The sequence below is a fragment of the Pagrus major genome, chromosome 8, assembly GCF_040436345.1.
Source record: "Pagrus major chromosome 8, Pma_NU_1.0".
Classification (NCBI taxonomy): domain Eukaryota; kingdom Metazoa; phylum Chordata; class Actinopteri; order Spariformes; family Sparidae; genus Pagrus; species Pagrus major.
Window position 1 is genome coordinate 4,305,553 of NC_133222.1, and position 71,484 is coordinate 4,377,036.

Here is a 71,484-nt window from a genome sequence, read left to right on the forward strand (position 1 = left end):
CACAATGCAAGTTAGCCACTGAATGACATCACTGGAGGCAATTTATCAGGTTACATGCAGCTTCGTCAGGAGCCAAAAAAGTCTTTATACTACTTTTCTCCCCCACATATGCAGTGGTAGTCCGGAAGACCTGTAAACACACTTTAATGTGTAAAATTGGTGGAGTTACCCTTTAAGTAAAAGTAACAATACAACAGTGTGGAGGAAAAACTCAGCTTCAAGTAAAACTACGAAGTATTTGCATCAAAATATACTTTAAGTGCCAAAAATAAAGGTACTTGTTCGGCAGAATGACCCATTTCAGAATAAAGTGTGTTACATTTTTCAGTAAACGCTGTATTTTGTGTATGTAACTGTAAGCAGGCGAGTGCATCAGCCCGACAGCACCGAGCGGTTCCATTTCTCCGGGCCATGTTGCGGAAAGCACAGAAATTATTAAAGACACAATTGGACTCCCTGTTACAGTGAAGCAACTCTCAAACCCCCCACACAGCAGCCGGGGCATGAATAGCGTCTTGTTCACATTTCTGTAGAGCAGAATCTTAAAAATGACAAAAGGAGACTGGTGAGAGATTTCAGTTTGTAGTTTACTGTCGAGGACTGAAGGACCAGAACTTCCCTCAGAAACATCAGCACCCCTCATACATTTAATTACCAATATAAAAAACATAATTATGGATTTAGTGTTGACAGTGATCTTGTCCTTATCGTGAACCTGATCTAATCCAGCCCTCTGTGTTCTCACCTCTGGTCCCACGAAGACAGAAAACACACACACAGCTGTTAAGTGTCGCTGGATGAAGTGACAGGATAAGAAAGCACCTGTCTTTCGGCACTCTGCAGAAAAACCCTGGGTTGCTAGGACACAAGTGTCGCCATCCTCCTCCTGAAACTTCAGAGCACTCAGCCATTATCTCCCACAATGCATCACAAGGGTCTCTCAGTGGAGCGTACATGCTTTCTCTATCTAGCAAGACAGAATTCCAGACATTCTGGTCGCCTCGCCTGATGTTGGGCAGACCGTCAGCGAATTCCTCCGGCCTGGAAACCACCATGCTGTTACAAAGTCCCCATGGTGCTGATGGGTGAAGACGAAGGTCAGTTCCAGTGTTTTCAGGCCATCAAGACTGCATGTTCTTTGCACTAAGCTACTGCTAATCATTTGCCAAATCGTCATCTGATGCCCAATAGTAAGGTCAGTGTGTGTGTGTGTGGCTACTCGCTGTCCAGTCGCATTGTGCTGCCGACAACAGCATCTGCATTCAGCCAGGCGAAGTGATCCGAGCACATAATGAGCGTACAGCAGGAGAGATGCTGGGAGCCGGCCAGTAAGACCAGTCTGTTACTGACAGACCAGTGGGAGCCTCGCTCGTCGTTTACTGAAGACATTTTGACATTTCACAGCAGGACAGCACAGGTGTCAAATAATAAAATGAATGATCGTCTGAGTAAAAGTATGAATTTAGGGTTTAATAATACTAAAAAGGTGAAAGTCATCCATATCAATAGTACTTGAGTAAAAACTCTTAAAGTATTTGATATTAAATGTACTCAAGTATCAAAAGTAATGCGTCTCTGACGCAGCACACAACCTGCAAAATAACTAGTAACTACAGTAATCACATAAATGTGGTGGAGTGGAAAGTTCCCTCCAGTAGAGAGGAACTATAAAGTAGCAGAAAATAGAAAATACTCAAGTACCTCAACATTTCCTGAAGTACAGTACTCGAGTAAATGTACTTAGTTACATTCCATGTAGCTGCTTCAGTCTCCAGCCCATAGAGGCGATTAACTGGCTAAAATGTATCAATATCAGTTTGTCTTTTGTATATTTTAAATTATAAATGAGTTATATTTTATTTAAATACATTTTCTCACACCAGCATTTTGTATTTCATTTTGATGTCATGTATTTCTGCCCGTCTCTGATTGTCGGTTACAATTTAAAACGGTTATATTCCCGACGGTGATTAATCATCAAGATCCCTTTTTGTTAATGTTATAAGTAACCTCTGCTATTTTCCTACTGTTACAAGTCAAAATGTCTGTTGTCATCCACGTGTGTAAAGAACATAAACATCTTACTTTTTACTCTCGTAGTCCTTCACCACTTCACTAGGGATTCAAATCACTGATCAAATCTTTACATCGGCGTCTCCAAACCTCCACCAGGTCACAAGATTCATCTCAGGAGTTTAAAATATCAAAATATATTGTTCAAAAATACATCTACACAAACTTAATGTTCATTTTAAATCTTCACTCTTACTGGTAAATCCAAAAAGGACAGAGGACACACACACAAAAACACATTTCCATGTCGCACAACTTTAATAGAATATTTTAACTAACTCTGTACAAATTGAAAAGAAATATTGCGCAAGTAACAAATTGTGAATAAGAACCAGTTAAGGCCATTGCTAGCACACGGTCCAATGTGGTAGATTTGAAGATGTCAACCGTGGCTCGGAGAGATCCGTCTAATAAGATCTACAATCGTTCTTTTTAAAAAGAGAGAAGGGGTGGGTATTATCTTTCGCTGTGACTGCTATCGTAGACCAGTCACCAGGCAAACGTGTCCAACCGACCGGGCCAAAATCCAAGTGCAGTATATAAAATACATTGGCAACCTCTTATATTTGTTTTTCCACAGACATTCTACTGAATCATTAGACAATAACAGAAATATTTATATATTCTTAAACAACTTTAAACGCAGAATTAGATTACACTGTGTTAATGACAATTGGCAAACAATTTAATAAAAAGAACGGTGTGTTTTGTCTTTCGTGTTTTTTTTTTTGGCTCGTTGGCAACAGAATTTACATTTGATCCAAACACCCGCCCGCTGTTCTCCCATCAATGACTTTAAATGACTTTAGTTAAGAGCTAAATACATACCACAAGTGATATCTTATAAAACAACCTCGACAGGTTGCAGGTTTGCCACTTTGTCTGCTTCAATGCGTCACCTTTTTAGGGGAAATATTAACCAGAATGGGGTGTGATGTTCGGGCTGGGGGAAATCCAACCAACGTGGACGAAAAATGTCTACTTTCATAATGTCTTGATTTTGTGAATTGTTCTTATTATCCTTTAGCGAGTATTGAGAGCGTTTCAGGGGTGGTGGGGCGAACAGGGGAAGAGAAATATCTGACGGTTTTTGACATATGACCTCTTGCTTGTCACATGATTTCAATTAGTGTTAGGTGTCCACTCAGTTGCTCTGTTTAAATGCTTGTTAAGCCCAATACACCTGGGCAGAAGTGAGCAGTACTGATGCAGGACACGTTTATTCAATGTTTGAGATTCATTTTGACGATAAAACGACATGACTTGGCAGTATTTGTGTTTGCTGACCTGCTAAGCCCAAATAAGAGAAAAAAAAAATTAGCTTGTTACTGTCGCTGGGCCTTAAAGAGTTCCTAAAATGCACCCCCCCCCCCTCCTCCATACAGCTGCATGACACCAGAATAAATAGTCCAATGACATGACAATGAACATTTAAAAAAGTAAATTAAATTCAAAATGATACATTGTTTTGTCTCTTAAAAAAACACCATAAACAAAAAGAAAAAAAACACTGCAGCAACCCCAGTGAAAGATTAAGTCAAACTTGTTCAGCAGTTTCCTGGTAAACTTATACTTCTCTTGTTGGCATTAAAAAACCCTGAGTAACTGATCAATTTCCATGAAAACTAACATTGGGAGCCATTTCTTTCCTATCTTTTTTTTTTTTTTTTATCCTTATGATGATGTTCTGAGGTTCTTGGCAGTAGTAGTGACCTACTCCACCTTTAATCAAAACGAGACTGTCCCCTATGTGATGCCATGGTGCGTTTAGTTAGTCAAGTCACTTCCCGCTTGGAGTTCGAATGAAGCCAAATAAAAAAAAAAAAAAAATATGGGTGAGATGGGCGCAAGACAAACGAAAAAGAAGTCATGCACATAGTAAAAACGCAGTTTGGTTTGCGTTCTATTGCGTTCAGATGAGAGTTCATAAAAGGGCAGAGCCTGCAAGAGTAGGAGGACTTGCTGATTGGCTAAGAACTGATTTGACGGAGAGCAGGTCTCCGCCTCCCCTGATCACCACGGTTACTGCTGTTTGCATTCGGCAGGCTGGGGCTGTTCTTTCTGTAGGGGGGCAGACGGGAGAGAAATTGGATTAGCAAACAAGACGACAGCTAGTAAAAGCCACTAACTAGCAAGTAGAAGAAGAAGCTACCAAGAAAGCAGACGCTAGAAGAAGAAAGTCACTTTTTTTTTTTGTTACAGCAAATGGGAACAAGTGTTAGAAACCTGGGATGGGACTACAGGAGGAAAGAGATAGAAAGAGAAAGGAAAGAAGCCGCGTCTACCCAAGATGTGAGTTGAGGAGCCTAAAACATCTCGCACTACTTGGAGAATCGAGGATGTAGTGAAAGAGAGAGGCAGCCACAATGATAAAACCAAAGTGTACAATGAATATGGGACGCCGTCCTTATTTCTCCCTTACCTAGAAATGCATGGGGTGAGAATGATTGATTATGCCTGTAATGGAGGGGGGATCCAGGGAAGGGAGAGACAACAATACGCACAAGTTTAATCGTCACATTCAGGGAATGACATCGTGAGCCAAGTGAAACATCGCTGAGGTTGGTGAGAATGAGCGCACTGAATTCCTGAAGCAAAATTAATAACTGCGCAGGTACCACGAGAGAGAAACTCACCACAACAAGCTGCTAGAGGGAGTCATTCACAGACAAAGCAGCGTTGTGATGCTTACTATCGGACTGGGAATAGCTCATAATGCATCGCCTCAGCCAAACCACATAATAAATGGCTCCATCACCGGCTGTTATTATGTCATAATTTGTAGCCAATGGCTAGAGAGAAAACAAGAACACCTCTAAGAAATGCCTGAGCTGGTGGAGATACAGTTAGAGAAGTTTCATGAATACATGAAGAAATGCTCAGATTCTTAACATCGTGGGTCATAAAACTGCCAGTACAGCTAGAATACGTTTGTAGTTTCATTATAATGTTCAGTAAACTCTTTGAACCGAATAACTGTAAGTCTTTTACATCTGTAACAGCCAAATTACATCTAATGTCTGTCCATAAAATACCACCATCAACACAGAGAGTGAGTGAATAAGTGAGAGATACAGAACCTCCTGGATCACTTTCATCCCCTGTGGGAGCATTTATGATGTTGCAGTTAATTACAAGCAGCACTGGACAAGAAGAAGCGTATCAGATGAAAACAGTGTGTTAACGCGTTTCAAACATCGTCAGAAAACATTTGCAATGGCATCTTCTCAGTGTGTCCATTACCAGGCTGGAGCAAAATAAACTGAGGTGCAACGCAGCACTCAAGGCTTAAACCAAGACAATAAGAGCGTGTATCTCACCGAAGTGCTTTAGCATCAATACGATGTTCACTGAGCTTCCTGATGCCGCTCACTGCACCAATAAAAGCACTCACATTGGAAAAAGTTAAAAAAACAAGAATTCAAACTGACCTTGGGGTCAAAATCTCCCTCATCATCGTCATCATCACCCTCCTCATCTTGCTCCTGACACACAAAGACAAGATGATTATGAGATATTCAAAGAAATATTATCAAAGCCTGACTGATATGACAATATAAAAGTATTGTAAAAAGTATTTACTGGGCTTTAATTATCATTATTATTATCATCACACAGTTTAGCAGTGTTGTGTGACATCAGATCAAATTCAGGACTTGACTCACCTCTTCATCTCCCTCTTCCAGCTCCTCCTCTTCAAACTGCATAAAAACAAACATATAAAATTGAGAGTAAAAAACACGCCCACATGTGGTACAACAGTCATGACAAGTTTAGCTTAAATGTCCTACTCCTTTTTTTTTTTTTTTTTCCAGTGACCAAACATCTCATCTTGTGGCTTTTTCCCTGTGCCCAACTATAACAGCGTTAGTGTGTGTTAGAGGAGAAACACTCACACTCTCGTCATCTTCCAGGGCCTCTCCAGTGAAATACAGCACTGCTCTGGGAACTATTCTCTCACGGAAGAAATGACCTATCTCAAAGTCTGTGGCTAGAGTGAACTCAGAGTCTTCGTCCTATAAAACAGGAACACAAAGAAACCATTTTCACACGGCTTACAAGTCTCATAGATTGATGTTAGAGGCAGACGCAATAAAACCGGTGGTGATTTTTATTAAGAATAAGCTACATTGTACTCACCATTTCTCCATCTGGTGAAGCTGTAAGGGAAAGAACATACACAACTTCAGCAATGAACACCACAACACTGCTTTACAATGACCACAGTAGGCAATTAAAAGGGATGATGTAAAGTGGAAAACGTGATTTTAAACAAAACATTCATTTTTAAAATTACCAGCTGAACTGACTGTCACAGACGGACACCACCCCGTAATTTAACCAACATCTGAAAGTCCATTTATGGCAACAAGGATGCTCATTATTAGTGACATCACAGCGGTAGAGCTCGTCATCCACAGATAGTGACAGGTCCTTAGCAAACAGCTGCGCTCCACTGACTAAAGGTGACATCATCCCATCCTTCCTCCTCTTCCAACAATGTTGCAGCGGAGGAAACTGCTGTTACACGGCATACAAGGTTTTGTACTTTTTGCGGTGTGAGTATCTGATTTTAGATCCTGTACTCTAACACAGTACGATCACCATACTTTTAAAAAGCACAACCCAAAAAGGACCCAAAGAACAATATCTAAAGCTATAAACTTTTAGGCAATGACAGCAATTTTCCTGAGCAACTGCAAGATCTTTATCTGAACGGCCTGCTTAGTGGGCATTACCTTTACACAGCAGTCTTTACGGTATTACAACATCGAATTTTAAAATAAAACACTAGTTTTGTATGAATTTTTCATTTCTTCCCATCAAAAGGGACACACTAAATTATGAGCAACAACTGACAACACATTCAAGGAAAGTAAATGTAAACTAGCATGAGTCAGACATGAAGAGGAGACACTTACATTAGTTGAACCACTATTTTTTCTTTTTTAAACATAAACAAAATCATGATCAGTTTGTTCTGAGCTGATCACGTAAGAGTTAAAATGTATCAGTGCTTCCTGGGAGACAAAGAAAGTAATGAGACACCATTTCTTAAATACCTCTTGATATATATCTGGTGTTTTCTCACGGACATCTCGTGTTTGTTATTTTCTGACATACTGCACACACAAATACTAGACATCCGCAGTAAGCTCATTTTGGTCTTAATCTTCTTAAAAGTGCAGGATTCAAATGAGTTTGTGCAACGATCGGATCAATGTTATTGACAAAAAACATTCTTATAATACTCGCACGCTATCCTGGAAGAAGAGAAGCAACCATTTACAAGAAATGCTCTTCCTCTGACAGCAGATGCAGATAAGATAAGTTGTGTTTATCTGGTTTTGTTGCTGTTGTTGCGAGAAACATGTCAAGATCAAGAAATTCTGTTGTGTCACATCAAAAACAGCTGCGTCATCTACTTAATGAAAACTTCAATCTTCAGTTCACGCATCCACTGACTGCTCACCAGTCAAAGCATAAGCACTCTGTGTGTGTGTGTTCACATGATTAGTGAAAGGATGGCTTAATCACTGATAGACATCCCATCCCCAGAACTGCACACCTGAACACACCTGACAAAGAGCTATTTATATTCACCAGTCATAAACTGAGGCTATGACTGAACCAGTGAGACAGAGATTTGCTCAGCCAATGAGTGATCAGGTCAACTTCTCAAAGTCAGAATGAGTCCAGGCATGTCTGAAGGGTGAGCTGACTGCACAGGAAACACAGCGGTCATTAAAATAACTTACTGACTGATCCTTTGAGAGAGAATGGCTCATTTTAAGATACCTGACTCAAAGACAACCGTCGATGAAAGACTGCAGACTTAGACAGACCTCACCCTCAGCTTTGATGGGTGTAATCGCGTCTGTAAGGTTACCTAATGCCCCAAATGTTTCATCAGACAGCATCATCCTAAAAGGCACCAAGCTTAAGAAATATTTAAGACACAGACACACTCTTACTGTTATTGTTGAAGAGCACTGCATCTGTGATGAGTCACATTTAAATCCATTTATTCTTTGGAAGCTCTTTGAGGTGTTTACTCTTAAAATATGTGCTTTATACTGTATAAATGTAACACTTACAGATTGTTGTTTTAGGTGGATAAACTGTTGTTTTGTCAGTGGTCTCACAACTTTGCCTAAAGCTTTAGATCAGTCATCCTTATGCCAAACATTAACTGACCCCACAACAAACTCCTAAACTCTCCAAGCAGGAAAATAATGGTTAAACCAGAGCTGATGTAAAAGTTCAACGGCCCAGTGAGCACAGCTCAACATCAGACTAGTACACACAGCAGTGACAGTGCAACCCAACACAGTTTAAGAGTCTGGCGCCACCTGCTGCTGAACTCATCTTAATGCAGTGATCGATGTTAAGACCACATGGCTTGCGTGTTGCCTCCCTGCCTGCAGATTAACCTTCGAGCAGGTGTATTTGTGAGTGGCTCTCCCTCTCACAGCTGTCAGCGATTCAGTGTTTGCTCAAGAGGTTTGTGTAGCTATGAATCTGAATATTTACTACTGTGTGAGATGCATTCATAAGTTGTTAAAAGAGGTAGGAGTAATTGCTTTGAATGTTACATTTAGACCTCCAGAGAATCCACCACGTTCAGTATGTTCTCACCTTTGACGGGGTTAAAGAAGTTGAAGAAAGAGTCGTTGGGGACCTGTTTGGTAACAGTGCGGACAGTGCCACGGCCTTTATGCTTCTGCTTCTTCTTAATGGTTTTCACCGTCACATCCTTCCCCTTGTGCCAGTCTATCTGACAGCTAGAGAGAAGAGGAGTGCAAAAGAAAAAAAAAAAGTGAGAGGCGGCAAAAAGCAAGGACGCAAAAAAAGGTAAAAGTTGGAAGAAGTGCCAAGAGGAGGCTGGTATGTGGGATGTAAAGTCAAGAGATTAATATAGAAAGAGTGAGCAGAAATGTTTTTACAAACCACACAGTCTCTATTTTTTTACATAAACCTCGACATGTGTCAAAGCCACAGTGTAAAAAAACATGCTTGTGCTTCGGTTCTTACCCTTCACAATCAATGATCTCTGGTCCCTCGAATGAGAAAGGGTCTGAGGCATCAGGCTCTGACTTCATCTTGTAGACTTTAGTGAGAACTGCATTGTTGAAGTAACCATTGGGCTCAAAGTGGAACTCTAATGTGAAACTCTGTGGGGAGAAAGACCAAAAGAGATGGATCGTTTCACTCAGCATTCAAGTGCCATTAAGTTTTTAAATGATATCACTTCATTGTTGCAACATGAGGATTACTGACCATCGGCTGTCCAGGCTCAGAAAACTTCACTTGAATATCTTTCAGGTGCTTTAGGATGGGCTCATCGTGTTCCTGGTGGTACACAAACAGTTAGATTAGAGACACATGACACGGCTCAAAATATGAATGACAGATTAAGCATTTAACCGTACCTGTAGCATGTCACTGAGCATGTCCACACTCTTGAATATGGTGAGCCAGAACTCAGGGATGCCTTTTGGGTCTTCCTCTGGTGTGGCTTCCTCTTTCTTTGCATCCTCAATAGCAGCTTTTTCCTTTACCTCCTCCTGCAGGCAGCGCAACAGAGAACTCATCAAAAATCAGTTTTAAACAAAACAGCTTCAACAATCTAGTTTGAAGCTTTCGAGTCTCATTGACATCAAGATCCTTTACAAGACGCATATCTTGTGCGTAAAAGCAAACACAAGATAACAACAAGACCCATCAGTCACACAGTCATCACAGTTTGTTAGTCTTGGTGATTCTCATTTGAATCACATTTAACTCTTTTCCTTGCATTCATATCTTCATCCACCATAGAGAGAAAAGCTTGTTGCTGAATATAAAAAGGTTTAAATCTTAATTAAGTAATTTGGCAGATCTTTTCCTTCACTGTAAAAAACTAAACAAAACAAAACTCAAGAAGTACAAGAAGAGGTGATCATTGGGCGCTGAAGACAAACAAATCAAATGAGTACTCACAGCTAGCTCCTCCTCTTCCTCTCTGTCACTGTGCCACTCGCACTCTTCATCTGTGGGTTCCACTGTTCCTGTGACAATGTCTCGTCTCTGTGATGAACACGCACAGTTAATCATTTTAGAGACGGATCTGGAAATATTAGCGTGAAATATCTGTACATGAACGAGCATTTACTCGATCAGGACGAATTATTTTCAGCCAGCAAACTGAAATCAATACCATTTGAGAGGCACTGACACACACACACACACACACACACACACACACACACACACACACACACACACACACACACACACACTCAGTAGAAACAGGTGCAGCAGGATTACAGCTGTCAGTCTTCCGTGCGACTAAGAATGGTTGAGTTCTTGTCACTCGCGCTGGAAATAGCCTTGACTGACAAAAGAACAGTTGACTACTCGTTGTTGCAGTTTTCAATTTAGCACCAAGGAGGCATCCTCACTGACCTCAGATCGGACCAGAGAAGACACACTTCGCCATCCATTAGTGCAGGAAGCGACACAAGTGCATCTTGAATACTTGGCCTCTTAACAAATAAGACACCTCGTCTTTGCTCCGTTAGCATAAACATAAAACAAGAACATTACTAACTGTACCTTCTCGAACAGCGGCTGGTAGAGGGCAGCATACTTCCTCTCTAGCTCGTGGACCTCCTCGTAGAATTTAGCCTCTATGTTGGCACACTGCACCTGTAGCCTTTTCAAAGCGTGCACTCGCCTCTTCACTACTTTGGGAAGCATGCTGTGAGAAAAGAGACACATGAGAATTGATGTGAAGTTGAATGGTAGTAAATATAATATTGTGATTGATGTTTTAGAAGTAAAACATAATCTGTAATTGTTAATAAGCAAGTCCTCAACCTAGGATGTAGAAAGTAAAAACGCTTATAATAACAATAATCATCATTATAATCAAACTGGTTGTATTTTACATGTGTGTAATGTACAATTTTAGGCATATCAGATGGTAATGTTATTTATACTACCACCTTGATTCCACTGGGCACGTCGCTGTAACATCATGTGTGCAACGTTGTTTAGTTTCATATCCCACTGGGTGTGTTTCATGAGTATCATGCCTGCCTGATATTGCTGATTTGCTAAGATTGGGTTAATTTCTTTATTTTTCCTTGATTCGTGTGCTTCTACCATGGGTGAGTAGGCTTCATAGTAACATGGTTTCATCTGTATGTTGTGTGCTAATAATTGTTGTTACCATTTGCCCAAATTCATCTTAAAAACTCCAGCAACTGAATATTTGTACCTTCTACCTCACAACACAAACACAGCAAGATCTGTACTGACCTTTCCAAAAAGTGGAAGCTGACAGGTCTGTCCATCTGCCCACCTGGATTCTGCATCCCTTGATCCCCTTTACCTGCAGCACCAACACATAATATTTATGCAGGTATGCAACTTACATCATCATTACACAAATTACCTTGTAAGGGTTGTGCCTAGGGCTGCACGATATGGTCAAACATTATTATTGTTCTTATTCATGATTAAATTTTACATCACAATTTTGATGATGAGGCATTTCTTCTGGTCTTTTGCCAAACAAATGTTTTATTACATCTGGAGAACAAGCTTTGTAGGGCAGAGCGTCTCTGCAGTGCCATAAAATGTCATTAAAACACTGTTTTGTGACACATTTTATCTTTATATCATGATTGCAGCTCTTGCGATTTCGATTATTTAGCGATTAATTGTGCAGCCCTAGTTGTGCCACACTTTTCATTCAAACTATTACACAATCCGACACTATAACAGCGTTATTAAATAAAAACCACGAAACCTGACAAGTTCTGTTTTGTTTATACTTGTTAAGAGTTGTTGCTCAAACTATTCCTGAGGTTATAATGTCATTTTTTAAGTTAGTACTCTTCTTTTTTCTGCATCTATACATGTTAAACCCTGACAGAAAACAATTTAAGAGCATGTTTGACTTTACCTTTATTGGCGTCCATTACTGAGTGGCAGCTCCTTCCTCTGATGGGACACAGAACAATTATTTTTTATTTGAAACACACTCACATGAGTCACAGACAGTGATTGAGTAACTACTGACAGAACAAGTAACAGGCTGAATGGCTGTTAACACCGTCTATTGTTAATAGGATTCATGTAATAATCCTTCTTCTTTCAAGACGTTTTTCATTATGACATTGCCACACAATCATCCGTGTTCAGTTCTTACATCCCAAATGGTTTTCCCAAAAAGGTACAAACTAAAACAAGCGTCAGAGAGAGAAACCAGAGCAGCAGACAGACCAGCTGAGCTAACTTTGACTGATAAACAGCAGCACTGGTGTTGAGCAAGCGCAGGCCGATGACGCATTGACATGCTAACAGCAGCTGGGTTAGCCAAGCTACGGCCACCAAAGTTAGCTCCTCTCCGCTTTCAACAAGTAAGAGGACTATCGCTGGCTCTGACAGTCACAGTGGGACACTGATGGGAGCGATATCAAACGATACTACACGCTCACATCGGTTCACAAACAACCACGTACTAATAAACCACCTGGTATGGGCGGTGCCAAAAGATCTGACAGCGGCTAAACCGGGCTAGCTAGTTAGCGAGAAACTCCGAAAGGCAACGTGCTAGGAACAATGCTTCAGCTAACAAGCAAGCGCGAAGATTAACACTTCACGTTAACCTTTCCTCCTCGATTCGTACAAGCCAAGTCTAACAAAGTATCCTACCGACTCGCTGAAACAACAACGAAACGCCTTTTAATCGTGTAGATAAAACTAGCCGTTAAACGGTCCAGCTAGGCTACTAGCTTCCAGCTAGCCGCGTTGACAAGCTAACACAAGCTAGGTACCGTTAGCTCGCGCGCTAATAAAAGCCGCAGGAGTGACAGCAAAGTGTCCTGAAAACGGTTCACCGGCGATCCGTCAACGTTAGCGACTAACGAGCCGACATGGCAGCAAACGCTCCCCTTTTTTTTTTTTAATGGAAACGTCCGCGGCCGCCAGCTGTTGTAGCTTTTCTTACCTCTTAGCTGAGCGGAATTCAAGCTGGTCGCGTCGCTCACGCGTCTTCGCTTCAACCCCGCACACACGCGCTCCAGCATCGCGGGCTCTGATTGGACGAGCCGGGGTTGGAGGAGGGGCCACGGTGTTGCATTCAAGTGCCGTGTTGCCAAAATGCGAAGTGCAGGGGGGGGACGCAAATAGTCTCACTCGATCATCACCCTGCCCTCTGAAAAACACAGAAAAACAGCACCATCAGACACACGGTAACATCTACTGTCTGTGTGGGAATCCTGTCAGACATCAGACAGAGGAAATACAAAACATTTAGCCTATTTTCAATAATCAAATGTGAGATTCAGGTACAGCAAGTTTTTCCAAATGTCAGTGTGTTTTTGTCTCCATCTTGGTCTGAGTGTCCCCTTGGCCAGATGTTTCATGAGCTACAAAAATATAAATGATGTGTTTTTCTGTTGATTTATGCAATGCATTAAATAAAAAGCACGGGCTGGGAGAGTTCGGTGTGTGTTGGTAGGGTAGGGTAGGGTAGGGCGGGGAAAGAAAAGGGTGAGGTGATCCTGCAAGATCTGCTCACGTACACTCCCGACCTGAGACAAGCTTGTTCAGGTGCACTGCGTCACTGACAAGCTCTGCCACACTCTGACTTCCTGGGAGAAGCAGAAGAAGAGTACAGCCGACTGAAAGGATAACAATGATAGGCTTGATCCTGGGACAAGGGTAACATCTGAAATGCTTGATTAACACGCATTATAGTATCTGCCGTAACGTCCCAACACAGAGGTCAATGTGGTCTCCCCCCTAAGTAGCTCTCGAGGTGACTTATGTGCACATTTGGCAAGAGCTAGTACCATAGTTAGGAGGCTACTACTACAGCTTGCACGTACGCGCCAGCCAAAACTGGCAGTAAACCAACACTGCGTGCTTAAAGAGGTGCCCGGGCCTCTTTTTAATTTTACACCTATCCTTTAGAAACCCTCTGAATTCTGAACAGCGAACGCTACATGCCAGACAGCAGCTCATTTGAAATGCATGCGTCATAACATACAGTGATTTATTCCAAAGATGTGTCTGACAACTCCAGATGAATTCAGAAATCCTACGTACAACGTGTGATCCTTAAGTGATAATGATTCTGTCTTGCATCCTAAACCTTTTGAGATTTTGGAGGAGTCTTTGACGCATGTTTTGAGCTCTTATCCAGATTATTAACATTTATTCATCTCTGCAATTTTGTACAAATCCTCAGGAATCGGACAGATTTATTTTAGACCACAAGAGGGCTTCATATACCCGTGTCTCATGGGAGACAGTGACTGTATAAGTGTCCGTACTTTAAAAAGATGCTCTCATATTGTAGAAAGTAGACATTCGACAAGTCTTGAAGGTTGTTTTTTTAAATAAAGTCTGCCACATTTTGCTTATGAAGACATTATAATAACACAGGGACAAATATGAGATATCAACATTAGAGAGCTGGCTGTTCATCTCTCTCACATGGCTGTAAGAGATGGTATATCTCTCTCTCTCTATATATATATATAGGATATGTATAAATAATCAAAGCAAGTCACATAACCCCACAGCAGCTAGTTGGGAGTGTTGGGAGTGCCATGCCGTGTTTACTTTTTATTTTTACCTGATGAAAAATAGCCTTTCTGAGCTTGAAACAACACATCGTCATTGAACAGAAAGCCACGATTGAGAAAAAGGCATCAACAAGTGATTACAGTTCGTCTTTGCACGAATGAGGCAGTTGGACGAGTGCGATCATTTACCTGTTACGTCAGATAACATCAGTGCTTGTACTGTATCCAAGAGATGACGTGGAGGGAGATTTTAAACATGTGTGGCAGAAAGTGAGGAGCAGTTATAGCTTCGAGTCATTCTCCTCAGAATTACTTCCTTAATTAGAAAGTCAACATCTTTTACATCATACACGCAGAAAAAAAAGGTACTGATCCACCATTTCATATGTTTTTGCTCCTGGAAATGCGCATTTTGTGGGAAAAATAGCTCATTGGGTAACAGACCAGACAAACCACTAAAATCTGGCCCTTTTTTTCTGTTCGCTATCAACCACTGCGTAGTGTACACATCTGAGAGGAAGTGACAGCACCGGAGCCCCTCAGGGTACGACTGTGGCGACCAGGCTTTGTGCCTGTCACAGCGTGACATTTGCCAGCAGGGTCTGTACGAACAGAAGAAATCAAATGTGATTGTGTAGCATTTGGGACGAGCCAGGAATCTAGAAACAAGTGTACTGAGATCGCTATTTTTGGTAACGTGGGCTAATTGTGTTTTTTTTAATGGAAAAATGGGCTAAATGTAGAGTGGAGCTCATCGTGCACCATCACCTCAGTGTGATGACGTTAACAGTGCAATATGTAAGCTCAGTTAGCTCGGTTAGCTGTACAGCGAGTTGTGCTATTAGCCGACGAGACTGGGGCCAAACGCAGCCTCTGAGATCGAAGGAGGCCAGTTTGAATTCATCACCGATGTGATTTACAGCGGCTACAGAAGGAGAAGATCGAGAGGGAGGTCGGGCATCAGTCAGTACCTGAGCTACTGAGTACTTTCAGAGTACCAAGTGGTATTAGCTACCTCTGGAGGAGAGAGTCGGCTGCAGAGCCAGACCTGGAGGAGTAAACACCCAGAATCACATGAGATTCAGCACTGATCCGGAGACGTTTTACTGACAGAAGGAGAGCTGAGAGATTACTTTTTAACTTTGGGGTGTTACGCATCATTATTACCTTGTGTAATCGTGTGGATTTCTGTGGGTTTAAACTTTGTTGGAAACATTTGGAATAATGTGAGTAGACGCCTCAACAAAATGCATAACAAAGATCCAGTAGTTTGAAGATATTTCAATGCAAAAATCTAAAATATTACATATTTAAAGCTGCTGTACGTGTGTCCTGATTGGATAAAGTGGGCGGGGATACCAGAACATTTCTTTTCTCTTTTGCTGCATGAGTAGGTGGAGGAGAGACGTGGGTTACTGACCAAACACTCTAAAACAGTGATTACTGTTGGAATATAGAGCTAATTAACATTTATTCTAATACAAATATCACTTACAGCAGCTTTCACCTTTAATTTTTGTTGTTTTAATGCCTCTGGTAGTTTTGTGACCCTCTGCGAAAGTCTCTGTCAAAGTGATATTGTTTGGACAGTTGTAACACCTGCACCTCTCACATAAAGACGTACTTTACAGCTTCAGCCTGTCAGTGAGTCCCCGACTCCTCAGATTACACCTGCACTCAAGTCTTTTGTACCCACTCTGCTCCACTGAGTGGGCAGAGGTACAACACCTGGCTGTTCAAATGTTATGTATGCTGGTGCACCTCCACCTGTCAAGTCAAAAAGGGCTGTTTCGAGCTGCGTGTACACGCATCTCATCGTGTAACTCTCGTCACACGTGTGCATTCTGTCAGAGTCATACTTAAAAAGGGAAATTTGCAGGTCCTCATCATACATCAGTCTTTGGAATTGCAAGAAATATCACAAGGAAGTTCACAACTTCCATGACTCCTCCGCCTCGATGACGTAATAATAATAATATGTAGCCCTAAGGCAAACGTGGCCTCTCTCTGACCCATTCATGTATAGGTCATACGCATGTTATCACTAAGAGTAGTGTAGACTGCTCTCTCTGTCGCAGCTAAACAGTACAGCACACACAACACTAAAACAACATGTGCACGTGTCTTGTCTTAGATTTTTCCATTTTCCGAGTATCAGCTAAATAATTTATCTTTTGTACTGCGCCTGTCCGTCCTGCTGCCCCTCCCCAGTTGCCCTCGTTGACTTTTCTCCCTGTTTTTACAGTTAAAAGGTTTCCAGTGACGTCTTTTCTTTATCTAGTTTTTTAATCATGCCTTGATTTCCGCTTGGTAATCAGTTTGAACTGAGACTTGTCTTTCTCTCAGTCCCTATTGGAGGCTGACTTTACTGCTGTATCTTAAAAGAAATAATAAAGAAACAGTACATTTTTAACCAGCGCGTGTTCACTCCATCCTGCTTCTGCTGTTTCTGGTTTGTTCCCATGCCACAACTCCAAAAACACACAAGTTAGCAGAACGAAAACAGGTGTGAATGTGTCAGATTTGATGCATCCGACTGATGACATGATGACAAAGCTGTCTCCTTGCTTTGACGGGCTCGGGCCTCGTGACCGTCAATAGAAATACGCGTGTAGAAACAATAAAGAAATGATTGAACCTCTGCGTGTTAATTGTCTTCACTTTTTCGTACATTGATTTGCCATTTCCTCAGCATTGATTGGTTGAATGTGGAAATGTGTGGTGCAGACAAATCTGGAGAATGATAATTTCTCGATCAATACTTTTACCTTTGAAAAAGAAAAGAAAGGTACGCATGTTGCTGCTCTATTGGTCTGATATAAGAGTGGTCTGGACTCGGACAATGTGGTCGAGTCAATGCCCTTGTTGTAATTCATGTTCTTTGTCTTTTCTTTTCGTGCCCTTGTTTCTCACTTTCACAAACACCACACAAAAAAAAATGAGAAAGAAAAGAATTGACATCCTCCTTAAAGTGGATATCACGATAGCCCCGGTGTTTTTTACCGCTGATTGAACACGTAGCAACAGCGTCTATGACGGCCCGTCTCATCCCACTGGGGTATTGGCTTAGTGAATGAAGTGGCCAAACTCCCAGATGGCGGTATTGATATGGCTGGGAGGACAGGGCAGTGTTTACGAGCCATCCTGCCCCTGCATCCTCTGTCCTCCATTAAGCCCCTCTCCTCCTAACGCATGGGTAATGGCCTATCTGTGCACCATAATCAGACAGACACACACATACACACTGACTGTAAAAAGCCATCAAAATAAGACACACAAACAGGCGCACACACGGCTAGAAGCCACATTGACACAGCTGCAGCCATTTTTCACAGGAGGTGGTCTTGGGTGAAAAATGGCAAGCGGAACTACTACATCTCGTCCGAGGTGGCTGCGTCAGAAGGCCCTGCGTGCGTAACAAATTCAGCAAAGCCATCGATCCAACTTATGGCAGGCTGAGATCTCTGCCCGCGCTTTACGCGATTTGAGTGCAATTTACTTTCGTCTGCACCGATAAGCAATTTCAATCATAACATCTTGTTTTGTTTTGTTTTTTCTATTTGTTGTCCTCTGCTGTCTCCGTCGTTCTGATTCTGCAAGGACAGCTAAACCTTTTAGCCACCAACAGAAAAACAACCCAGTAACACGTACACACACACACACACACACACACACACACACTGATTGATGGATTTTGCGCGTTGACAAAAAAAATGTAAATGTCTGTTTTTTCTCTATAATTTCAACATCAACATTTTGACAACAAAACAGAGTTTTATATAATTCTGACACTTCAGGACTTTCTCTCAAGGGCACGCTTACTTGCATAATTTTCATTATTAATGGAATTAATCTGAAAATATATCAAGTATATTTGGTGTTTTTCATGGGTTTTTCTCTCCATACTTAACTACATCTTCACAGTAGGAGTCGTGCAGTTGCATGTGCATTAAGTTAAGGTTTCCTCTCCACTGAATGTATCTCTATCCTGCAGCTTACCAACTTCAGATCCACGCATCCACCTGAAAATAGAGAACTGACCAAGTTTAGAAGTCATTTAGTCAGTATCATATCCTAGAGCCTACATCTTAAGCCCAATAGGTTAAGCAATTAGGGGGATTACACAGATTTACTGTACATTGTGATATTGGCAGTAAAATGCTTACAAACCAGCCCCAACCTCCATAACAATATAAACAAAAAATATGCACATCTACAGGGAATGCCCAATGTCAACTACTGGGATAATAAACAAATGCCTCTTCAGGGAATTAAACTGAAATGTGTTTTTACAAGCTCTCAAGTCCCCAGTGAAATGAAAGAAAACCTGCAGGCGTCTGGCTATTTGCAAGGCAAGCAACACTTGCACAAATAAAGACGGCCCTGATGCAGGTAGCCTAGTTGAATGGGAATTTTTATGGTTACTCAACTTGGCTGAAGAATAAACACAATTTTCCTCAACTAGAATGAAATTAGGGCAGCAAATAATCTCAATAGGGCCTAAACAGACCAGTGTGTCCGGCTGGCAATCTATCAGGATGAGGTCTGCAGTGTGTCGGGGACAGATTCAACCTGGGTGCCATTCCCCACCTCTCTTGAGCCTTCACAAAATTTATTTTGAAAAAGCACAGAAAAAAGCTAGCAAGTGGAATTTGAGTCAAGATTGTAAAGTGTAAAACTCTTTCTTGCATGTCACCCTATGCGTTCAGCTCACAGAGGGGATTGACATCGTGTTGACAACATCGGTCCAACGTCTATTTGAATCATGAGCAGTCAGACACATCTCTTACAGATAATCAAGTCAACATGATTAATGTAAGCAGTTGTCAGTTTTTGCGCACATGTAAATGGATTAAAGAAGCGGAATACAGCTGACAGTATTGCTGACAGAACAAGCTGTCGTAACGCAACAGGTGGGGTTTATCTGAGGCTCCAGCTGCTTGAATCTCGTCATGGCCCTCCAGGCTGCGGGATGACAGGGGCCCATTAAGGAAAGGTAAATCTAATCAGGAGTCTCTCCAGCCACAGAGCTGTGTGCCACTGCTGGAGGGGGAATGGGCGATGTTACAACGTCATTGTGCTGCTTCTGTGACCCCGGCGCAGGGAGAACTGTTGGATAAGACTTTAACATTATCTACAGGCAGGTTTATGTTTCTGGACACTCAGGCAGGTCAGAGGTGAGAAGTGCTGAGTCGTAGGACGGGCTTTTTGCTTTTTCTTTGGACACTGTTCTCAAAGTCAACGTAAAACCATATAGATTCGTATTTGAACAGATCTTGACGTTACATCTGGATTTTTTCCATGATTCCTTTCAAGCCCGTAAGCCGGAAATAAACTGATTTGTGCTATTTGTGACCAGTGAGTTCTCAGACCACTTATAGTGATTGATGGAAATCGTTGTTGAATGACTTGTAACTCCTGATGTGAAATTTCTATCCTGCTGGGCATATCCAACATGACACACACAGCAGATATGTGGATGCATCCGGACCACAATCCGACTTATCAGATATGACATTTGGAAAAGAACAGGCTGCTTGAGAAACAAAGAGCAAGAGAGAGGCGTAACACATGTAGCCTCAAGCAATGATAATACAGGGAAACATCAATGAATCGCCTAAACTGCTTTAGCTACTGCTTGTCTTTAAGTGTCCATTTGTAATTAACTGCTGGGAAATCTGAAATTCATCACCTTTTTTCAATTTGGTGTCTTAACTGTCTAAAAAATCCTTGTTTCTGTATCACCATAACCTGCTGTTCCTTTTCTGAATGTGCAAGAAATTACAGGAATGATTTGTTTTTCTCACGACGGATAAAAGAAGATCGGTTTAATCACCGTCCTCGATTTAGACATTTAGAATCGACTTCAGTCGTAATGGGATCACGTTAAATTACATTTGCACATTGTGTGAACGAACGAATGACGAATGAAAGCCAGGCAGACTTTGGGTCCTAGTGTTGGCAGTCTGAAACCATAACAGGGTCACAGCAGTCTGCTGGTAATGCTGGTAATGTGTGCGGTCGTGTCACAGCTACAGCTGTAGTTACCGGCCACCGTGGCACCAGCGTGATGATGGCAGTCGACATCACGGACCATTGAGCATCAGGCTCTCAAACATTCGCCCACCCCAGGAACACTTTATGCCGCCGCTGTCAAATTACACATGTAGACAGAGGCATTGGAGAAGCACTCTGTGTGATTAGTCATTCCACTTGGCAGCTGTATTTTGACACATGCAAAAACAATCACAGTCATCGCCAGTCACAGATGCTCAATGCTCTGTTTAAAAGAGAAAGACGGGGAGAGAAAGACTTACGTGTGAAAAAAATGAAGTTGTACTTTGTTTGAGTGCTTAAAGATTCCTATTAAATATGTAATTATATAAAATTTCTTTATATATTTTCTCAAACCAAATTATTACACTTTGGTTTGGACTTCACATTTGATCACATGATTCTCTTTCAATCTTGAGTAATGCATCTTTTTGTTCTTATAAGTGTTGACAAGCTACAGTTATTGACAAGTTATTGATTTGTTAATTTTAAACAGTGGGATTGTTCTTTCCCAAACCCCAGTCCTAACCCAAACCCCATTCCAGACCCCAACACCAACACCAACCCCAATCCAAACCCCAACACCAACACCAACCCCAATCCCAAACACAAACCCCACCTCTTTCAGAATTGGGTCCCCAGCTTGTTTTTCCCATTTGATTCTGGGTGTTAACTCCTCCACGTCTGGCTCTTCACCAGATTCTCTCCTCCAGAACTGGATAAATACCACTTGGTACCACTTGGCAGTTACTCCTGTGATGTGCTGCCCCCTATTTGTGCGGAGTATGAATTCAACACATGGCCTCTTCTTACATACTGAACCTTTAAGTCTAAGAATGACAAGATTTCTCCATCACACTTTCATGCAAACATTCACTCTCATCAAGCAGACAGAGAAGCTGTGATGCATTTTAATATTCATCTAAAAGACACTAGACACTGGATACAGTAATTCACCAAGTACTACAAGCTGATATGCTCATTTTGAGGCTGTTTACCCAACATTAGTCCGATAAATAGGACATTTATTTTGTGTTTCCTCTTCTCTTCATCAACTGGATGAGTCTAATGACCCCCACAAAGGTGACCATCATTGTTCAGCAGCCAGGGAGAGAAAAGAAATGTGGAGGATGATGAATAATAGCCCAGCTGGTCGCGTTAGCTGCAATTAGCCCGTCTGAAGTCCCACAATTATGCATGGAAAAGCTGACACTCACAATGCCACAATGCTGCCTCTGAATCAATACATAATTGTAATAATTATCGTCCTGATGTCATTTGTGGACACGTCCGACACTTCCAGAAAAGAAGATGGAATTGGATAAACACAGAGGGTTGAATAGTGGACAGATATCGCATCATCAAGTGCAACATTTCCAACAAAAGGCAGCCTCGATACCTGGTATGATCAGTGAGTGGGGTCGACGAGTGACGAGGCGATGAGTCAGCCTGACCGCACACAACAAAAATGGCTTCCTCTGCAGTCGATGGGTAGGAGAGGGTGCATGTCATGATCTGCTAAACCTTAAACTCAAAACTAATAATCCTTTATGTCCTTTAACGCAGTCAAATGCCCTTCTTGATATATATATATACATGTAGTATGATTTCTTATTCAAGCATTTTTCTGGAAATTTAATTATCTTGAATTAATCCATGACACGAGTGACACCAGTGCCAATTACCCAGCGACGTGAACTAACTAAGTACATTTTTGAGGTACTTGTACTTTGGTTTATTTCCATTTTCTGGTACTACACTTTTACTCCATTTCTGAGGTAAAATGTGTACTTTTTACTGCATTACATCTATTAGACCACTGTGGAGTTACTAGTTACTTCTCAGGTGAAGATTTCTTGGGGGTTTGTGACCCCAACTTAGGAAACATAATAAAATATTTCCAGCCATGTTTGTTGCGACAAAAAAAAGATATTTTAAGTCAATCATCAATCACATGATGTTTTTCTAACCCTAACCAAGTGGTTTTTGTGCTTAAACCCAATCACAGCATTAGCCCAGCATAGTCACAGCATAAGATCTAACCTAAAGAGAGAACAAAAAAAGAAAGAAAGAGAGAAGTCACAATGAAAAGAAAACATTTATTCTGGTGATTGGGTTTGAAACAGGCTACATTTTAATAAAGCAACAATAAATAAAACGTTTATTTTTGATGTTTTAATAGGTTATGGTGAGAATTTGTATTCAAAATCCAAAAACCCCCTCCACCCCTTATGAGTAGCCTTATAAAGGGTTGGAAGTTGTACATACTGTCTGTCTGAGCTGCGCTTTCTTTGGCATAGATAGCAATGAAAATGAAGGGAGGGAAGACTGGGAAAGCTTTCTCTCTCTGGGTGATTTCAAATGACCTGTAATAGGCTATGGACTTGATAAAGAGGGCTGACACAGGAAAGCAGACATTTGGAGGGAGGAGAAGGAGCGATATCAGTTTATCTCGATCCTGATTCAGCCTGTAGCGCCGCTGCTCGTCCTCAGACCAACAGAATCTAGTTGAGCTTCAATAAACCTTTGCTGCTTTACCATCATTAAGTCTCTTGGGGTTTTTAATACAGTTGTTTTTTGTGCGTATCCCATTTTCCCTGGACTTACTCAGCAAAGATACTCAATTTTGTAACAAAAGGATGTTATCTTTTAGTGGCAGATTTCTAAATGACAAATGTTTTTTTCTGGCTATTTTAACATGACTTTCTCTGGGGAACAGATAATATAAATGTCTCTGATAATCTACATTAACCAGAGTTGTTTGTAAGATTTCTGATTGCTTTTAAAACACAATTGACATTGATCCAACAAACCATGAAGCTGATAATTGTTCCTGTCTCTGTATAAATGTCAAGCGTCCTCCCGTTGCTCAGTGTTTTATGTCAAACCACAAAAAAGGTCAATATAGAGAAGAAACATATCAAGGCTTCATTTCTAAAGATACGCCAATTTATTAACAAAAATAGGCTTAAACAGGGTGGAAAGGTTGTCTGTGCCCGGGGCTACATCGGTGCTCTTTAGCATTTCCAGCCTGTGTGTTCAGGTTGCGGGAAGAGTCGAACCGGGGCCCACTTGCCTTCCCTGCACCCATGCAAGGTTGCTGCTGTGACAGCATGTGGCCAGAGGTCCTCAGATAATTCTTTTAGCTCTGCTCGCCTGTGGGCACCGTACATCACTTTTCACAATCATGTTAACCACCAAAGTCCTCAGCCAAAAGCGGTACAAATTCACTTGATGTGGTTGTTGCTGAGGTAAGAAACAGACAGAGCGGACTGACCAGAAAGAGAAAAAAAAGTGTTGTTCTCGCTTTCCTTGTTTGTCTGTGTGTGTTTCACAATTAAATCTAATTTGTGAAGAGCTGTGGAGATTCGATTGAGCTGATAAAGTGACTTAATTTTCCACAGTGGACTTTTCTCTGGCCTAACCTTTATGAGACGCCCTCAGGTCAAAGCTCTGATTATAGTTTAAAGATGACTGAAGTGAACCCAGCAGGTGGTTGTTACCGCACAACTTCTGTGAATGTTAATCAACACAGATGATTATAAATATACATTGTTTAAGACACAGACTATCAAAAACTTGTGAATCTTTCCTTAATTCATTGTTAAAAATCATAGCATAAGCATTTTTCACTGAAAAACAGAAAATAAATGCCCTGTGTGTGCTTTATACATGGTTTTACTGCGAAAAGGATTAATGTACACAATCTTTCAGCTTTGGGTTAAAATATCTATGCATTCCAGATGTTATCCCATGCATTTAAGTTGAATCTTGCATAAAGGAAGTACATTTTCTTTGAAGACTTTCCTTTCGATTTTTTCTTGGAGAATTAAAGCTTTAATAAAAGGGAAATCTTTGTGAATTTAACTTTTCCCTCCTAATCCTCAGCTCTAGGATCCATTTTGATTAGAGGGATATTCTCCCACATCTGTATATAGACGGCTCCAAGTTTGTGGATGTGTCTGATAGGTTCTGCGCATTGATTGATTAGAGCGGGTCTTGTGTGTTTGACGTCAGAAACTGCAAACAAATGACCCCATAAAAAGAGGGAACCTGTCTGGGAAAAAAAGAAAAGCTCCGGGCGCACAGCACAGCCGTAGAGGTCTAGAGAGCGTCACTGTCACTTCAGTCACACTTTGACACCAAACACAGAAAAATACAGAAGACTTCTGCGCCTGAAGATGCCACTTTCAAGCAGCTCCACGTCCTCCACAAAGAGCATCCGCAGAGCGGCATCCGAGCTGGAGAGGTCGGACTCCATCACGGTAAGTTCACACCAGCCAAGTTTTTTTTATTATTAGTTTCAGTTATAATGGACAGTCACACATGTTGCTCCCAGTGATGTGTCTAAATTATATTCAGAGGTCCGCTTAAAACGGTTCTATTGCGCGCGGAGAGGTGGCGAGGTGACCATTACGCAGCGGCGCTGCCTGATGCGCACAGATCAAATCAATACAGAAAAAGACATGCAGCAACAAACCAGCAAAATCAGCTATAATCAGCTAAAATATGTGCCGTGGCAACTACTCAAGCTTATCTATTTCGTAGGTTTACCTTGACTGCACTGCTGTTTTCATGCGCATTTGGAGATGTCAAGCGCTCTCATCAATATCCAGAAAGATGTCCGAAAAGTAGGAACATGTCAGCAGGCAGTCACCCCGCTCTGTTTGTGTGACTATGTGCTGTGACGGTGGTTTGGATCAAAATGAGAAAAGAGAACTCACGAGTTTGATTTCTCTTTTCAAACAGTCTCCCAGATTCGTCGGCAGGCGTCAGAGCTTGATCGAGGACGCGCGCAAGGAGCGGGAAGCCGCCGCTGCGGCGGCAGAGGCGGCGGAGGCCAGCGAACAGATCGTGTTTGAGGAGGACGACGGAAAAGCGCTGCTCAACATCTTCTTCACTTTAAGAGGCATCAAGACACCTGCACTGTCGCGGACTCTCAAAGTTTTCGAGGTAACCCGATAGTTCTTGTTATGTCACAATATAAATCTGTGGGGCAAAAACGGGTGTGGAGGGCACCACTTTCTAATGAAGCCACCTTTATAAAGAGAATTAAAGTGGTAACTGATGGGTGATTAATAGTTAATATACGATTTATTGATGCATGATAGATCAGTATTCATTTTTGGGTTGCCAGTTTGGTTTGTGGGGGAAAATCCAAGCGGTTGGTCTTATTTCTGTCTCTATTTTGAAAACAGCGCCGTCATAAATGCATATTAATATATTATATATTCTCTCACTCTGATAATCAAGTCTGCAGTCAGAAATGCTATAAGTTGTGTAGGATCCCCAGGGTGCCTGGGTCCCTGTAAATGATCATCTACATGCCTGTAGTTAACTCACACTACAGCCTTTCTCATCCTTAGAGAAGAGAAGCAGGAGGATTTGAATTTAATGTTCCTTTGATCATGCCCATGCTGATAAAAAGATTTGCCATTCATAACACTTCAGACCTGGATTAATAATGAATATCCTACATGTGTGATATCTTGTTAATTCCTATATGTGACATCTGGTATCATTCAGAAACTGAGAGTGCCACATTTTTAAATCTGCGAACCTCAACCTTATAACAGACGTCGTTAAGGATTTATAAGGAATGAAAAGTAAAAGTAAAATTCAATACATGAAAAAGGGACAGAGAGGAGGAGTGAAGCTCGGATCTGATGACATCACAGGTCACCTCCCATTCCCAACGCTCCTTTAAAGGAAAGATGGAAAAGATGGAAAGTCGCTTATGAAACTCTGCTGGTTTGAGCCCGCCCGCCCAGATCTCAGCTGCAGGTTAAGCGACTCGTGCACGCTTTGGAACGAAACTTCCACGCCTGAAGCATTCCTGAACTTGGGTGCCCTGACCCAGCAAAAGTCAGGACTGACGACAGCCTGCACACCTTTCCTAAGGGTGCATGAAACTGCATGAAACGTGAAACAGAGACACGGGACCCAGCGTGAAAGCGGACACGCCGTGAAGGCCCCGAATTGACGCAACACCTCCTCCTTCCTCTACAACCTCAGCAGGTACAACATGCTTTCCCAGGGGTGGTAAGGTTGATGTTTACAGTCTAGGCTACACAAGGAAATACTAACAACAATAATTACTTAACAAGCTCTGACTTCGTCCCTTTTATCCTCACTACTCACAGTTATGACTGCTGCTGGCACAGTTTAGAGGGAAAGTTCACCCAAAATGGGAAATTCAGTCATTATCTACTCACCCCCATGCCGATGACAAGTCGAGTAAAGTTTCAGAGTCCATAAAAACATTTCACGGCAAAACAGCGTTGCAGCGTTCTCCCAAACAACCGAAGAAGATGGAGACACATTGTGTTGCTGAACACAGCTTCACGTACATTTAATGCCGTATTAACAGTCATATTTGAGCCATAATTTCTCCTACAGTCCCTTTTCCATGAGGTAAGTATAGTCAGAGGGATTTTTCACAACCTGGCAACCCCAAAAAAATCCTCTTAATGACTTGCAACTGGTCTGTAAGAGGTCTAGGAAAATGAACATGTTCAGTGTTTGTCCTGCTACGATGCGTGATGACTGTGTTTCAGACGTTTGAAGCGAAGATTCACCATTTGGAGACGCGACCATGCCGGAAGCTCAAGGACAACCTGGAGGGCCTGGAGTACTTCGTCCGCTGTGAGGTGCACCTCTCGGACGTCAGCACTCTGATCGGCTCCATCAAGAGGAACACAGAGGACGTTAAAACCACCAAAGAAGTCAAATGTAACTCCCTCTAATTTGAAACATATTCAATATTTCTGCTGAAATAATCACAAAAAAACAGCACTGAGCTGAATTTGTCCATTTGTTTTTGTTCTTTTTCTGCTCTAGTTCACTGGTTCCCAAAGAAAATAGCAGACTTGGACAAATGTCATCATCTGGTCACTAAATTTGATCCAGACTTGGATCAAGACCATCCTGTAAGTAAGGACTTCTCCAGCTGCATGGCAGGATGAGAAACAGCTCGCTTTACTGGTTATGTCGTCTGGACCAGTATGTCATGACACAGAAAATGTGATCAGTGTTTGATATATTTGATTTTAAACAGGGCTTCACAGACCCCGTTTACAGACAGAGGAGGAAAATGATTGGAGACATCGCCTTCAGATACAGACAGTGAGATGCAATCTTTTTCCCGAATACTGCACATCTCTACGAGAAAGAAACCCAAACTTACTTGATTATTTCTGATACATCTGTACTTCTGTTTGTCCTCAGTTGGGAGCAGATTCCCAGAGTGGAGTACACAGAGGAGGAGATCGGCACATGGTGAGGGCTTTAAAAATGAAGGCTGTCAAGCGTTAAATCAAAAATACACACTGGATTCAAACTGTCACTTGATTTTCAAACAACAGTTCCTGCTGTTTTAATGTCAGAACATCGAGCCGAGTCCGTTTCATCTCCTCTCAGAAAGTTTGGTCGTGGTTTTGTCTTTTACTTTGGTGAATTAGTTACAGATGGAGGGCGCTATCAAAGACATGGCAGCTTGAGCTTGTCAAAAATATATCAGAGAGCTGGAAAGAAATGAGGTGACAGAATTACTTTACAAGTCAGTGGATTTTTCACTTGCGTCATTTATTTCGCTTGGACAGTTTGAGCCAAAAGAAAAGTTTTTTATGATTCCATCAAAATACAAAAAACAGAGTTATGTTTTACAGAGATTTCATTACTTTACTTAAAGCAACATTATGTATAAATTGTCATTTTGTGCGATTTGGCGCCCCCCACAGTTTCTGAGTGCAACACCACTGTCATAAATACAGATCCCAGGTCTGTAACAATTTGTCAGACGTAACGTAGGTCCTAACTACAAACACAACTCATCACATCATGACAATGTTATGTGTTTGAAACTTGAAGTTACATAGAGCAGAAACAAGCGATAGAGGGTTGGAGTGGCTGAGACAGAGACACTATTCACCCTGTCACAAGACCATCAACATGATTTTGAAGCTGTTATTTTAAGGTAAAAAAGTCACAAAATGTTGTGCAGAATATAAATGAATGAGCCCAAACTTAAGTTTAATATATTAACAGTGGATTAGGTCTATAAGCACTACGAACACACCTACAATGATTTCTAAGCAGTTATGAATGTTCATAATTCTTTATAACAATAATCATAACTCATTATAATGTCTATAATGAATTACAACACATAATTATAATGTATGTAGGTCCCTGTACCCACTTAATGAATACAATGACCACTTATAGTGACTTATAACCAGCTTGTACTGTGTTACATCTGCCTATAACACAGGGATTTCATCACTTCACATAAAGCACCCAGATGCCACCGTGGAGGTTTACTCCGTCATTGATGCAGCGGTTTTCCCATCATTTTTTTTTTTTGTTCATGCTTGAAAAAGACACAAAAAAGAAGAAAATCTGAATTATTATGCAACTGTCTCCCTAATCAGGAGGGAAGTCTACTCAACGCTGAGGGACTTGTACATCACCCACGCCTGCACTGAATACCTCGAGGCCTTCCGTCTGCTGGAAAGGCATTGTGGGTACAGTCCGGACAACATTCCCCAGCTGGAGGACGTGTCACGCTTCCTCAAAGGTAAGGATAAAAAGCAACGAGTGGAGCAAATGTTTAGTGAATACACAGTCCATCTACCCAGGGTTTTATTCTCTCTCTCAGAGCGTACAGGCTTCACACTGCGTCCAGTGGCAGGTCTGCTCTCGGCCAGAGACTTTCTGGCCAGTTTGGCGTTCCGGGTGTTCCAGTGCACCCAGTACATCCGACACGCCTCCTCCCCAATGCACTCCCCAGAACCGTGAGTAGGACCGCGTCTTTGCTCTTCACACACAAGTCCGACCACAAATGTTGATCAAGTGAGAAATCCTTCATGATTTAGAAAGAACTAAATATATCTTGTTACACTTTTTATCCCTCTTCTCGCTTTTCAATTTAAACAAGATCACTTCTCAAGGGACAAAAGGAAAGTCTGGATTTTGGGGATAAATTTTTAAGTTATCTTCAAATGAACGTCTGTCTTCACTTCACTGTGCTCACAATGTTTTTCAGTCTGTAACCATCACTGAGTTACGTAACCAGATTGAACTCTAATCACACAGTCTGTATTTAGTTAAAATATCTGTGCAGGGTTGTTTTTTTTCTCCAGTTTGGATCAGATGTGCTCCAGGTTGAATCTTTTTCTCTTTCTCTCTTCAGTGACTGCGTCCATGAGCTGCTGGGCCACGTCCCGATGCTGGCCAACCGCACTTTTGCCCAGTTTTCGCAGGTGAGAGGCGGACTTATAGATCATTTGTTTTCCTCATGTTGTGCTCTCATGTTCTGGTAACAATTTATTGATTATTTGCTGCAGAACCTCGGTCTGGCTTCACTTGGGGCTTCGGATGAAGATATTGAGAAACTGTCTACAGTACGTAACACCAGCAGGACTTAGGGACTGTACAAAAATGACTGAGCTGTTGAGAGAGGCTGAACCTTATTAGCAGTATTTTTTCTTTGACCCCTCACCTTGACATTAAAAGAAAGAACACACTGTCAACTCAGACCCAGATGGAGCGTTCCTACATTTTTTTTATTAGCTCGTGAGAAAGCGATGGTTAAAAGCACAGTATGTCATTTCTGCTCCTCACAATCAAAACAAAACAGAGGCCAGGAGTAGCACGGGATCATGGCAGGTGTTGATTTCACTGTTAAACAACCAACACTGCTGATTAAAATCTATCTGTGTGAAAGACGGACAATGTAATGTGTTTAGTTTAGTCTTGTTCACCGACTTCCTTCCTCATTTTCTGACTTTTTCTCGCAGTTAAGCAACAGGCGACCAAATCAAACGCACCGTTACTTGAATAAAATTACAGATTTCTCCAAGTTTTAACATTTTTTTGGAAACATTTAGGATAATACAAGTCCAAGTACACAAGTCGACAAATGCAGAAATGTTATATCTTTAAAGGCAAAACATTGGCTACAGATTTTCAAATCTGTAAAATTAGTGTCAATTAAATCCCTTACATAGAGACATGACAGCCGTCCTGCCAAAACATACCTTTGAGGCTCATTTATGCTCAACGTTAGAAACAGATACAGACAGAGCCTTCTGTCGATACTCTGTGTTCATTACGTCCGTTTCTTTCTGCACGTTTTCCCAAAAGCTTACGGTTACGGACCAACTGAGCAGCACCTCCAATAGTCGTGGGGGGGCGGTGTAGCAGCGAAGCCAATATTTCAGGTGACACACGACCACAGGACAAGAGGAAGGAATATTTAAAATAAGTTGGAACTTTCTGAGGAGATGCGAGTCTGTGAGAAGTTTTAAACATCTGCATGATGTTACTTCGCCCGGGCACAGAGACAAATAGTTACTAAAGAACAGCTGGGAGGAGACCGGACGGGGATTAAATGTGAGCTGGACAGTGGCGAAGGAAACGTAGAGGTCTGTGTGAGACCGATTTGACTCTGAGCGGCGCCCTCCAGTGGTTCTGTTGCTTCGCATTTATGCCAACTTGAAGGACGCGTGGAAGTGTGGACAGTGACGGTTATATCGTGTGAGACATATTTATCTATTTTCTTGCTAAAGGCAGCATAAATGAGCCTTTATAGTCCGTGGCTAAAAAAAAAAAGCTCTTCCTGGGCGTCATTTTGTGATTGAACCATTTAGTGTTTTGTTTTTTCCAGTAAATCTCACAAAAAAACATTAAATAAACCATAAATTCCAGCCTTCAGCCAAAAGGCAAAAAATACACATCACTCCCCCTTTCTGGACCCCATCTCCCTCCCTGGTCATTTTTGTGCAGTCCCTTATCTAAAATGACATAAATAATGAATTAATCGTCCACCCCAGTGTCCTTCTTTATCCTCAGCTGCTCTCTTTATGTTTTTTCACACCAGTTATACTGGTTCACCGTGGAGTATGGCTTATGTAAGCAGAACGGTGAGGTGAGGGCTTACGGCGCTGGACTGCTTTCCTCTTACGGAGAGCTTGTGGTGCGTTTCCCAGCATGCTTCTCTTCCCTTCTGCAGAATGTTTTGAGTGATGACTTTTTAAAAAAATGCAACATTCACAGCCAAGCTGAGCTGTCAGCTCATTCTCCAGCTTCTTTTTTTAAAAACTTTAATTTAGCACTCGCTGTCCGACGAGCCAGAGACGAGAGAGTTCGATCCCGAGGCCGCGGCGGTACAGCCCTACCAGGACCAGACGTACCAGCCCGTCTACTTCATCTCTGAGAGTTTTACAGATGCCAAGGAGAAGTTCAGGTACCGAGCCATGCGTGCAAACACAACCAGAACATAAAGAGACAGAGAGAAGGAGGGAAAAAAACAAAACAAAAGGAGAGAGGGGTTATGTGAGGACAAGGTCAGAGAACAGGCAGCCAACCCCTGAGGCCACAAACTTTTGTAGGTCAGCCATAGCAGCCAGAAGACAGCTGTTACTAATGTATTTTTTCATACCAAGGCAAAACGCTGGAGTTTTATTTGGCAAACACATCAAATGTTGCCCTGCAAAACAAGTAGCTTTAGTGAGTGTTTTGACAGTATTTGGTCTCTTGTTGAATACAGCACTCTGCCACACTGGATGAGAAAAATAACAGCATGGTAATGTTTGTCATAGCATAGTAAATATGAAATAGAGTAGATTCTGAATGTCTTTATAATCCTGCTGATAAAAGCAGGATTGTTCCAGTCTTTATAGTGAATATGCGCAGAGAACAGGGGGGGGAACTTCTTCTGGTCAATAAAAAGGGAAGTTTCCTCCGGCCAAGAGAAATATTTGGGTTTTACGATTCTCAGACAGGACTCCTGAAATACATACATTCATGAGGAGTTCAAAAAGAAAATCCCATCTGAGGCCTTTTCTTTTTTTAAATCTTCTGGCCTCTTTGTGTCTTTGTCAAAGGACGTACGTGGCCGGCATCAAGCGTCCCTTCTCGGTGAGGTTCGACCCGTACACCAGCAGCGTGGAGGTGCTGGACAACCCGCTGAAGGTCCAAGGAGGCCTGGAGGGACTGAAGGACGAGCTGAAGATGCTGACAGATGCCCTCAGTGTTTTGTCATGATGATGCCCCCCCCCCCCCCCAGCTGGCGTCCCCACCCTGGTGTCTGTTTGCTTCCTCTCGCTCTGCGACATCACCGGTCAATGTGTTCATCTCTTCTGTGCTGTACCTCCAGTATGATGCCGTTTCTGATGAGTTGTTGATTGTTTGACACCGGCTGGTTGGTGACAACATGCGGGTAAAGTTTCCAAAGATGTTCAACGCCTCGCCGGATTTGGATCCATTCGTGAAATGATGGGGTTTTGCTGCTTTTAAAGGAAAAATGTGTAGTGCAGTGTTAAAAAAAGCTTTATTTTCAAAATATGTGAATTCAGTATTTGAGTATTAACTCTCAGTTTCGCTCAGTTATTCTTGCAGTTTTTGTCCGGCAGTGTAAATGCATTATAAAAGAAATAATAAAACACACTTTCCATGTAATGTATCGTTGATTACTGCTTGAGTAAAAAGAATCAGTCAAATAATAAAGAATCGCACATTAAGTTTCTGCTGTCATGTTTCCATAAGTTATTGTTTTAATGATAATCTAATCAGACAGACCAACATTTAATGATGCTCGGCGACATTGATGGGTTTGCTTTTATCTGCCACAAGAGGGGGCCGTCCTGCCGGGCAACCCGCCTGATTTTGAAATCACAGCAGATACTTCTTGAGCCTATTAAAAGGAATCGATCATCTTAATGCTCTCCTCATGTCTTCGACGACAGCGCGCTGTTTTACAACGTTATTAAATGTTAAAAACAAGCTGATAAACACGTGAACGACAAAATGAACTTTGGGGAGGTAGATGGAAAACAGCTTTTTCGAAATACACACAGTACCAATACAGCAATGTACAAATACTCTATTACAAGTAGAAATCAAGCTTAAAAAAACAATCTGACTTAATTTATAGCAGCAAAATGAAGTTAACGTATTAAAGTAAAGGTTCTGGTTTGGTCCCGCTGACTGATATAGTCGTATATATGACATCATTAGATATTTAATAGTGAAGCATCAGTGTGTAAGAAGCATGTGACAGTTTTAGATGCTGCAGGCGGAGCTCTACAAACTGTTTCATACACAGGGACACCAGGTATATCTGAGGGCTCGTGAGACGATCGGACGACGGGAGAGGAAATAATTAAAACCAAAGTTCTGATACACAAATCTGTTGCCAGTTTTTAGACCTTTTCTCTAATTCTCAATTTTCTTTTGGATCGTTTGGACATTTATTGAAATGAAACCATGAGAGAAGTTTAAAGGGAAAGTTGTGTAGATACAGAACCTAAAACCGTGACCTGCTTTTTGTACGACATCAGAATCCAGCACGCTTGGTTTAGCCTTGAACAGAGTTTTGTATTTTAAAGCTTGTTTTATTTTCCATTGTGTGAAATCTCAATCTTAAAAGTAACTGGTGAGTTAATCTGTGAAATAAATGTCGTGTAGTATATTTCCCTACGAAGAATTTCAAGCAACATAAAGCACGAATAATCAAGTAGAAGTTCCTCAAAATTGTACTTAAAGGTGAAATATGTCAGAATTCATACTCGTAACAAATGCTGCTGAGTGTAGCTGCCGTTACCTGGTTAGCTCAGTTAGCCGTGCAGCTAGCGGTCCAGACTGGGAGTGTTTTGGTGTACACTGCTAGCACAGGAGCTTTTGGACCGGGCCGGGGCTAGCTGGTTAGCATTGCTAACTTCAGTGGATGTCTCTGTAATAACCAACGATACACAGACGTAACATCAAAACTGTCATTTCTTCACATTCTGCTGTTAATTTCACCTAAAAGTCTCACCCACTGCACCTTTAAGTGCAGCACTTGACTCTATGTGCTTTCTATCACTGTATTTTTTTAAAATAGTGCCCATTAATGGTACATACAAGCTCACCTCCACCTCTTTATACACACTATCTGGAGACAACAGGGGGAGGTAACTGTCCTGGACTTGAGAGGACAAATCTCGGGGAGCTCGTCCGGACAGAGCTCCTGGTGGTCAGCTTGTGGATCAGGTCCCTCGGCCCTCCAAACCTGCAGCTGAGAGCCAGGAGACAAACAAGCAGAGGTTCACCACCCGGACCACTAGGTGTCAGTGTGAGTCTGAAGACACACAAGTCCACATCCTCACCTCCTGCACAACACTCACTTATATAAGGGCGCCCTCATACAGTTTCATACAGAAAGACAGCTTACTTTCACACTTTGACACAATTTTAATCTGAGTTTTTTGTTTTTTCTTCCTTGCTGGAGCCTTTAGCAGGACACTCAGCACCATCCACACTGGAGGACTTTATCGATTTGCCCTGTTATTAATATTAATGTTTAGTTTGTGAGAAAGCAAACGTCATCTTTTTCCTTCATCACTTCCTCCTGCCTCTTCATCACATGATGCAGCATTTCTTTACATTGACACTTGATATTCCTGCTGCAGTCAGTCACTGCTGCTGCTGCTGCTGCTGCATCCTCCTCCTCCACCTCCTCCTCCTCCTCCTGCTGGATCAACCCCACTTCATGCTCCCCTTCAGGTGGGGAGAGCCTCTGACCTGTGTGACTAACACCTCCACCTGAGTCAAGAGCAAACCCCCCCACCAGAACCTCAGCCACACTCCTTCCACTCTCATCTTAATTACAGCAGGGCGGAGACATTGACATTTTTCTTGGAGTCTGAGGAATTACGTCTATTCTTGTTCTTGTCTGCGTCCCTGTGTGTAAACATTGTGATTGTAGGTTACAGTGCGTAAACGTGGAAAATGCCTATGGAATTGTTCCATATTTTGTGACTCTCACTCTCTCCCTCTCTTTTTTTCTCTTTTTCTTTTTTTTTGCCTTTTCTCCCTTTAAGCACTTTTCCATAAAACGTCTCTGGACCATTTTTTTTTTTTTTTTACCAGCCGTGAAGAGGAGGAGCGAGGGGGTGGGGTGTGGAAGTAAGGGGCGTGTTTTGGTATATAATACCTCTCCCTGAGAAGTTTTGTTCTGTCGCCTGGTCTTTGGGACAGCCTCTCACACATCATCTCAGCCGCACCAACTGGGAAACTAACTCACCTGCAATCTCTCCAAAAACCAAATAACACCCCCCTCACCCCTCCCGACGTTTTTGACTACTGCCATCTGACATGGAGACCCAGCAAAGACACGGACACCACTCACTTTGCCACACCTGCCGGAGGACGGAGAGCAGCAGAATGAAGGTAACCAGAGGGAACAAATAGTTTCATGCGCTCCGGTTTGTGCTGTGCGGGTCTTGACAGACGTCTGGCGGGGTTGTAACCATGTTGTAACCATGAGTGAGGAAAAACACCCCGCTCCGGGCTGAGCTGATGCATTGATCGCATCATTTTTTTTTTCTTTCTGCTTTTTTCTTTTTGGACATCTCTTTAAATCGCATGCAGCAGAGAAAGTTGAAGATGCAGACGTGACATGGAGAGCTGCGGGGAGCTGTGAAGCATTCGTGCAACAGGTTACCTGATAGGAAAAGGAGGAGAAAAGAGTTTGAGGGCTGTCTTTTTTCTTTTGTTTGTTTTTTATTTTTATTTCTTTTTTGGGATTTCTTGATGGTGCGCCGTTCTCTCTGGACTCGGGAGCAGCAAACAGCTGGTCTTTTTTGTCGGCAGATAGGGGGCGGTAGGTCTGAGGGTCAGTGAGCTCATCCCAGGGTGAGCAAGGGGAAAATAAATGCTGAGTCTGGCCTTTCAGATAGTTAACTATCGAGCAGCCGGTCTTGCAACTTTCTGGAGAGTTGTGTAAGAGCGCGTAAGGCAAAGATACCGTCTCGGTTTTTTTCCTCCAGAATAAGCACTTCTTCTCCCAGGTGCGACACAGTGACAGCGGCTGATAACAGTGACGAGGGAGGGAGGGAGGAGGGGGGGAGGTGGACATATGCCATCATTTGTCTTACGCAGTTAGTAGGTCAATACATCAATACGTAGAAACAGCACCTAACAGTGGAAGTCGTACATCTTGTACAATGCGTAAAGAGTGGATCCAACATCTGGCTGTCATCTGGGATTTATTATTCAAAAGATTTTTTTTTTTGTGATTTTTTTTTTTTTAAGATGTTTTATTCAATGTCATCACTTCTGTAATGTTTGCATTTGTTGACCAGATGCTGTGTGTCTGTGTGTGTGTGTTTGTGTCTGCAGGTCAAGAAGATGTCCTCGTCCAGTCGCGCGCTGCTCTTTGCACTGGCCCTGACGCTCTACGTGGTGGAGGTGGCCTCGGCGGAGACGCTGTGTGGGGGAGAGCTGGTGGATGCGCTGCAGTTTGTCTGCGAAGACAGAGGCTTCTATTTCAGTAGGTTCCGAACCAGAAAAAACAAAAAACCCATCACAAGTTTTCTGCTCTCCTTTTCTGTCGAAAGCTTCTCTCTCTCCCTCTCTCTCTGCTGCTGCTGCTCAGACTCGCACACATCTGTTTGGATAGCTGAGGCTATCGCTCTGTCTGTGGCTGCGCGGTATGCGTGTTTGGTATTTTTCTTTCTCACGCGCTCACACGCGCACACAGAAAGCGAGAGGGAAAGAGAGAGAGAGAGAGAGATTATAGCCAGCTGTGTGTGTGTGTGTGTGTGTGTGTGTGTGTGTGTGTGTGTCAAGACCTGGTCCAAGCCGCTCTGTCTGCTGAGTGTGCGCATTCTGCCTCACAGCCCTTCATACCTCTCATTGCATATGAAAGAGCCGGCGAGCTGTGAAGGCACACACGACTCAGCGCGACACAATGGGCCGCTTGTTTACCAGTAAAGTAATAGCACCCCAAGAGGCATACCAGTCACCTCAGCACCAGTGTTCCCAGGCCGGCCGTCCACACTGATGAGTCCGAAGGGGGGAGGAGGAGGGAGTAGGGAGGGAGTGAGGAGGAGGAGGAGGAGGAGGAGGAGGGGGCTGTTTTTGATGTCAGGTTAAGAGGACGGATCATTAACATCAATTCTGATCATTGCTTCCATTGTAATGATGATGGGAATAGCTGTAAAGCATTAGGTGAAGGCATTGTGCTTGGCTTGTTAATCCTCCAGTGGATAAGCTCGTGTTTGCACAGTCTTGTTTGCGACACAACTTCCAACCTTCCTCCTCGCATGGAGAGAAAACCCTCTCTTCAAACAAGATTTTAGCTATTCGCACCTCTGACGGACAGAAAGATCATTGTCCGATTCAGGCCGACATACAGTAGATGTGCTCCCTCCCTCCCTCCCTCCCTCCCTCCCTCCTCCCTGCTGGATCACCCTCTCTTTTCTCTCTTCCTGCAATCAAACCTTGCCTTCCCCTCTCCTGAGACTCCTGCAACACTCTGCTGGGTGCAGGACTTCAAACGAGGCCCTTTTATCGGATGCGGATACTGTTCCCCGCCGTGCAACATGCTAACCCTCCGCCCCTCCGCTGTATTCTTCTTTACCTCCCTCCCTCTCTCCCAGGTCTTTACTTTCTTCCTCTTTTGTTTTGCCTTCTCCCTCTCTCTCTCTCTCTCTACCTCTCTGCCCCTCCTCTTCTCTCTCGCCCTTCCTCATCCTCTTTATCTTTTGCTGACTGGACAAAGGACAAGGTCACAGGAGAGTTTCCATTTTATGTATTTGCTCACCCAAAGATCTGTCTAGGAGCTTAGCTGTCTGTCTCCATCACTCTCCACAGCACAGGGTGTTTACTTGTGTATTCACTCATTAAAGGACTTCCAGATAGCCCTAATCAGATTATCCCCTACAAACAAAAAGATTTGTTGCAGTTGGTCATAGATTTCCTTTTATCCTCTTTGCTCCGTGGACCGCTATGATTGTCGAAAGTAATCCCGCGAAAACAACCTAGATTCATTCCTGAGGCCTTAACCTCACCCTCCTCATCGTCTGTTGTGTTCCTCCTCAGGTAGGCCAACCAGCAGGGGAAACAACCGGCGCCCCCAGAACCGTGGGATCGTAGAGGAGTGTTGTTTCCGTAGCTGTGACCTCAACCTGCTGGAGCAGTACTGTGCCAAACCCGCCAAGTCCGAAAGGGACGTGTCGGCCACCTCTCTACAGGTCTTACCCGTGATGCCCCCACTAAAACAGGTACGTGTCACCGAAACGACAACAACAGCACACCAGTATGGGAAACGCTATCTGTCCTCACATCTCCTGCGCCTCCATTCACCTGTGTTCCTCACCCCTATGTCCTTGACACTGAGTGCAGACTGAAACCCACGCGAAGACAGGTTTATCTTGCTAAATGGTCATTGGTAAGCAGTTACCTTCCATGCAAAGTGCTGACCGTCGTGGAAAACATCAAGACAGTCACAGCACATAATATTCAGGAAAGGGCAGAGTCATACTCACAGACTGAGACAGTGTGTGTATGTGTGTATGTGTGGGAGAGAAAGTCTGTGAGATGGTGGAGACTGCTGGTCCGTAACAAAACAGTGTGTTCCAAGTGTGTGATTATTAGTCACGGAACAGCAAGCTCCCCCGAAAAACTGGCATGCATTTTATTTTGATCCGTGCCGTTAAAAAACACCTGACCTGGCCCGGGAGAGCTTCTCTCTGAAATATGTCACAAAACACGGCGGGAAGCCGCCAAAGCGTTTCAGGTCTTTTTCACTGCGGTCATAAGACCGAGCCGTGGCTGCTTTCCAGACCTCTTTAAAAAAAAAAAAATCCCTCCAACCTTCCTCTAGGCCGGACTCGAAAGACATTTTATGTGAATGTTTCTGTTTGACCTGTTAGAGAATCAGCATCGGTGGCGTTAGATGCGCGAGGCGATGTAAACAAGACAATTAAATAGATGTGTAGCTTCTGTGTGAAATGCAAAAAAAGGAGAGAAGGCTGTAAGGGAATTAGTTGGGACATGTCCCCAGTTTGTCAGAGCAGGGAGAGTTGCTGGGTACAGCCCGCTCTGAGGGCCAGCTGTTCTTTGGCTATTGAGCAGGCCCGGAGTGAATGAAGGGGGATAAACACTCCTCAAGTGGCAGGACCAAAACAAGCCATTCAGACAGAGCACTGGCTACTCACGCATAAATTCTAGCTCTGCTGCTACCACTCCCACTTTGTCTCAATCCCTGGTGCTTCAGCACAACACCTAACGCCATTAATGTGCAGGAAGAGAGGTTTTTGAAATGACGGTGCGTGTATGTGTCGTTTCACTCGGGTCTGTGGAGGTTAGTCAGTTCAGCGGGTCGTTGGGTGAACGACGACGTGCCCCTCATATGAATATGAGGCGAGTGACCGCCCTTCCCTTTGACAGTATGTTAAAGAGGCTGAGCCGAGCACTTGTTGACAGCTTCTCTCAGTCGAGGAAACCAAAACAGGGGCAAGTCGGAGGCGAGGCGAGTCTGTTATGACGCTCAGCGCTATGAGAATGACATTTGATTTCCATTTGACTGGCCCAACAATGACTGAATGTTTTCACAAAATAAACACGGCTTTCCTCCATTGTAATAAGCACTTGCACAGTATCTTATCACTTCTAATGAACTCACTCCCTCTTTTTTCCCTTTTTCCTCTATTTTCGCCTGCACGCCACAATAGGAAGTCCCAAGGAAGCAGCATGTGACCGTGAAGTATTCCAAATACGAGGTGTGGCAGAGGAAGGCGGCCCAGCGGCTCCGGAGGGGTGTCCCGGCCATCCTGAGGGCCAAAAAGTTTCGGAGGCAGGCGGAGAAGATCAAAGCCCAGGAGCAGGCGATCTTCCACAGGCCTCTGATCAGCCTGCCCAGCAAACTGCCTCCCGTCTTGCTCGCCACGGACAACTATGTCAACCACAAATGAGCCCGCTGCCAGCCCTTTGCACAGACAAGAGTTTGGAGGGAGAAAAAAAGACTAGGGGATTATAGCTTTGTCTCTGACGTCATTTCTGTGGCAGTCCTCTTTGACCTCCCCTGCCCTGTCCGAGCCCACCAATCCCTCCCCCTGCTCTCATCCACTACTTCTTGACCTCCTGGCCCTTTTTTCTAATGCCCCCTTCAACCCGACCCACCCATCCTCCTCCGGCACACAAACATGCCTTCACATTCTTCCTGTCTGAACTCTTTCGCTCCCTCTCTCTTTCAGTCACTGACACAAAAGGCACAAACACAAATGATGAACAAAAAGTTAACAATTCGGCTGAATGCAATTCAGGTGGATCCTTAAAGCAAAAGAGAAAACGGGAAAAGGAGAAAAGAAGATGAAAGAGATCTGTGGTTTGCAAGTGTCAAGAGGACACCCAGCGGAATGTTTTTTTGTCCTTGTGGAAGACAACTGAAAGTGAAGAGCAGCTTGCATGAAAGAATCCATTCCACATCATTTTTTTCCTGAGGCAAAAAGAAAATCTCTTAGTTTCTTTTTGTTATTAGTTTGCACCTCTACCTATAAAGGGACTTCCACACTGTAAGGAATTATTTTGTAAAATTAGATTCCTGTTCCAGCACCTTTTGATCACAAACAAAAAGCAGAAAAGAGTCTGCAAAATTGCACATTGCCACGGATTACGTCAAAGTAAAGAAAAAAATGGCACTATTTTTTTATGAACAATGAACGTGTAGCTTAAAAAAATGTCATGGTGCTAGCTTTGGGAATGGACTCAAAGAAGAGGTTGAAAAGCACGTTTTTTTTTCTTTGAATGAATATTAAAACTTTCCGTTTTAAGGAAAGTGTGACTTTTAAAAAAAAAAGGAAAATAAAGGATATGGGGGAGCTCCTGGCAGTGGCAGTGTCAAGGGGGAAGTGTCACTGAGAAAAGAAATGGGCTGTGTTGGCATCGAGGCTCACAGCGAGTGCTAGCGGCTGCTCATCACTAGTTTGCCGGCGTAAGCGGCAAAGGGGGACCTGAGACCCAGTCCCTGTTCCTCCTGTCCCTCTGAGGCTGCCAGACACAGGGAGCAGTGTGGGGACACATATGGGACACCGTGGACCGCCTGGATTGGACAGTACTACAGTTCTGGGACAGGACTTCCTGTTTGCCATGGCTTTGCAGACTGCTCTGACAGGAAGTAACATGGCATGGACAAAGAGCAAGTGGGATAATGATGATTATATTTTATTTTGTCTTTATTCTGTTTTTCTTTTCATATCAATGTTTCAATGAAAAAAAAAGGAAAACCCCGTCAGTTTCTGGTACCGTGACATTCCTGTTTTTCCAAGTTAGGCTTTTTTTTTGTTTTATGGTTTCCATGGTTATTGTTATGATGTTATTTTACAGTTCTAAAGAAAGGCACAAAATTTCAATTCAAAGGGAAAAAAACAGCAATAATGTCAACTAACATTTTATTTTTATTGTATATCAGTAGTATTCACATGCTTTTGCCTGAAAACAAATACTTGAATATATATATATACATCTATATATATATATAAATATAGATATATAATTAGTTTCCAGGGACGTTGTGTTATTTTCCTTTAGTCTGAGCTGTATCTTGCGTAATGAGCCGCCAAGCTTTTTTGTTTGTTTGTTGAAATACAAATAAGGGCACTGTATAAAGGCATTATTTATTTTGTTATAAAATATATTTGAAAAATTGGTCCAAATAATATACGTAGCACTGATGCTCAACTGACGGTTTTATTTTGTATGATCTCTGTTTTTCCAATTGGAGTTGTAAGGCTTTTTTGTAGATGCTTTGTACCAAAAATAATGTCTTTTTTTTCTCCTTTTTTTTCTTTTGCCATAGTTACTTTAAATTAATATTTTAACAGCAGTATAGCCTGGATCGCTTAGGCATGTTATGTCACACAGAAATAGGCACATACTCTGAATACATTGGTCTGCATGGATTTTCCGGGAAGCCTTTCAGGGGTTATCTGTGAAAAAAGGAAAGCATCAATGAGTGACTTTATTATTGGTAAAAAAACAAAAAAAAAATATCTTGTTCAACATTGATTGTACTCAAACCCACTATGTTTCGAAGCCACTTTAGTCTTGATGGCGGGGAGGGGGGGGGATGATCAGTCCTTCATTAAATCATGTCTTTGTTATCGTGCATGGTGTCCTATGGTCTTCTACGGAGCATCTTGCCTATGTGCCAGTGCCACTGATGTTGTTGTCGCGCGTTTGGTTTGTGGTCGTGAGGCCGCAAGCGTCCCGGTCAGTCGTAGATTTTTCGGGGGTTAAGCTTACATGTGACTTACAAACGAGTCATTGTGTCGATGCCTTAATTGAAGGTAATGATGTTGCTATGATGCTAGTAACCATCAAAGGTCACCTAAAGGTCATTGTCTATCAAGGAGAGAGCCTATCATCGTATCACCTCACTGTTCTCATCTATCTATCTGTCTGTCTCTATGGCTGTCTGTCTCTATGTCTGTCTGTCTTTCTTCTCTGCTGGTAGTAGACAATGCCCCGTGATCTTTCGCATCAACAGTACGTGTCTGTATTTGCGTCACGGCGAGGCAAAGGGGGAGAAAAGCAGCGTTGTTAGCCTGCCTTTTTCACCCCTCAAACAATCTTCCAATCATCCATCCATTATGCATTTGATGAAGGGCTATCACGCTGAACCATTTCTGAAGCACTCAGGAAAAAAAACAAAAGAAACAAAACAAGAAAACAATCTATGCTCTCCGAGGGAGAAGTGGAGTAGTTTGCTGAGTGTGAGTGATAATCTTGTTGTGGAAGGGCAGCTGAGGTTTTTTTTTTTACCCGTACCTGGCCATAATGATACAGCTATTCTGTGACAAAACCACTGAAAGCCCATGTCAGAAACAAGGTAACTCTGTGCCACTTTACAGTTTCCTCCTCCTCCTCCTCTATGGTGTCATGCATCGCCCATGAAATGCAGACTTAATGGTTATTTCTTCCTGCTGTGGTGAACAGTCAAGCCAATACTTTATATCTTCTTTCTGTCTGAGATCTCAATTATCAAGGCTCCGTCCTGTCTCTAATTATATTCTACTTCAGTTGTGCAACAAAGCAGGCAGTGCAATTATTATTATTATTATATTATTATTATTATTGTTGATAGTAATATTATTATTATATTTTCTATTTTTATTCTATATTTTCCTGCTAGGACTGCATTCATTCACTATTGTAATGTTCAAACAGGCTACTCTAGTGTTCTTATGAATGGCGTGAAAGACAACCACTTCTTTTCGCTGAATATGAAGAGATATCTTGCCGAGCAAATGGCAACTTTTTCTGTGTCAGTAGCTCACTCAGCCTGTGTGTATTTTATTGATTTAACCTCTGCACGCTAGAACGTCCGAAATGCACAATTCATGTACTTTCATTTTTAATATCAATAAAAAAACATTTTATCAAACATACGAAAAAAGATGTACTGCTTTGTTCAGTGTATATTTTGCCCGTCTTGGATGTGTGTTTCACGCTTTCTCGGCGTGCGGCGAGCTGCTTTTAAAATCTTTTTATATCAATTAAACCTTATGTACCCTGTAAATGATTTATTACATCTTACATCTCCAGTTGCTTTTAGCACCCTCTCGGTTCCTCTCACCCACCCTACCTCCCTTTTCCCTTTCTTTCCTCTCCCTCCTCCATCTCTGCCTTAGCCCACGTCTGTCTCCGTCCGTCCGTCTGTCTGTCTCTCTGTCTCTCTGTCTCCTGCTCTGTGATAAGACCGTGTGTGCCAAAGTGTAAATCAGCACTCACAGAGTGGCAAGCCGGCTGGCCACAACTCCTCAGCCCTTCCTCTCTGCTGCATGCCACACTAAACCTGACCTGTTCTCACTCCGTCTGACACACCCATCCGTACATCCATCCCTCCGTCCTCCAGCGGCTTTGCTAACTACTGGAGCGAGCTCCCACTTCAGTTGCTAAGTTTAGTAGGCGACATGTCTCAAATTATCACATGCATATTCTGAAAATGGCACGACCTTTCATTGTTGACATGCATGCACATACCCAGCCATGAGGATGTCTGTTACCGGGCAGATTTACAGTTTAGTATCTTTGTTCCCAGAATGGAACAGTTTTGGGCACTGGGGTTATCTTGGTGCAGCAGCAGCAGCAGCAGAGTTGTACTGCAGCTCTCAGTTCTGGTTTTAGATTGGCACTAAAGAGTTTGAGCTTCACAGGCAGGACTGGCAGAAATCTGTTCTTCTTTGGCTTTAAGTGCAAAGCTCGACCGAACAGTGATGAGATGCACATGAGTCGCTTCTGGGAAAGTGGAGCTTGTGTACCGTGTTTTATGGTCATAAATTGCTCAATTAAATCACCTCTGCCCGTCTCATGAAACCTTATTGCCCCACTGAGGAGTCCATCCACTTGCATAAAAGAGGGGGAAAAAACACTGCTGTCAAAAAAATATCCCCTTGTGAAAGATGGCTAGAGGCTGCACATGTTCAAACACACAATCGTGCGCATACTGAACGTATATGCAAATCTGCACATATTTCCACCTCGTCCGCCAGTCAATTCTAACTCCATTCCCATTATTGATTAATGTGTTATTAGTGTTTTGAAAGTGTCATTCCTAATAAAACACTTCACTTTCACTGACTCTTTTAAAACAAATTGGCAGGTGTGTGTGCATGTGTGTACATGTGTGTGTGTGTATTTTGCTGCAGCCGCTCTGGGACCGAGCCTGTTCCCCCGCAGGTGTTTATACATAGTATGACTCTCTAGAGCTTGGTAATGAGATCAGGGACTCTCTGGTCCTCAGGGCTCGTCACATCACCGCTGTGCCTGACGGAGCAGCGTCTGGCACAACATAAGTCAACCAAAACAAGCCAAACCGGGCCACGAAGCGCAGAGACTTGTGCTCGTTTTCTCCTGATTGATGTTCAGTCTGATGTTTAAGGTTAAATCTCTTCAAGATCATTAGAGCTGATACCACAGAAAGAAGAGATGTCAATGTAGTAAAGTCAGCGTGTAGGGGGCCCAGTGGTATTTATCTTGGTATGTATGTAATTGTAATGCCAAATCTAAATTCACATCCGCATCTATATGTGGAAGTTAAGCAAACAATCACTATAGCATTATCCTAAATACGTAAACAATACAAAGAGCGCATAAATGCCACCTCAACCTAAACTGGTGGAGCCAAATAAACCATAAACCCAAAACCCACGCATCCATCCCCATCAGAGAGGCCTCCTGAACTGTGGAGCGGAGTGTAGATGTGGGTGGCACAACTCTCCCAGGCCTGACATTGGAAACTGCCAAAGAGCACACTAGAGTTAGTTGTGGTTGGCCGGATGCACGGGATGCATGTAAGGCCAGGCCAACTATTGAGGCACAGGGTTTGGCAAGCCCAGACCATCACAGCCCAGCGTGGCCACACAGGCCAATTAAGACAGGCCTTCTCCTCTCCTTTCTTCTCCTCCCCTCCTCTGTGTCTCTCTCATCTCTCCCTCTCTCTTTATCTCTCACTTTCTCTCTTGTACTCCCTCTCTCTTTCTCCCAATCCTCACAAAGCGTGCTCACACATTCCTCTTTTCCCACTTTGCCTCTCTAATTGCTGTGCGCTGAAAAGAGGGATGGAGAGAGGGGAATGAGATTGAGAGAAAGAGACAGAAAGAGGGAGAATCAGAGGGAAAGGGGGTCATACCAGAGAACCTCTATGGCCAGGACAAACTGTACTGGCCCCCTGGAATAGTCAAAACTCCTGAGTGCGGTGTGCATCTCTCTCCCTCTCTATCTCATTAATTACACTGAAACATAACCGTTTAGCTAATTTCTCCCAAAGAGCTTAATTTCATAATGCAGATATAACTCAGTCGACATCCTCGCATGGACTCCGAGGTGGTTACAGCAGAGCAGGAGCATAAAGAGGGGATTGTGTTTCTTCAGCGCCCCACAAAACTATCTAATTGTTGATTCCTAATCAACCAGGAGCTGCGAGGAGGCTTTTCTCTAATTACGTAACCGTAGTTTCTGACATATTAACACTGAAGTGGAAGTTTTAGCGGATTTTGTGCAAAGGAAGAACTGTTTGAGGACAAGAAGAGAAGAAGGTCGGGGACAGGTGAACTTTTTCCTCGTGCAAAATGAGCGTATTTATGTCGCTTACATGTGAATTTATCATGATTCTTCAATTACATCTGCAAATCTACGTCATGTTTATCGCAGTTTATCATGTATAGAATACAAGATTTGGGCAAACCAAAACAACTCCACAGTGTCAGTGTTTGTCTTTGGTCTTATGTCCGATCGTCTCCTCAAAAGCATGAGAAAGGACACTCACAGCCCACTCGCACTAAACACGGAGCACTTTGGATGCTACATTTGTAAAGTTTTGCAATTTTGTGGCTTTCGGTGTCTTTGTCAACACACCATCGGAGGGTCAGAAGATTTCAGAAACGGCATAGAAATGTGGATGTGACAAGATGTGTGGGGTAGACTTTATTCTGGAGGGCCAGGACAAAGGAAATGAGGTGGTTAAGCCATACAAAATCATAACAAAGGGGGAAGTGGTTTCCAGTGTGGTCACTGGGTCATTGCATGACAATTTCCTCTTACTGGAAAACAAGGGGGTCACAGCTTTACACTGAAATATACTCTGTGTGTGGTGCCGAGACCGCCTGGGCTATACTTATTCACAGGGGTCAAATGTTACCCTCCGTGGCCTTTCACTTTTTAAGGCTTTTTTTTAAAAAAAAACGTCCGCATCTTCTTCCAAAACAATAAAAAATGTAAACATCCGCCCACGCTGCATGCATACATACATTCTCCAGCAGAGGTGACCTTTTATCGCTTTTTTGGCATTTTCTGAAATTCATGGATTTGTTAAAGGCTAAATTTAATTGAAGGTGTTGCAGGAAGAGTGAAGTGGGTGGCAGTAAATGTTTAAAAGCAGAATGCTGCACTTAATTAAACAAGGAGGTCAGCATCTTGTAACGTTTAAGGTTTCTGAGTTTCTAACTTTAACATTATCCAGGTGTGTCCTTACTTCACTCTATCAGGGCATTCATCATTGTTGCACGTCAGTGTCACTATGTCGGGGTCACTGGGGCACTACCTGGGACTACACACACACACATACACAGAAATAACACACACACACACACACACACACACACAGAGGTGCTGCCATTACTGCCATGATCCATTAGACACATTAGAGGCAAGACAGTGAAGGGTGCAGAGCTGAATCTGCTGGACACACACACACAGACACACGGCACTGTTAATGGAAAACTTAAGAGAAATGAAACGTTCATACTGAAGGCAGACAATCAGTGATGCTGGCACTTGTTGTGGTGGTAAAGCAGGCTGCACAATAACCAGGGACACTCCCCTCTATGTTTGAACAACATATAATTACAGATCAGGATAGGAGAGCCCATTCTGAGGGGAAAATAGCAATCTCTCTTAATTACAAGGCAGGCCATGATCCATACCTATCCGTCACTTCAAATAACTCTGTTGGATGACTCTCTGTTGGAGCGGGCTGGCAATATTATTTCTTGTTCAGGTAGAGATAAACAACACGAGCAGCGCTGGAAGGGGCCATCAGCTTAAAAAACTGAGATCTCAACAGGAGACTCATCCACAGCAAGATTTTTTAGTTGCTAAATCCCGAGCGAAACTAAAAACTGGTTGATTTTAAAGAAAACAAAACAGTCATGTGGGAGAAAAAAAACCACCTCTGCTAACTTCTCTTCCGTGTGTTTTTTTTTTTTTTCTTTTTTATAAACCAGATCCCTGTGGATGTTATTATGTGCTTTTGAATGACAAGTGTTGAGTTGGACTTTTGTGCAACAGTTGAGCGACTGCCAACGTGTGTGTCCAGCTGTCATGCTCACACACACACACACACACACACACACACACACACACACACACACACACACACACACACACACACACACACACATACACAGGCTCCAGTCTCCAGTGAACAGTGTCAGCATACAGCTATGGTGGAGGTTCCTCTCTCACTCTCTCTCTCTCTCCGGCTCTCAGGCCAGATGAGCATTCTAGTTATCTTCCCCACATAAACAAGATAAGCTCCATTTCTTTGGCCCTCCGTCAGGGCCCAGGGGTTACAGAGTTCTTTCCTCCTAGTGCGCTCTTTCTCTTCCTCTCCTTGATCTTTTTCCCCCCTCCTTGTTTTTTTCTTACTGCAACTTCTGTTTTTCTTGTTTTGTGAAGACTCACTGCAGTGCGTGAAAAACTCCCGGCTCACAATAAAATTATTGTCTGGTAATGAATTGTCATTTCGCTGTGAGAAACGGTCTTTCTTCCACCACTTTCTCTTTTTTTTTTTCTTTTTTCTTTTGCTAAGAATGACAGACATTTCAGATATCGTCATAGCCCACACAGCAAAACATGCGCGCGCGCACACACACATGCACACACTGTCAGACAAAAAACACAACAGAGGAGTGCAAATATTTGTGAGGAAATTGCTCGAGAAGGACATTGCAACTGTGCCATTTGGCTGCCCCAAACCATTGTCCTCTGAGACTTGCCATGGAAGCTGGCAGCGGTTGTTTGTGTCTGCTGTGCCATCCTTCAGCCCAAGACTGTCAATTTCATTCTCATGCTTCAGTAATGCGGATGGGAAGTTATCCAGAAATGCCACAACTGAAAAGAGACTATGTATATATATGTGTGTGTTTGTGTGTGTGTATTTTGTGTGTGTGTGTTGGTGTGCACTTAAATATAATGGCAGTGCCACCAGTCTGGCACACAAGAGATGACAAAGTGTTCTCTGTGAAAAACCCACACATATACTCAAACGTACACAAACATAAACAAACGGGCATTGCATACACAAACAACAGCATGAAAGCACACGTGCATACGCAAGTTACGCACATTTAAATATGCACACACATACGCACTTAAACACACGCACACATTTGTGTTTCACGGAGCCCCTGCTAATGATGGGTGGCAGTATGATGTTTGTGTGCGTTCCAAAAGAATTGGCATTACTACTTGGGCCAAATCAGCAGCCAACAGCAGCAGGCTATTAACAAAACTGTTTCTTTGTTTGCTTTTTTTCCTGTTTTTTTTCTTGAGAGGCGCCAAGCAATTAATGGTCTGCCTATGGGAGACCAGTAAACTGTGCCACAGTGGAAAACATATGCACAATGATGCAAGACATGATGGAAAAGAATAGATGATATTATGACTGGCCGGCATTCATCATCCTCGTCTTTTTTTAACGGGACGGAGCAAAAGAGAAGAGCGTGTTCTGAAGCCCGGCTGACATGCACAAGAGCTAGACGTACTTTTTGACCGTCGTGGCCGGTGTTACTGAGTTCAAAGCCTCCGAGCAAGTACAAGGATGAGAAACTGTGTGTGTGTGTGTGTGTGTGTGGTGGGTGGTAGGATTACCATGTTGATTTAATCTCCTTCAGCACTTAATAGAAAAAGACACAACTTGGAGGAGACCTTTAGTGCCTTCTTTCTTAGCCAGGTCTTTCTAGGAAAAGAAGGATTTTTTTCTTAATGGTGCAACATGAGATTTTCTCAAAGGTCGATTAAAAACCAGTAAAACTGACAAAGAGGGAGGAAAAGGTGGCTCTTCCATGACCGTGAGCTGGTAAACCTGCAGCAGTTATATGTAAACAACTTCTGTTTTATCTGCCGTTATATTGTACCACATAAACAAAGCTGATAAGCAGCAGAGATACGACGACCAGGAAGGGAAGAGCATTTATTGTCTTATTATGAACACTTGCATACGGCTCTGTAGATCGACCCATCCGGTATGAATAGACACATTAGGACCATTAGCTTATTTCAAATGAGTTTTTTTGTTTGTGTGATTGTTTTTGAACAATTTGGACTCATAAATCACAAGAAAACTCGTAGGCACTCTCTTTGAAACTATTAAAATGCCTTTATTGTCACAGCATGGTCATGTTAGACCTCGCAAAACTTTTTAAGATGTGACAATAAAGACATTTAATTCATTAATATGAGTCCAGGAAGAGCTGCAACTACTTATATTCTTTGATGACATTTCCTTTTTTAAACTTGGACTTGTATTGTGCCGCTTCATAAATCTATGTTAATCTGTATAAGAGTTTGACTATAAAAATATATCTCATGAAACAAGCAAGTAAAGCTATGGTCTTAAAAGAAAACATCTTAATTTTTACCTCTTTCTATACAGGGATGCTGGAAGTTAGTCACAGTTGGGGGTGCTGAGAGGTCAGACGTCGACGTCGTAGTAAATTTGATTGGCCAGGATAACTTATATCTAATAGTTCTAATACAACAAATCTGTGCAACAATTTGAAAATGTACAATAACAACATACAATAGGTCAAGGCAGCCGCAGCACCTGCAGTCAAACCAGTGGGGCGATGAAGAGGGAGAGAAATTCCCCAGACTCCCTTATAAAATCACTCAATTTTGTGAGTTAGGGGAAACGTACACTTTGTAAAATGCCGTCTGTGACAAATTTTTAATCACTTGGGCCTTCTTCTAAATTCGGCAAATGTTACAGATGAATTCATTTCTTTTCTTGTATAAAAAACATCGATACAGAGTCACTTTTAACAGAGACTCAAGTCTGCAGTGAAGCTCATACACCTGACATATAAACCAGATAAATGTCAAGTAACATGAGGCTTCATGATCAAAGAAAGTTTTTATATCAGGTTTATATAGTGCATTGTTTTGGGGGGTCCTGCAGCCCCACTTCCTGTGTCCATGTTTCTATATTTTGAGCATTTATCGATACAATCACAAACATTGAAATAGAGGTTATGAAAGCAGAGGTAAAAAGCAATGGTGTGTCATTTAGATTTTGGTTTCCTGTGTCAATGTGTGCATTGTGGCTCATGCTCATGCTCCTGTGTGCAGCCTGCCCTCCCCAGATCTGCCCACACTGCATTAGTAAGCGTTGACGGTTAACGGCACGCGGCCAGCGACCTCACACCAATCCATGTTTCAACATTTACACCCGCTCTTATCCAATAGTACAAAAATCACTTCCACAGGCTGTAGACGGAGATAGTTTGAGATAGCTGGGGCAGGTGCGCAATAAAGATGGGCCTGATTAATGATCAGCCAGATAACAGTAAATTAGAGGATATTGCCATATAATATACTGAGTTATAAAAGTGACAGAAAGTGAGATAATGATGTGGATTTACAGCCCTTTGCTGGTACTGAGTTCTCAAGCGCATGTGATTATTAGATAAGTCGCTGTCCTCAGAACGGTCTGCGTGGAGTGCATGTGTGTGTTCATACTTACATACATACCCAAGTCAGTTTTATCTTGGGCAGGTCAGGCCAGGTTGAGTCCTTAGTTAAAGGAGAAGTTCACCCAAAAAATGAAAATTGAGTCATTACTCACCCACATGTTGATGGAAAGTCGGATGAAGTTGCGTAGTTTCCACAAACGATTTCTGGAGCTTCACAGCAAAACTGTGTTGCAGCGTTCCCATGGGGCCTTTAATGTCTCCGTACAGCTTGCCTGGTGCAATCCAAGTCTCCAGAAGTCCAAATTGATTTGATAGATGTTATTCACACCCTTTTAAAAGCCAAATTATTCACTACAGCTGCTAAGCTAAAAGTGTTAGCGCACACCCCGTCTAAAGTGAACTTTTCAAATCAATTTGGGATCTCAGGGCTTCCATAAACTTAGATTACGCCAGATGAGTTGTGTGCAGCTATTTTATGTTTTGTTTTGTTTCTTTGGTTGCTATTTAACATTTTATAACGAGTGCCAATACGTTGAAAATTCACCTGACTGTCTCATCTTTTAAGGCAATTCAAGCCCAAGTCAAGTAAAAAATTTTAAAAAATAAACTGAAAACATAAAATGAAGACAGGCAGGTCATTTGAGTCATCATGTCTGAAGTCTCGTCAAGTCATGAGTCTTTAACGTCCAAGATCGAGTTGAGTCTCAGGTCATTTATTTCCTGTCAACTCATCAAGACAGCGACACGTTAAACTTGCTCAACTTCTTCATATTTCAACAGACTTTTCTTTTAATGTGCCTAAAGAGTAGAAGAATCATCAAGAAACTTAAAAAAAACAATAATAGGTTTTTAACTAAATAGTGACAACCTTATACTGAGTCATTCCTGAGAGCAAAGAACCAACTACAGTCAGCACTGGATGTGGGAGAGCCAGGGCTTTAGCAGTCACAGTGAGCGGCCCCTATTATGTATTACAAGGGAGTCATATAAGAAACACAAAGCCTCAAAAACACCCCAAAATTGCCTTTGTTTTATTGTCAATTAACACAGACCATCATCAGCAATTTCCTGTTACTCACCGACTGAATATACCCTCTGGTGTTGTGAATGACCCCTTGAGATGAGGTAACAGCAGCGGTTTCACCTTAACTAGACATTTCTGGGAGGAGAAAATTAGCTGCAAATCCACGTTTGGCTCCTCTGCACATGTTTCGGCTAATTCATACGTGCAGCGGTGTGTGCATGTTCCCCACTGTCTGTGCATGTGTGTTCATAACCATCAAAGTTTTTTTGTTATGTTAAGAGTGTTTGTGAGAAGTGGCTGTGACAGGTAACCAGGAATTATCCAGTGGCTTGGTCCCCAGACAGACTGTGTGCGTACGCTGTGTGCCAGGCTAGTAATTGTGGGCTCGGAGGGAGAGAGGCTATACCATGTTAGCCTTATTATTATCATTAAAGCGAGAGTTAGCTCGCTGTCTGAGGCCAGGTCGAACAGGGAGATGTTCCTCCAGACAAACTGATGCTTATGAGCCTCCTGTTTGTCCCACGTGTGCTCAACTGTGTGAATCAACTGCTGCCTGCCTAGTAGCAATTACCTGCTGGGCCATCGCTGCAAATAACAGTTTGTCTTTATTTGACCTCCATCCTGAAACTAATTTTTAAAAATGTGAAAATAAAAGGGTTGTGCTGATGGTTTTGGACATCTCTCTCCTGCAGCAGCGTGCTGTGTGTTAACTGATAATGTCAGTTAGTACCCCCGTATGTTGGGCCACCTGCAGCCCTCCTCAGTCTGGTAAACAATGAGAGGTGCTCAGCTCGCAGCGCTGAGAGCCACCTGTGAGTTTCTCAGTGAGTGTGACAAACTGTACCTGTGCATCAGCTCTGGACTCTTTTAACACCTGTAACTGCTCTGACAGCTGCTCAGCTGTACTGCCACTGTAGTGAGAGACAGAGAGAGAGAGAGTTTGGTGAGGGTGGGTTATTTCCTTAAAGGTACATGTTTTATATGACCTACGTAAGCAAACAAGATCACAAGCAAGAAGATTAAATATTTCTATTTAGCTTTTCTTTACACCTGTCTCCCGGGTCCACATGCAGACTGGAAGAGCCTGTGTTTACCTTCTTTCCAGGCAAAGTTACAGAGAGTGGTACGTTAGCCAGTTAAAGTGAAGCAGGAGGATTTTTCTTTAAATAATTCTATTTTTGACTTTATATTTTATTTTTTTGATGGTGGAAACACTTCCACTTTTGTCCACAGGGGCCTCCAAAATCAACAAAATATCAAAGTCCTGTGCAGCAGCTTTAATCTTGAAACGTGTACGTAACATTGAGGTTGGAGTCCTCTTTTGCGAGGGAGACCTGACCAACTCATACACAAACAGATAATAGAGGGAAGAAGAAGAAAAGACGTGCCCAGTCGCCAGGATTTAATGTCAGCAGTTAACGTTTCTGCAAACCACAGATACGTCCAAGGTTGACATGTGTAACAAACGTGCCATATCACATTCACACTATGTGCTTATTAGGTTTTACAGCCAACAAGGCTGCCAAGTGGCCAACTGCAGTGCGAGTCTCATCGCTGGATATTTTTCAGGACTTCTGCGGACATTTTCCAGCTGTTTTTGTGGCGACCCAAACCGGCTATTTTTCACAAGAAGCCAGACCATCTCCATCTGCGACTGTGGTGACTGAAACAGGTATCAAAGCCGAACCATGATTATTTCGTAGCTCTAACCAAGTGGTTTATTGTGGTTAAACCTAATCAGAGCGTAAGCAAAGTGTTGTGACAAGAGAAAAATTGGAAAATTGAACCTAAACAAATGTAAAATTGCAACATAAAGAAACGTCTAGTTTTGATTTAACTGTGGTTTTGCTGAAACGTACTAAGCTAGCTAGCAACTGGGTTGGAAAAGACACAGTTATGAATGGAGTCATTTAATACAGAGGTCACAAAAGTCTTGAATTCTGCCTTATGTGTCATGTTCACTTATTTAAATTCCTTTCACAGACTATTTCAGATGGCTGGAGCAGAAAGCATAATAGCTCTCTCTCTCCAATTCTGTCATAGTTTATCATAAAAATGAAAGAAAAAGGTTCAAAAGAAGATCCTCAAAATATGTCAAAACACATCATTTCAAAACTGAAACTGGAAACATCCTGTGGTGCATCTCTCTTCCTTTTTTTTAAAATATATTTCCAATAATTGCCTCTTCAAATAAACAAGCATTATTTTCTTCAGAAACAAAGATATCATTCTTACTATTATGTATCTTTCACAAGTCAGGAGGGAGACAGAGTTCTCGCCACGGACTGGCAAACCAAACAAAAAAGCGAGCAAAACAGCCCCGGACAACAGACAAAGTTTTATCAATAAAGATGTTCTTTCTATGAAAATAATCACAGCGGCCAAACAAAACATGGCGCAGGATCCAGAGTTGTTGTCGGAGGTTTGCCAGCAGACGCTCTTCAAGGAAACTGTGCAGCAGAGGGGACAGGGATGACGCCACAGCAGGGCCTTTTTTTTTTTTTTTTTTACTTCAACCTGTTCACATTCCAGCAGTGTGACCTGCTCTCCTGTGTCCAGAGGGGGTCCAGGGGTCTTGGGGCTTTCCAGCGGTCCTGATAACAAGGGATGATGTGTCTGCCAGCTCAGCTCGGCTCCCATGTGTCATCAGTGCGGGGTTCTTGTCGAGTGGGGGGAAGGGTGAGGGGGACAAAAGCAGAAAAACAGGGAGATTAAAGAGCACAATAACACTTTTTTTTTTTCATTTACTACGTTCAGTCGGTGTGTGAAACTGATCCTCACAAGACCCATGAAAACAACACTTTGGAGGAACATAACACCCAGGGGTCACTTTGTTTTCGTCATTCTGCTCGTTCCCTTGTCTTTCTTTTTACACGCAGCTCACGTGCGAAACGTCAAGCAAAGCGCGGCATCGTCACTATTTGTGAGAAAGTGCTTTCCCCGAAGTTTTTTAACTGTGTGGGAGCTTATAAATAGCAGAAATTCCAATAATGGAAAAGTACGATAAAACATGAGCCGCGTAACGGACAGAAAATGATAAAGGACTTATAAAACTCTGGGCGCTGGTCTTTAAGACAGGAATGGAAAGAATTTTGATTTCTTCAATTTATTAATAGCACATGGCAAAGAAATGGTGTGTGTGAGCTATGAGTGTGTGTGTGTGTGTGTGTGTATGTGTGTGGGTGTGTGTGCTCATGTCGAGCACACAACAGGTGCCAAGCATAACAGAGGAGACGAGAAAAACATGGTGGGGTTAGCTCACAGCCGGGCTTCCCGCTAACACAGTGTCACAAACAAAAAAATGGGACGGTGCGTAAGTCTTGAGCGGGCCTGTGCGATTCTTGCGACTGCGTGCGATGTTGTGTGTGTGTGCGTTTGACAGATAGTGTGCCGGAGGAGGATGCACATGTGGGCGCGCGTGTGTCAGCGTTCACAGCTGTACGTGTGCAATGAGCGAAAACAGTTTGGGGAAATGAATGAGGTATGTGTAATGGCTTGCTGCTCTGCTATGTTCATTAGGCAGCAGTGTGTGTGTGTGTGTGTGTGTGTGTGTGTGTGTTCCAGTGTGAGTCAAGAGTGTGTTTGCTTTGCTTAAACACAAATTCCTGGGAAACAGTAGGAGGTATGGAAAGTGTTCCCTGCGCAGCTTTTTGAGGTTTGGTTGTCAACATTGTCAGTACAACATCACTGACAGTAACACATGAGACAGATGCTGACACTGTGGCGGATTACCCTACATTTGTTTGGCTCGATCGACCCGATAGATCATATTTCTCATTTCTCTGCCTCTGCGGAGAGTGACATCAATTTTTTGGGGCCTCGCATGATTTGTGGTGAAAATGTGATCTTCAGAGCCAAGCGTGTCTTTGCAAAAAATCTCCTCGCTGTGGTGCAGGAACACCTTATACTGTACATACTGCGTGTGGGCCAATTTTCCCCAATATCCAGGCATTATACATATATATTAGCTGCTGCCTGTGTAACTCTAGACGTTAGAGAGAGTTTTGGAAAAACGTATTTTCTACCTCCTCGTACAGTATATCACGTCACTTCCATCCTATTAGCTGTACTATTACACGTAATCCTTAAGTGATTGTTTTTCTCGGGGTTACTGTGGTAATTGAGATATATGGTCCGTACGCAATATATAGTTCAGGAGAGCAGCTTAACGTTGTGGCAGAACAATGCATTAAATATAATTCAGAACAGAGTGAGATTTTTTTCCTCCCACAAGATTAAGTGGGTATAAATAAGAGCCTAATGCGCTGTGACACATTTGGCAAGCTCTGTTACATATGCAACACATATATGTCTATAGAATATGCAGGGACACGCTGCTTGAAGCACTGATCCTGTGTGCCAGATCATATAGTAAACGCCCGCTTTTACAGCCTCAAAGCCAGCTCGTCCCAAACATCATTAAACGTGCGGTCCTTGTTAAAAGAAGCCATAATGTTGACGTTGTCGAAGTTGTTTTTCCATACAGGGCTGTACATTTCCCAATGTACCCCTTTGGCTGTCCTCATATGGCTGTTAGCTGACCCCCAGCACAGTTTACTGGGAGTTTCACTTCTGCAGCGCTTCCCAAAAGGCTCTCCGACACAGACGGCGCTGTAGCTGTCCGCCCCGCAGCTGACATTTAAAACCAGCTCTCATCTGCCGGTGATTCACAGCACATGTACTGAAGATATACATCGCACCAGATGCAGCGGTGGAATTGTACATCAACAACGACCGAGACATAAACAATGAAATATGTCGTGCTGAGTGGGTGAAGAGGTCAAAGAGCCTGAGGGACTGTGGGAAAATGTGTAATTTTGGTACTTTGTTCTTCATTTAGGACTGACAGCAGACGCAAAACAAAATCTGATTGGTGATTGTTCTCAGGTTTATGCTTAAAGGAGACGTATTATCCTCATTTTTTGGGTTCAAAGTTTGATTTTGGGTTACAACTAGAACAGGTTTACACCCTTTAATGTGAAGAAAACCACATCAGTTTTCTCATACTGTCCAGTGGTGCAGCACTGTATTCCCTGTCCTCTGTCTGAAACACTGTTTTTGCTACTGTCTCTTTAAGGCCCCTCCTCCCGAATACCCAGTCTGCTCTGATTGGTCAGCTCACACATGCCTGACCCAGCACTGCTAACAACAACAGAGCAGCTGTGCTAAATCAATTCTTACATGCCAAACTAGCCGCTAAGCAAAATTTATGTAAATGTGTGACGTGGTGACGTAGTGTGATGTCACAAAGTCACAGAATTAAAGGCGGGACTACAGACGAGGCATTTCCGGAGCAGTGTTTTCTGTGGGAGAGAGGAGCTTCTTCGACCTTTTTAACTTTCAGTATCTTTAACATGCACAAGAACATAAATAAAACCCGAAAAGGAAAAGAAAAAAATTAAAAAGCATAATACGGCTCCTTTATTACCGCGCTGTAAAAGCCAGTTTACTTACTCAGATAAGTAAATATATATACTATAATATCAAACTCACTGTAGTCAAACTTCTAAGGAGGTCAATGGACCTCACAACAAGTCACATCAAATTGCTGACTGCAGTTGCAGGTGACGGCGTACTAAAGGAAGATAGATGATGCTGCTAGAGAATGTGGACAAGTTCAGCGGGCCATGTTGTAGCAAGAGCAACATGTGCAGCTTCTTTCAGGTCACAACCTCTTTCCGTGCAAACACAGCAGAATTTACTGCTTTTAGAGTTAAACACCAGCCTCTAGTCTAAAGTCTGCAGCAGACATCTCTGAGGCATCTCAGCCTGAAGGCGACGCTATACAATTCTGAAAAATCCACATTTTTCTGTGCAAACTGACCCCTGCAACAGTAATTAGCATGAGGGAACTTGCACCGCTTTATCTGATAGCGTCGGACCAGAGTGTGTGCAGGAAAAGTTTCTTGCTGGCAGCAAATTCTTTTAAAACAGCCTCAGCATATGAGTAAATACTTCAGCTGGAGAAGGTATTTCGCTCCCCTGGCCGGCAGAAGATCAATGTGTGTGTGTGAGTGAGTGTGTGTTTTGGGAAACAGTGTAAGGTGGGATTGCAAATAAAAGTCCTGACCCCGGGCCGTGGAATTCCAGGGTCGGCATTCGAGGAACATGCCCAGCCCTAAGAGCAGGCGAGCCCAGAGATCCCCCTCTGGGCAACTTCAGCCTTACACAACACGTCTGCAACACACACACACACACACACACGCACATGCACACGATAAGCAGACAGTCCCCTACCCCCTTCCTTTTGTTGTTGTTGTTTTTCTCTTCTCCCCCCCTCTCACAATGGAAAGGCATCTCCACTCTCTAAGAGGCCACAATGAAGAGATCTGCTCAGTAGCAGAAGAGTAAACAGAATCTACACTGGCTTTCGCTCAGCGCTTACCTTGGACTTTAGCCGGGCCAACTGATTCTTAGATACAAGGGCTAGATAAGAAACAAGGCGTGCACGCTCCATCAGGAGTAGCAGAAACACACACAAACACTCCCTTTATATCAAACACAGTTGTTGATAAAGGCTGCTTCCAACAGCATCAACCTCCCAGGATGGGGACCGTCCGTCACTGAGGCCCCAGCCACATGGAGGCACTCGGTGAGTTGCTGTCAATACAAAGCTCCTTTGAGCTTGAGCATTGTCTCCTCCCTGGCTTGTTCTCTATGATTAGTCAGCAATCTGCTATCGTACAGGGCCCTGGCCTACTTCTGCAGAGGAATTCGACCTATGACATCAGTCTGCTACAAAGAGGCCAAAGTCTGTCCAGCATGGGCCTTAAAACGTCCAGGTGGAACGGTTTAGAGATTTTTTTGGGGAGTTTTCTCCCCGTTTTTCTTTTTCTCATTCATGATCACACACCAGCAAACCACACAGATAAAAAAAAAAAAACCTCTCCTGAATTTGTCATTAAATGAGCATAAAAGTGAGAGAATGCATGAAGAGATGAGGTAACAGGGCCATGACTAGAAACAGACACAAGGTAGACACAAAAATGTTGTTGTGGTGAGTTTCTTTTATTTAACCATGACCAAAGGCTTTTAACCCCCAACCGCAACCGTTAACCTAAACCATACGCCGAATCAGTTGTAGTTTCTTAACCAAACCTTCCCCTGGCTAAACCTCACACTAACCTTAACCATTAGGCAACCATTAACGTGATGAACACAAGATGTCGGGTCGTAATTCTGCGGTGGAGAAGCACACCGTCTGCAACACGTAATTTGCAATCAGATTTTGTGCTCATTTTCCAAAACGTTATGAGGTCTTCACGGTGCGCACACACACACACACACACACACACAACACACACACAATTGTGGATGCACACACACACACACACACACGAAGGGATGAAAAAGACACTGATGGAGGAGGGGTAAGAGCGAAGGAAAACAGAAAACGTGAGAACAGAAATGGGGAAGAAAGACTGATTAATCCTCCCTTTGGTGGCGTTTCTCAAGACGTTTGATTCAACCGCACGCACCCCCCCCCCCCCTCCCCGACCTGTCTGCTTCTCCGCGAGGTGGTTTGATGTTTCATTCTTTCTTATCAATAGCACCTTTGCATCAATTACCCAACAAAAACATCCTTCAGAGGGAAGAGGATGGGGGAGTGCAGGGGGCCTGGTGGTGGTGGAAGGGGGGGGGGGGGTTTCTCTGAGGGAGTGTGGGAGACAACCTCCTTGTACCGCATTCCAGGCTTTTGTCATCCCTGGGAATTTGTTTCCTGTCAACGTCTTAAGCCAATAGATAATATGTTATCAGGGATGAGGGGAGCCTCAACCACCCCTCCTCCCCCCCCCTCCACTGGACCCCCACCCCACGATGAGAGAGGAAAATATATATGAGGAAATACCTTTTAAGTGAGACGTCCTCTTTAGTGATAAATGTTTGCTGGTTTATGTGCGCGGCGGTAATCATTAAAACAGAACGAGGAGACTCTAAAGCAGAAGGAGGGGAAAGACCAGAAAGTCTTCTCGTCATCCCCCCCCCCACCTCCTCTTTCTTTAAATTAGCATCAAGAGAGCTGATGAAGTGGAGACCCTGCCAGGTTCTTACTCGAAGTGACATAAAAGATGTTTACAGATTTCGATCTAATATGAATGTTTTGGGGTATTATTTCATAGCTATTTGGCCTAATTTATGAGGTGCTCCACACATGAGCTCGTTCGGTTTTATGGCCCTGTGTTTCCCAGTGTCTGCACAGAGATGTGTGTGCCCTCTAGACGGCCAGCCTGGGGCCAGTAAATCTCTCTCTGTACAGGCAACCGCAACCATTCTCTGTAAATTACATCACCTTTCCAGATCCCACCAGTGAAACCGATGCTCAGCTGCTGGATTGGCCTCTCGTTCTGTTTCCTTACTTTACTTCTCTCTCAATTTCCTTTTTTTTTTTTCTTTCTATAGTTCTTATGTTCAAGACTATATTGGGATATGAGATGTCATTCCTTCTTTGCATAATCAACATCCAAAGCAGTCTTTAAGTCGGGGTGTAACGATCCATCGATCTGGATCGACAACATCATTGATGCGAAGTGGTAACTGGTAACAACAACCATTAATAAACGGTACATTTATCATTTATCAAACTTGAATTAATAGTTATTTAAATGTTAAAAAACAAAGCAGTCCTAAATAAACCATTTATTATGCAGTTGTAAAGGTTTTTAACCCTCAGTTGCAACTTTATCATATCGTCCAGATGATGTTGATGAACTACACAGTATTTACTGGCAACGTTACAATAAACAATTGCTTAAAAAATGGTTTATAAAGCATTTCACTGCATGTTAACAGTGAAATAACTATTCACAAAAGTTTAAGTTACTATAAATTTGCCATTCAGTGAGTAAAACACAGCTCCTGCACTGCCTGAAACACCTCGTTAGGAGTCGAGCTTTTACTTCCATAACTTATGTGCATCACTATGTAACAGGCGTTATATAAAAATATATATTTATATAGTTATCATGAAATATATACGACCATGGTTACCAGCTGACCCGTCCTACTCTGCCTCTGATTGGCTACATCTTGCCCGTTAAGTAATGCGATTGTGTTACTCTCATCAAAGATTGAACAGAGGTGAGATGTCTCACTCTGTGGCTAAAACAGAGCGTTCAAGACACAGTGTGAAAAGGGATGCTGCAGCAATACAACATCTGAAAAACAAATGTGTTTTTTGACAATTAAGGTATGTAAACCTATTCTACTAGGACCCCTAAATAAAAGTAGGAACCTGAAAATTACCATAATATGACCTCTTTAAGACATGTTTTATGTGTTTAAGTGAACTTTACTGCACAAAAATAGTTACAATAACTTATAATAATTTATGTATGTGCCAGACTTAGTGTATCATTGTTCAAAGAATCAATATTATAGTGTATCGTGATAAAACTGGTGATTAAACCCTGCATATCAGTCAAATCAGGTCCGGTTTCTCAATATCATAAGCAAAATCTAGATACTTTTCTTGTTTCAGTCCCAGGTTTCTCCAGTTCAACCTGTGCCCGACATCATCCTCTCCTTTTACGTCCCTTCTCCATTTCATCCCTCAAAATCTTGGAGACCAACTTGGGAGGAAGTGACTGTGGGTCAGTGGTATGTCTGCAGAGTAAACAGTGGCTAACGGAGGCCTGGACCAGGCTTATCAGGTCGCGTCTGTCTGACTGACCCTCCACTCCCTCTTTGTTTAGACGTCCTGACAGGCGGGTCACTACTCCACATCCTCCTCCACCTCCGTTCTATTATTCCCACAATTTCATGTTGTAAAAGTGAAAGGCCATGTTTTACTTCTTTACTTGAAGGGCAAACAAGCAGCCGGAGGTGCTTTTTTGGGAAACCAAACACTGCAATAAAGGGACTGAGGGCTGCCACCTGAGACACTGCAGGTCATGATGCTTAGCCAGGCATCTGTGATATGTGGCCCTTTCTACAGAAACAGTAGGGAAAGGTAAAGGCACGTTGCGGGCCGTTGACAAATATTTACGGCTCACTTGGACAACAGGAGGAATGCAGGAGAACGTCTCTATCTGCGCTTACTCTCACCCGCCTCACCTCCCTCTTTCCCCCTCTGTGTGTGGTACCGCTGTGTTCTTCCCAGGTCTGTCTGAGGCCACGGTGGCCTGTCAGCCTGTCAGATTAAAGCTTCGGGTCTCCCAGTCTTCCTTAAATGCTGCAGGCTTTGTTTTCATTGAGGAGGGGTGCAGAATGCGTGTGATCTCTTGTCGGCCTCCTTCTCATCCATCTCTGCCAGAAGCCGAGGGGGTAGAGGGGGTAAAAGGGGGTTCAGGCGGGGGCAAGGGGCAGGGTCACACAGGGGGAAGAGCAGGGTCAGAGGTTAAGCTAGGTTACCCCCAGCCTTTGCACTCGAGCAACGAGGACCTGAAGAGAGGCAGACACACACACACACACACACACACACAAACACTTCTCTGCCCACCAGTAATGAAGCCTTCCACTGACATTTCGCTCATGTCTGCAACACTGCCGTTATTCATGCAGAGTGTGGCCTGTTATTGAGTGCAGATGTGGGGCTGTAATGAGCAGTGGCTCTGGCAACGACTGCCCGGTGATGAACAGAGGGCTGCGCTGTGCCCAGACGTGGAAGACGAGAGAGAAAGAGATGGATGAAAAGAGTGAAACGGATGAACTGAATGAGATGAGTCTTCTGTTGAAGGACTGGGGGGGGGGGGTGATGAGGAGATTCAGGGCTTTTTTTCACAGGTGCAGAGCGTGTTGTGCACGGTCACCTGGGAGCGCTCAGCTGTGTGGCTGCATCTTCTGCTGTAATACCTGTCGACCATAAGCCCTGGAGGCCTCTGGCTGGAGGTCTCTCTCCTCCTTTATTTCCTGTCATCTCTCTACGTTAAAGCATTGAAAATGTCTAAACGTACTGTATATATATAATATCACTACCTTTCCCATGTTAGAGCCAGAGAAATGAGTGATAGTCAGCAATATAAAACACTTGTGATAAACAAAGGATAACTGAGAGATAGGATAGGAACTGAAGGAGGAAAAGGAGACGAGGAAAACGAAGAAGTCCAGGCTTTGAGAGCTCTTTTCCTCTGGACTGATGTCATCCACACTGCAGACTGAGTGAACATTGGTCGACTCCGGGTTGGAGCCTTTCCAGGTCTTACCCAATCTGCTGGTATCAACTAGTCGGGTTCACAGAGCAGCTACCTTTAACACGTCAGCAAAGTTTTCTGACATCATAAATGAATGATGTAAAAGAATTAGGATTACCTTCCTCTGCGCAGAAAATGAGTTTTTCTTCTTGTCGGAGCTGAATGTTTGAACATGATGTGTGTGCAGAGTTTGACACTAGAAGGCTGTTTTCACATTCATCTGCTGGAAATATTAATTTTCTCTCTGCTCACTGAAAATCTGATTTTAAGAGGCATCACAAATAGTTCGGAAGTCAATCCTGGTCCAGTATTCAGCAAACACAAGTGTGATGTGGAAACCTGAAGCCTCAAGTGCACAAACAGTAAGAATGGATGTTACAGTGATGGAGGAGACATCTTGTGCACAGTGGTTAAACTTGTGCATGTTCATTTATTTAGGAGAATTTAAACATTTTAATGTGGACGTTTTTGTATGTCTTAAAACACGTGTGGAGGAGACCTTTAAAGTACTGAAAAACATCATAGTTTCACATGAGACATGACATTTTAGTGAAGGGATATCCTCTTTTTTTTACTTTGCAACTGCACTTTTAAACTGCGCAGATCAGCAAAGTTGAGCTCTTGCAGAATATCCTCTGGAGGGAAACTATTGAGAAACTATCGAGAGGCTATTTGAAAGTGTTCTCACTTCCCCTAAAAAGAAGTAAACTCAGTGCCACGCTGGTGCAAGTGAACTAAAGAAGTGCTAAAGATAGCAGGCATCATCCAGTGATTCATCATGTGAGAGAATTTCTTTCTGATCAAATCCTGTCGCACTTGTTGAGGAACAATATCTCAGTAATAATTTTCTCGAATTCATGGAAAGAGTCAGAGCAGCCAGAGAGTCTGAACGAAGGCAAATAAAAACAGTTTGGGGCGCAAACTTTGGCCCGGTGCAGTTCTTATCAATCAAAATGCAGGGACAGACCGGAGCTGAGAACAAATACCTTATCTCAGTCTGTTCCACTTTTAAACTGTGTGACTAACTGAGTGACTGTCTGGGAACATAACGCTCTCTGGCCTCATGACAAGTGTGAAGGTCAACACACACTCGGACTCATGTCATGGAACGTCCTATACAATCAATATATATGAGATCGAAGTTGAACCTCAGAGTTTGTCTCTTTGTGTGTCCTCTCCATCTCCTTTAACTGAATCACCTGCAGTGACATTAGTGATGATGATAAGAGGAGGAGGGAGGCTCCGGCAGCAGAACATCCAATAACAGACTGTGCACTTGTCTGAGTCTCTGTCCATGGTCCTGAACCACTCATCTACACCCATAGACCTAGAGCAAGTAGAAGAGCCTGAGCAGACATTTTATTCACAGGCGAGCGAAAGTCTTTGAGCTGAAGAGGAATCACCAGATAATACAGCAGCAAGAAAATGTGTCACTTATTTACGTCTAACACGTTAAAGTGAGGAGGAAAACGCTGAGAGTAGCCTTCGGCACAAAGTCGTGCAGCTTCACTTCAAATCTCATGAAAAATAGAAAAGCTATTAAAAGTTTAAGAAGTTAAAAGTGTAACGTAAACAGAGCAAGCTATCTGCTAGACGACTTCCCGCCGTCTTCTGGCCCCTGTCCCCTCCTGCGAGCGCGCCGTCCTTCCTTTTGTTTTCACCTTCTTCTTCGACTCTCTCCTGAGATGTCGGAGACGTAAGTGTGCCGGGAAGAGCGCAGAGCACTCACCGCTCACATAATGCATGAGGAGACGTCCTCTGTAAACACCACAACAGGAAATGTTCGAATCCATGAAACATCCTGCTGTCTGAAAGTTAAATGACTTGCTGTAAATAAGTTGCCTCGCTCGCTATTTTCCGTGCATGTGTGTGTGTGTGTGCGTGTGTGTGACTAATACAAATATGAGCGACCAGGGTACAGACTGTGCTGTAACCCACACATTAAAACTGAATCCTTTAATTAGACAAATTTTTTCACAGTTTTTACAGAGTGCCGATGTTAACAGGGTGCCTGTGACTCGCTGCGGATGTGCGTACGTGTCTTACTCACCTCGAGCTACAGACCATAAACCCAGAGAGCTCCTGCTGAGAGCTCCTGACCTTTCACCCTAATAATGTCCACCTCACACAACATCTGTTGACTGAAACACTTCAACCACGAGAGACTAACTGACAGTGGAAAAACATCTCTATGATATAATGTGCACATGGTTGAAGACATACTGTATGTTGGAGACCCCATCGAGGCTGTCTTCCTTTAGCGAACGCCCAAAAGCAACACATTTGCGCTCATGTGACGAAGTCCCCTAAAGCCATTGTAATTATGATTCCAGTCCGTTGAGAGCAAAGGAGGAAGTTGAGTTACATTTTTAAAGAGTCACAGAGTCCGCAAAATGAGGAGGAGGTGGAGGATGGACTGGTCAGCAAACTGTCAGACTTGTCATTTCCAGTTTCCTCCCAACAGTAAACGTTGTTTTTCGTGGTAACCATGACCATCATTCCCTTACCGTAACCAAGTGGTTATTGTTGAAGCTATGACAACAACGCTCCAATGACCAACGAAGTAGTTATTTTAACTGAAACCACGACCTTTACCTAATCCCAACCACGCTGTTTTTGTGCCGTGACCTAACCAAACCTCAACTGTAGCTGTGTAAAAAGTCAGAAAACAGTTTTGTTTTTGAGACAAATTGTCTTTTTCAATTTGGAGGACTTCTGCACCCATTATCATTTTAAAGAAGTACTCACAGCGTGAACCATACAGGAATCAACCCACGTGGAAGTCGAGTCACGTGTGGAGGAGAAGCTGAGGATCTGGATGGATGTGATGTAGAGATAGACTCCTGAAGCACTCGTTCATCTCGGCCATCTCTGAAAAAAAATGGGGGTGAATGGGACAAAAGTGTGTCACAATTAACTGTTCATTCAGCACAGACTGTCACCAATAAACAGCAGGCCAGTGTCGTGCATGAACGTGCTTGAACACACTGTATCTGCAACCAATAAGCATGAACATGAGCGTTGCTAACTCCCACAGGAGTTAACGGCTCTCATGCACGCTCATGTTTTGAGGCGGCTGTAAATGGAAGAGGGTAACGTCTCATATAGGCAGCGTTTTCTTGAAATGACCCGCCCTACTCTGCTTCTGATTGGACGACAGGTCATTAACACAGCCTCTAACAACAACAATAACTGTTTTCAACACGGAAAATGGATAAATAATCACAGAAGACGTTCAGCGTTGGATATATCACTGTGGATTAATTTTAGAAAGTCTTCAAAAAGACACTGCAGATCACAGCTCTGCTCTAAGCAATACGATCGCACCAGAGCCCTCGTTAGCATCACGGTATCCTTCCGGGCAAATGTAAGGAAGCAAAGGTAATAAACCAGAAACCAGACCCCCGCCACATCGTGTTGGAGAGCAACTCGCAGGGTTTTTTCCATACACAGGTGCTGTCTTGGCTTGACTCTGTTTGACTTGGCACATCAGCTCAGCGCGGCAAGAATTTAGCTTTGACAGGCGAAGCGAACTGATGCTGCTGATGGAGCTTGTGCACATTCAGTTCAAAATGCAAATCAAATCAAATCAGTTTTATTTATATAGCCCAAAAACACTCCTTCTGACGCTCCGGTCTTTTTCAGGCGTGATAATCAATTACAATAGATCTTTGTAGAGATCCGCTGTGTGGTGATGTGCAGTGCAGATGCAGCATTTTTGGAAGCCAGAAAGTCACAGATTGTCCCCAAAATCTACTATCAAGTGTCTTCCTCCGCCCTCCCATTCCTCCCTGACTGTCCTCTCCTGTGTAGACTTTACCAGCAGAAGCTCAGCTTGCTTTTAGCCTCACTTGGCTCAGAATGTTCTCAGCTCAGACGGAGGCACATACTGTTCACGCACACATGATTTTCGCAGGAACAAGCAAACACTTCCTCTAAACCTGACCCATTCTCCTCCTGTGAAGTCAGCTGATTTCCGTGCTCAGCATTATGGGGGGTATGAGCGCTCGCCGTTGAACCTTTCAATCAAGCTCCAGCTTGCTTTGGCCGTTCACTGATTAACCAGAGTTTTGATAAGATCTGTTGGCTCAACTGATAAGGCCTCTTGAGTCAAACACAAGAGGAGATCATTGACACTCGCGCAACATTATGAAACACAAATGCTTCAGCTGCGACCTATCTTTTCGCAGAAGTGGAAGGTTGATTGATTAATTTTGTTTTTTCTGTGCGTGTGCGTGCGGGATGAGCTACCTGGCCATCGCTGGCGCCCTCTAACCCTGTAACCTTTACCAAAAATGTGACTGGTACTTGGTATTGTTAGAAATTCTGCAAACTCAGAGGATGCATGGTGCAGAAATAAAACACGGGGCTGCAGCGTTTCATATATAAGAATCATGTTTTATATGTTTGCTTTTATCCCCAAATTAGTAAAACAGCATCAAAAAGAGTGCATAGCTTGCACAAGGCGTCTTCATTAACAGTACAATGACACTTTTTGTAAACTAAAGCAGTGCTGCCACTCATTTGCAACCACTAACTTTCTGTGTGTGTACAGGCATGCAGGCATTGTTTGAAGTCAAATGAGACAAAAATGTGATAGCTCTAATAAAATAATTCGGATTTCCTGGAGGCAACCAGAAATGATTAAACCGAGCCACACCCTGGTGAAACTCATTTGAATTTAATAAAACATCTAAAGCACGTCTTACTAGTTTAGACTTGATAAATGTTGCACCATTTCATCTCCGTTTATCATGTATGGCTCAGCTGTTTTCTGTTGCTCAAGTAGATTTCTCTGGCCCTGCAGCTCATGGCACACATGAACAGATCTATATCCAAGCCTCTGAGGTCAACTCCAGGAGCCTGGCTGTTATTCCTGGGAACAGGACGTGTGGCTGGAGTGTCAGCATAGGAAGCTCGGACACCGAGATGCCGTCTGTGGGGCTGATGATTAACAGAGGACTGACCGGCGAGAGGGAGAAGCCAAACGCCACCCTGACAACGATTGGTGGAGAGAGTGGACGACGTGGTCGTAAACCTCGTGAACCTTTTCTGCCAACATCCAGCCCTCAACGCTGAACCTCTCCAGCTGCTCACACTCCACCATCCAACTTTCCCTCCCCATGGGCACGGGGGCATGGGACTTCGATCTTTGATCAGATCTTAGAAAGCCTTCATTCATAAATTCAATGGAAGTTCATTGATAAAAAATTAGAATAAGATCTTGGGAATTAAAGTCAATTAATCATTGATTTTTTTTTTTAACGTTACAAAGATTTGATTTAATTTGTGTCCCAAAAGAAAAGCTGTTCATTTATACCCCTTTCACACTGCATTTAATCCCAGGTCAGTGACTCTGCAGTAGTCCAAGGTAATTATCGGCTCCAACTCCGATCAGCAGTGATAGAAACATGACACCTTGGTAGACACGCAAACTTTTGCCTCTTTTCCGGTCCAATGACAAGACGTGCGTTAAAGTTCTGGACGTTGGTGCTCTGGTTGAGGATGCTGAACAGATGAAACAAAGGACAGGACCTGTGTGAACCAACAGCGAGGTATTTGAACTTACTAACGTAGGGAAGTAATGCTGCATACATGACGGTACTTCAGTTACGTAGGTAACGTAGGTACATTTGTAAGGGAAGTTACAGAAGTAACATCGTGACTTAATCCTGAACCAGGGTGATTTTTGTCAAACCTAACCCAGTCATGTTCTGGCTAAAAACCTAGCCAAACATGACCGTTCGATGAAGGTCTGGCACATGTGTCGCTGTCACACTGCAAAAACTATGTTGTTTTGGGAACACTGACAGTTGAACTCATCGGTCGTTTAGATATCAGGACGTGTTGAAGAGGATGATGTTCAACAGCTGTTCAGTACGTGATTGGAGACATGTTGAACAAGCATATCAGACGGCATCACCCTGAAAAAAATAATCGATAAATAAATAAATAAAAACACAAGTCCAAAAACTTTTCCCTGCTGTTTTTCTGCAGCCTCTACATGGAAAAGCAGACAGGGCCATTAACCTTAGACCTATATTGCCTTTCATCAGGCCTGGATAAAAATATGACCTGCGCAGAGGGAACAAAACAACACGAGGTGGAACAAACTGCAATTTAAACTACTGTCTACTGAAAAGAAATCCAGACTTATGCATTTGGGATTTTTGCCAAAACATTGTATTAAGTACGTTTAATGGATAGTTTCCAAATTGAAAAATGGCAACTTATCATTTACATTTCTTCTCAATCTATACAGTTCACGTTAAGTATGAAGATCTCGGCTCTAGAAGTCTTACAGGTGCACCAGAGCCAAAAGCCACAAATCTAAACATGCTGGTCACCAGTAACAAGGTATAAGACCTTTATTAGGAAAATATATGAAATGTTAAAAGACACGTTCACTCAAAAATTAAAACTAAATCAGGTGAAATCTCGGGTGAAGTTTCGTAGTCCACAAAACATCTCTGGAGCTTCACAGCAGAAAGGCCTTGCAGCATTCTCCTAAACAACTGAACATAAAACGGGTCCATACAGCTCGTCCGGCAAAATCCAAGTCTGCAGAAGCCCCAAGAAACCAATCTGATTTGAAAAGGTGTTATATACACACTCAACGTGCGGCAGGGTGAGCGCTTTTAGCTTAGCTGCTACAGTGAAGATATCAGCTTGGAGGCCTTTTCAATGTCTTTCAAATTAATTTGGGATCTCGGGGCTTCCAGAGACTTGGATTACGCTAGACGAGTTGTATGGAGCCATTTTATGCTTATTTTCAGTTGTTTTTTATCCCCATCTACTTTAGTTGTTAAGCAGAATGCTGCAACGCTGGCTTGCTGTGAAGCTTCAAAAATGTTGTGTGGACTACAAAACTTCACCTGACCTTTCACCAGAATTAGGGTGAGTAGATAATGACTGAATTTTCATTTTTGGGGGAACTAATCCTTTAATTTGACCTGAGAATGGTCTGAGAACCAAAAACTTTTTTTTTTTCTTTAAAACTAGACTCCTTCCCTCTTTTCCTCTCCTCGCTTCACTTCCACCGGCCTCTTTTCTCGCTCCATGTCTAACACACATCCAGACACTTGGATGCACAAACAGTCACGTATGCACATAGACAAAAAAACACCTTAAATACCTGCACATGCTCACCTTCATGCACAAGCAAACGCTCATGCACACACATTTTCTACTGCAAACAGTCACTTTCAAGAGAATTTTACTTCCAGGGAGGGAGCAAAAACCTTTGCTTAGCGCAGGCTGCCCTTGAGCAGATAACTCTGTTTGACTTGCGAGATTTTGGACTTTAGGTTCAGAGATGGCCTGGGAAAGAAATGTTTGAAATCACGTGGATCAACAGACAAATTTCATCATGATGTCACATAACTGATGCTGTCGCTTTAATTAAATATTAAAAAAAAGGGTTAATATAGAAGATGTTTACATTTCTATTGATATCAGAGATTAAAGCTGTTGAGCCCTGCAGCAAATCAGATACATTTCAAAGGGACTTCACTGCCAAGTTATTTTGTAAAGGTTAAATCTTTAATAACATCTCAGACTCTGTGTGTGTGTGTCAGGGAGAATTCAAAGAAGTC

General features: G+C 42.9%; 3 protein-coding genes across 6 annotated transcripts; 2 read left to right on the forward strand and 1 right to left on the reverse strand.

Moving 5' to 3' along the window:
- Nucleotides 1-2,312: 2,312 nt before the first annotated feature.
- On the reverse strand, nt 2,313-13,158 carry nap1l4a (nucleosome assembly protein 1-like 4a). Of its 4 annotated transcripts, XM_073471683.1 has the most exons (15): nt 13,076-13,139; nt 12,029-12,066; nt 11,380-11,452; nt 10,672-10,816; nt 10,057-10,143; nt 9,507-9,641; nt 9,355-9,426; nt 9,109-9,248; nt 8,713-8,858; nt 6,214-6,233; nt 5,970-6,089; nt 5,739-5,774; nt 5,505-5,558; nt 4,496-4,530; nt 2,313-4,134 (listed from the first exon to the last, which is right to left on the reverse strand). In XM_073471683.1, the coding sequence occupies exons 2-14, from the start codon at nt 12,042-12,044 to the stop codon at nt 4,525-4,527; spliced, it is 1,050 nt and encodes a 349-aa protein (XP_073327784.1). In that variant the 5' UTR covers nt 12,045-12,066; nt 13,076-13,139; the 3' UTR covers nt 2,313-4,134; nt 4,496-4,524. The 4 variants fall into 4 exon arrangements, with proteins under 4 accessions (XP_073327784.1, XP_073327781.1, XP_073327782.1 ...); XM_073471680.1 differs by lacking the exon at nt 4,496-4,530 and having other exon boundaries at nt 13,076-13,158; XM_073471681.1 differs by lacking the exons at nt 4,496-4,530; nt 13,076-13,139 and adding an exon at nt 12,903-12,945 and having other exon boundaries at nt 4,000-4,134.
- An 11,737-nt stretch (nt 13,159-24,895) lies between these two features.
- Nucleotides 24,896-33,200, forward strand: th (tyrosine hydroxylase). The gene is made up of 13 exons (XM_073472434.1): nt 24,896-24,979; nt 25,464-25,667; nt 27,272-27,446; nt 27,555-27,643; nt 27,772-27,839; nt 27,942-27,992; nt 29,147-29,292; nt 29,374-29,509; nt 29,908-29,977; nt 30,062-30,118; nt 31,597-31,692; nt 31,829-31,962; nt 32,603-33,200. Exons 1-13 carry the CDS (start codon nt 24,896-24,898, stop codon nt 32,760-32,762), a joined length of 1,470 nt encoding a protein of 489 aa, XP_073328535.1. The 3' UTR covers nt 32,763-33,200.
- A 2,514-nt stretch (nt 33,201-35,714) lies between these two features.
- Nucleotides 35,715-43,926, forward strand: igf2b (insulin-like growth factor 2b). Its single transcript, XM_073472435.1, has 4 exons — nt 35,715-35,927; nt 36,879-37,029; nt 38,583-38,764; nt 40,217-43,926. The coding sequence occupies exons 1-4, from the start codon at nt 35,853-35,855 to the stop codon at nt 40,454-40,456; spliced, it is 648 nt and encodes a 215-aa protein (XP_073328536.1). The 5' UTR covers nt 35,715-35,852; the 3' UTR covers nt 40,457-43,926.
- The last annotated feature ends 27,558 nt before the right edge of the window (nt 43,927-71,484 follow it).

What these genes read in the sequence shown, in the direction of transcription:
- th (XM_073472434.1), top strand. Translation starts at nt 24,896, where the DNA reads ATGCCACTTTCAAGCAGCTCCACGTCCTCCACAAAGAGCATCCGCAGA. An exon ending in CTTTTGCCCAGTTTTCGCAG is followed by an intron (nt 29,978 to 30,061) that starts GTGAGAGGCGGA and finishes TATTTGCTGCAG; the next exon opens with AACCTCGGTCTGGCTTCACT. An exon ending in CCTCTTACGGAGAGCTTGTG is followed by an intron (nt 31,693 to 31,828) that starts GTGCGTTTCCCA and finishes ACTTTAATTTAG; the next exon opens with CACTCGCTGTCCGACGAGCC.
- nap1l4a (XM_073471680.1), bottom strand. An exon ending in AGCTTCCACTTTTTGGAAAG is followed by an intron (nt 10,817 to 11,379) that starts GTCAGTACAGAT and finishes CTTTTCTCACAG; the next exon opens with CATGCTTCCCAAAGTAGTGA. An exon ending in CTTCTTTAACCCCGTCAAAG is followed by an intron (nt 6,234 to 8,712) that starts GTGAGAACATAC and finishes TTTCCCTTACAG; the next exon opens with CTTCACCAGATGGAGAAATG.
- igf2b (XM_073472435.1), top strand. Translation starts at nt 35,853, where the DNA reads ATGGAGACCCAGCAAAGACACGGACACCACTCACTTTGCCACACCTGC. An exon ending in CGGAGAGCAGCAGAATGAAG is followed by an intron (nt 35,928 to 36,878) that starts GTAACCAGAGGG and finishes TTGTGTCTGCAG; the next exon opens with GTCAAGAAGATGTCCTCGTC. An exon ending in TGATGCCCCCACTAAAACAG is followed by an intron (nt 38,765 to 40,216) that starts GTACGTGTCACC and finishes ACGCCACAATAG; the next exon opens with GAAGTCCCAAGGAAGCAGCA.